The 72089-nt window shown below is 38.9% G+C and overlaps 3 protein-coding genes across 3 annotated transcripts; 1 reads left to right on the plus strand and 2 right to left on the minus strand.

Annotated features, from left to right (window-relative positions):
- Positions 1–16673: 16673 nt before the first annotated feature.
- Positions 16674–22644, minus strand: LOC136217072 (galactinol synthase 2-like). Its single transcript, XM_066003650.1, has 4 exons — positions 22249–22644; positions 19115–19435; positions 17929–18063; positions 16674–17030 (listed from the first exon to the last, which is right to left on the minus strand). Exons 1-4 carry the CDS (start codon positions 22564–22566, stop codon positions 16824–16826), a joined length of 981 nt encoding a protein of 326 aa, XP_065859722.1. The 5' UTR covers positions 22567–22644; the 3' UTR covers positions 16674–16823.
- Positions 22645–29810: 7166 nt separating this feature from the next.
- On the plus strand, positions 29811–35741 carry LOC136220106 (small ribosomal subunit protein bS1c). Its single transcript, XM_066007802.1, has 7 exons — positions 29811–30173; positions 31144–31419; positions 31931–32014; positions 33233–33514; positions 33605–33715; positions 34649–34735; positions 35501–35741. Exons 1-7 carry the CDS (start codon positions 29880–29882, stop codon positions 35609–35611), a joined length of 1245 nt encoding a protein of 414 aa, XP_065863874.1. The 5' UTR covers positions 29811–29879; the 3' UTR covers positions 35612–35741.
- Positions 35742–64967: 29226 nt separating this feature from the next.
- On the minus strand, positions 64968–66543 carry LOC136217073 (exopolygalacturonase-like). Its single transcript, XM_066003651.1, has 4 exons — positions 66406–66543; positions 65993–66298; positions 65388–65903; positions 64968–65292 (listed from the first exon to the last, which is right to left on the minus strand). Exons 1-4 carry the CDS (start codon positions 66529–66531, stop codon positions 65071–65073), a joined length of 1170 nt encoding a protein of 389 aa, XP_065859723.1. The 5' UTR covers positions 66532–66543; the 3' UTR covers positions 64968–65070.
- Between the last annotated feature and the right edge of the window lie 5546 nt (positions 66544–72089).

Genomic DNA, 72089 nt, shown 5'->3' on the forward strand with positions numbered 1-72089 from the left:
AAACAAACTAGATGAGCATGGAAATGTAATAAGAAACAAAGCTCGACTTGTAGCCCAAGGCTATAGTCAGCAAGAGGGTATTGACTATGGGGAAACATTTGCACCTGTTGTTAGGTTAGAAGCAATACGCATATTCTGTGCTTATGCCAGTTTCATGAACTTTAAGTTATACCAAATGGATGTCAAAAGTGAATTTCTTAATGGTTTTTATAAACGAAGAGGTATATGTTAATCAACCTCCTGGGTTTGAAGATCCAAAATTTCCAAACCACGTTTATAAACTTAAAAAGGCCCTGTACGGCCTAAAACAAGCTCCAAGAGCTTGGTATGAGAGGTTGACTAACTTCCTGCTAACTAAGAACTATGTCAGGGGAAAAGCTGACACAACCTTGTTCATTAAGAAAAAGGGAAAACATACCCTACTTGCACAAATATATGTAGATGATATAATATTTGGTGCTACTGACGAATCTTTGTGCAAAGAATTTAGCAAACAGATGCAAACTGAGTTCGAGATGTCCATGATGGGGGAACTCAACTTCTTCCTTGGACTCCAAATCAAGCAAGGTAAGAATGGCATCTTCATAAGTCAGTCCAAGTACACCAAAGAAATGCTGAAGAAATTCAGCATGGTAGATTGCAAACCCATATCAACCCCTATGGGTACTGATACAGTCCTATGCAAAGATGAGAAAAGTAAGTCAATAGATAGTAAACTCTATCGAGGTATGATAGGTTCCTTACTTTATCTCACAGCTAGTCGACCTGATATATAGTACTCAGTATGTTATTGTGCGAGATATCAAGCTGACCCCAGAGAATCTCATCTAACAGCTGTAAAAAGAATTTTTAGATATTTGCAGAGTTCAGTTGATGCAGGTCTATGGTATCCAACTTCAAATGACTTCACACTCATTGGATATACCGATGCTGACTATGGACGAGATAAGCTAGAACGTAAGAGCACTTCAGGAGGATGTCATTTCCTTGGAAGCTGTCTAGTATCTTGGTTCAACAAGAAGCAATCATCTGTAGCCCTGTCTACAACTGAAGCTGAGTACGTGGCTGCTGGAAGCTGTGTTGCTCAAGTCCTCTGGATAAAGCAACAGCTTGAGGATTATGGAGTGAAGACTGAAACAATAGAGATCAAATGTGACAACAAGAGTGCCATTGATCTATCCAAAAATCCAATCCAACATAGCAGGATGAAGCATGTCAGCATAAGGCATCACTTCATCAGAGATCATGTACTAAAAGATGAGATCAAGCTGACCTATGTGCCAACAAATGAACAGCTTGCAGATATCTTCACCAAGCCCTTGGCACGTGAACAATTCAACATACTAAGGGAAGCTATCAGTATGTCTAATCCCCTTCAATAATTCTCTAGTGAATGTTGAGTGATTGCCATGTTGTGTGAAAATTTGAATGCTGTGCAAATGCCATGCTGAGTAAAATAACTCCTACTTACTGAGTTTGAAATATAGAAAAATCAACTCATACTGAGTTGACATACATGTTGAGTGATTATCCTGAGTAGGTACAAATACTGAGCAACTATCATATACTAAGATAGGAAATTCATCTTGATAGAACTAAGTTCTCAGTATCACAAACGGTTCATTTTCTAGGAAAACTGCGCTAAAACCCACTTGCACCATTAAATGCCAACACGTGTAATAAATAGCACCTAGGAGAGGCAAACAATTATGAGACAACCCATGCGCCGGAAATGTCATAAATGACAGAATCTCTATCGGTTGAATGCCCCAAGGAAAAACGGCTAGTTCAATTAATAGGACCGCTTTAGGTATATATAAATAATAGATGAATTACTCCTCAAATCTCTTCACGCGTAAATCCTTTGGTATCCAGAATCTCTATCTCTCAAATCTTCCATAAAAATCTCTGAAAATGACAAACACTCAGAAAATCTCCGGTGAAAATTCTGGAAAATTGATCACCGATGAAAGCCCTAAATCTCCTCCTAAGTCTAACCTAACTCCGAGCAAACGCCGTCAAACGGACCCGGCAAGTTCCTCAAAATAGAAGAAACCCAAGGTTAGAACCATGGTCAAAGTTCACACAAAAGTCCACAACCTAGAAGTCCTCAAATGCCGCTGGTTCTCTCCCAGCTTCGTTACTGCCGAAAAGCCATTCTGTGAATGGATTGAGAAGAACGAGTGGACAGGCCTTTTCTCTCTCCCCGGAACCACCTATCCACGATTGGTTAGGGAATTCTACTCCGGTCTTCATGTTGATAAAGACGATGCTGACTATTTGGAGACACACGTTAAAGGTCACAAGATTGTAATCACTCCGTCCTACTTGGCGACCTTACTCAACTTGCCTAACAAAGGAACCGAGTTCAGAACAACAAAAGAAAAGGTATCAACGGAAAAGCTTGACCAGATGAAGGAATTTTGCAAACCCAAAAATTACAAAGGAGAAATACCAAGCACCAGTATGGGGCAAAACCAGAAAATGGCGCACTACATCTTAACAAACTTCATCTTCCCTAAACTCAACTCAGCTTCGTCTGCCTCCAATTTCGAGCAGTGCTTTATATGGCATATGCTAACATATTGCCCACTCAATATGCCTGTGTTTTTTATTGGTGCTCTCCAACGGGGAGGTAAGAAACTTCGACTAGGTTCTCTAATCTCCAAAATACTCGAAGATCACAAGATCGAGACAATCTCTGAAACTAAGGGTTTGGGATCAGAGATAACTGCAGCTCTGTTATTTGGGTTGTTATTTAACCAACCTTTAAGGGGAGTTGAAAATGCTGAGGAAGATGAGGAAGAAAACGATGCTGAGCAAGAAATTGAAACTGAGCTAGCAGCAGATGATGCTGAGCCAGAAGTAGAACCAGAGGACATTCCTGCCGATTCCCCTAAGGCAAAGAAAAAGAGAAAGACACTTGCCACTTGTGCAAAGGATATTGAAACTGTGCCCAGAAAGAAGAGGGCTATGACCAGAGGAAAGAATGTTGATGCTGACCTACCTCAGGCTACACCTAAGTCAGCAGAGAAAAGGAAAGGGCAAGCTGAGCCCGAGGAAGAAAGTGACGAATCCCCAGAACAACCTCTGAGGAAGAAAAATCGAAGTTCTGGATTGAAAGTTGTTGAAGCTGATCCAATTGATTGGGTTGTCACACCCAAATCTCACTGCACTTAGAACATCGGGATTGATCTTGAGAAAACTCCAGTTGAGCAAGCTGATGAAGGTGAAGAACAAAGATAGGTTGATACTCAGCTTAATGCTGAAGGAAATGATCATGCTGAGTAGGATAATATTGAGCAAAATCAGGAGGCACAAGTTGAACAAGAAGAAGAAGAAGAACATCAAAGAGAGGATCTGAATGTTGGAGCTGAGGTTGAGGATGTAGATGTTCAAACTGACCCGTCACCTCCAAAAACTAAGTCCCTCAGAAGACTGAAAAAGAAAGCTGTCAAAACTCCTCCCATTGATCTCTTGGCAGATTCTCCCTCTTTGGAGCAAACTACGGATCCTTCCAACATCCAGTTTGAGTATTTTTCCCACCATGTTGAGTCTCCTCCCAAGGATTCGAAGCAAAATCAAGCCTCTGTTACTCGCACTGAGGAACATGCCAAGACTTCACAAAATCCAAATCCTACCAAGCAAGAGCTCGAAGATCCAGCCACTCAACATGGGGAGAAAGCTATGGATCCACGTGTTCAAACTCAACATCCTGGTACTACACCTCATCAAGCCCCAATTCCTCAAGCTAGTAAGCAGCCAACTCCACCACCATCCAGCTCCACCTCCATTCCCGTGTCTGAGCCAACTTCCACTGAGCAACATGCCTATCTTAGTGCAACTCAGTCTGGCCATCGCATCATCGAAATAGCTCAATCTCTTTTCCAGGAGTTCACCACTTCTGATGCTGCTAGGTCTGCTCATCCTGAGTCAACATATATCTCTGCAATCACTCAACTTCTCACAGAAATTAAGGGACTCAAGGATCTTATCAGTGTTGTGACCACCGTCCAATCACATCAACCTAAGCAAGATCACATTGCCAAGCTGACTGAGCTATTCCTTCTGATGATAAACTATATGAACTCCCTTGAAGGTAAAATCAATAATCTCTCTACCCCTAATCTAGGATATGCAACTTCAGCTGAGTTAGATCAACAATTTGCCAAACTGAGGGCAGAACTACCCAACCTTGGGCCAACGGCCAATCCTGAGTATGCCACATCTGCTGAGTTGCAGGGATGCTTTGCCAAGCTGACTGCCAATCTTACATGTACACGAGAGCTCGTTTCCTCCACTTCTCAATGTACAATTGATCAACTCAGTGAAGCCGTGAGTCTTCTCAGTGTCAACAAAGCTCAGATGGATGTTGACCCCATCAATGATAAACTTTCACAAGGTATTCTACAGGCCGTTCGCTATGACAATGCTCAACGCATCTTCTATGATTCTGCCCTATTGAAGATGTATCATCAATCCTTTGCTCAGATCACCAGCTCCCTTACTTAGCTTAGCAAGTCCCATGAGTGTATTATCAACCTGATCACTGGGTCCATCCCCGTTCCTCGAAACGTTCGAGATGATTGCGTTCCTGTGATAGACGGCTTGAGTGAGAGCACGAAGCGTTTACAACGATATTCCAATGTTCTATCCTCAGCTGCAAGAAATGACACCTTTGTCTATAAACCCGATGCTGGCAAAACGGGGGAGAGAACTCAACCTGGAACTCAACAACAGACAGGTGCATCAGGAAGCAAAGTGAAAGGAAAGGGTAAGGCAGTAGAATGATAAAAGAAGGCAAGGCCGTGTGAAGAAGTGAAACTTAAGTTTTTGTTTAAGAATCTATTTTGTGGGCACAAGTATTATGTATGTGTATGTTTTATCCAATGAACTGTTTTTTTTTCTGTTCAAATGCCATGCTTATCAATACACATTAACATAAGCAAATTGAACAAACAGACACTCAGTATACATAATAATGAATAAACCAAACTGAGTATTCAAGCATTTCTGAAATTAGAACTAAATCTAGTCAGTACACACATCCTTAGTTTATCTCAAATAAATCTTGGTAGGTTTAAGAGGTAAATTAACAGATGCAACCCTTATGGGGGAGAAATTTTAGAAATATGAAAGATAAATCAATCATGGGGAATTTCAAAACTGAGTTCCATAATTATGCATTTTGCCAACATCAAAATGGGGGAGTTTGTTGAAACACCTTTCCACAAGATTTTGATTTGACAAAATCATCCATGATTAAGAGACAATTAAATTTAAGTGATTTATTTTAATTGTACTAATCCGTTTGTTCAATGTTGAGTATAAATATAAATAAAAAAATATATATAAAAGTAAGACAGGAAGAGGTCAGCATAGAAGCCTAAAGTATCAAGCTGATGGAATCAAACTTAGCATTGAAAGACAAAGACATAAACGCCCACAACACTGTCTCAAGAAGCTGAGCTGACTAAACTTATACTCAGCTTGGAAATTAGAAATGACAAGGTTTTACGAAGTAGAAGCTGAGTGATTCTTCAGGACAACATGAAAAAGACGTTTGCTAAAAGACAATGATTACTGCCTCTCTGTACCAATAATTGAATCCTTGGAAATACGCAGAAGACACATTCCGAGATGTATGGGTCAATGGATTATTGGTAAAGGACAACTGACACAAAAAGACAAGCCAGACGCAAGAAGACAAGCCTAACGTCTGAAGAAATGCAGAGGAAGGGAATGGCCGGAACAGTCTGAAGCTGACCAGAATCTGTCCCCTAAAAGAGCCGTTTTAACATTAACGGCTACATCATTTCAAAATGATCTGATTCCAGATTTTCTCCTATATAAGGACAATCAAAATCCTTGGATCATTGCCGAATCACAAAAAGAAAAATACAAGAGAGAAAAGATACAAAAGCACTTAGTTACAAAAATAGATCTTACACCCATCTTCTATTCCTTGTGTAAATGCTAGAGTGATTACTTGTAATCTTCTAAAGTGTTCTTTATTTGAAAAGGAACAAGTGTTTATCAATTGTAAAATTGAGAGTGTAGTGCTGAGTGTTTGGTTGTAAACATTCAGTGGTAGAGAAATCTAGGTGCTGGGCTGTAGCACTTAGTAGGAGTTGAGTAGACGAATAGAGGAAGGTACTCTTGCATATTCAACTGCCTTGTAATTGGTTTGTGCTCTACCTTTAAAGAGCTCAGTATTGGATTCTAAAAGCCCGGAGGACTCTGGGGACTAGACGTAGGCAGAGAGGCCGAACCAGGATAAGTGATACTGAGTAATCTCTAAACTCTCTCTCAATATATATATATGTGCATGTGTTATATGTGAAGTTTACTCAGCATATAAAATTGTTTAAAGTTGACTCTGAGTAATTTCAAGTGCTAAGTTAGAAGCTGACCTCCAAAGAGTGTCAATATCTAACTTATAAATAAAACAGCTTTAGTCAATATCCGGCCAAAGCTGTCTTATAGCATATCTGGCCAAGCTGACCAAAAGCTGAGTTGACAAACTCGCAAAATAACTAAGTCAGCATACAATTAAACGAAAAAAAGTTATATTAGTTCCTAACCCCCCCTTGGAACTAATCACACGGGACCAACAAACTCCACCATTCGTTCAGCATTGATGGAGGAGACAGCTTCAGCCTCTATCCATTTGGTGAAATGATCTACTGCCACTACCACGTACTTCCTTTGTCTGCGGGTAGGAGGAAATGGTCCAACAATGTCAATTCCCCAAATAGCAAAGGGTCGACCTTCGATGATGGGCCTCTGGAGGTGTTTGGTGGTGTGTGATTCATTTGCATGAATCTGACAATTATGGCAAGATTCCACCAATTTTTGTGCATCAAGTTCCACTATGGGCCAATAAAATCCTGCTAACCTGGATTTCTTCAAGATGGAGGCAGATGCCTTATGGGCTCCACATGTTCCTTCGTGCAGCTCCTTGAGGATCTGTTGTCCCTCTTCTCGCACAATGCATTTTAACCAGGGGTGGCTAAAAGACTTTCTGTAGAGGCAACCATTTATCATGGAGAAATAGGCCGCCCTCCTTACTATGCGTCGAGCTTCTTCCTTGTCCAAAGGCAGAGTTCCATCTATCAGATACTGGCGGATTAATGATCTCCAGTCATTTTCCACTGTCGTGAGTATGGATACCTCCTCCAAGGCGAATGACGGGGCTGCTTTGACTTCGAATGGGCACTGTAGATCCGCCCAGTTCTCCTTGTTGGAAGCCATTTTAGCTAGGTGATCCGCTTCTGTGTTTGATCCTCGAGGTACATGGATCAGTTCCCATTTAGTTTCTTTGGCTTCAAGGTGATTGAGCAATTTTTATCAATGTATTTGGCCAGAACATCATCTTTTACCTCGAAATTTTTGATCACCTGGTTAACAATTAACTTGGAATCACTGTAGATCACAATCCGCTCGGGAGTGATTTCCTTTAGCAGGCACAGCCCCAATATTAAGGCCTCATATTCCGCCGCATTATTGGTTGCAAGGAAATCCAATTTTGCTGCGTACCGTAGCTTTATATATTGGGGACCTTTAATCACGATGCCTATACTTGCACCTTCTGCCGATGAAGCTCCATCCGTATGCATCGTCCATTCCTCGACTTTAGATTTGGGGAGATTCATTCCCTCTTCAGTGAATTCATTCACAAAGTCTGCCAAGACTTGACTTTTCAGGGTTGATCGGCTTTCATAACGAACATCGAATTCTCCCAGGCGAATTGCCCATTCCATCAATCTTCCTGAGGTCTCGGGCTTTTGCAACACTTTCCTCATCGGTATGTTTGTGCGAACTATGACAGCATGAGCCTGAAAGTAGGGCCTAAGGCAAATCGTTGTGGTGACAATGGCCAACGCCATTTTATCGAGCTTGGAGTATCGGGTTTCAGCATCTTTTAATACCTTGCTCACGTAATAAATGGGATATTGCTGACCATCTTCTTCCCTTATCATGACCATGCAAACGGCTTTATCTGTTACTGAAACATACATATAGAGATCTTCACCTTTCTGAGGTCGACTCATCAGGGGCGGCTCCATGAGAAACCGCTTAATCCCTTCGAAGGCCTTCTCACAATCCTCGTTCCATTCAAATGCCTTTTGCTTCTTGATCACTTCGTAAAAGGGTTGGAATCTACGAGCAGAACATGAGATAAACCTGCCCAAGGCTACGATCCGCCCATTAAGACGTTGCACCTCTCTAATATTCTATGGCACTTTCATTTCTAGGACAGCTTTGATTTTATCGGGATTTGGGCTTACGCCCTTCTGGTTGATCATGAATCCCAAGAATTTTCCATACGTTGCTCTAAAGGTACATTTTTCTGGATTCAACTTGATGTTGTGACGTCGAAGTACGCCCAGTACCTCCTTTATATCATCCTCATGTTTTTCCATAGTGGTACTCTTGATGATCATATCATCTACATAGACAGAAAAGTTATCACCTTTGCTTTCTCCGAATATTTTGTTCATCATCCGTTGATAAGTTGCCCCTGCATTTTTAAGCCCAAAGGGCATGACTTTTAAGCAATAGGTGGCCTGGTGAGTCACGAACGAAGTCTTGATTCTGTCCGATGGCTCCATTGGAATCTGGTGATAACTCGACTTCACGTCAGTGAAGAGTACATGGCGTGTCCCGCGGTTCCATCCACTAAGATATCAATACATGGCAAGGGGTAGTTGTCTTTGGGACAAGCTTTGTTGAGATCTGTGAAGTCAATACACATGCGGTACGATCCGCCTGCTTTTTTTGACGAGAACCACATTCGCCAGCCACTGTGTATAAAGCACCTCCTCGATGGCGTCTGTCCGTTTAAGCTTGGTGATCTCTTCTTCTATCACCTTCTGCCTTTCAGGGCCATGATTTCGTCATTTTTGTGCCACCGGGACCGCGTCCTTGTCAATGTTGAGCTTGTGGGTGATCACGTCTGGACTAATTCCGGGGAGAATCTCATATTTCCACGCAAAGACATCCTCCGACTCATGGAGAACTTTGGTAATCGCTTCTTTAATCTCTCCTTTCAGCCCCTTAGCCATCCGTACCTGCTTTTCATCCGCCATAAGGTACATCTCTGTTTCACCCAAGGCCATGGTGACAAGTTCTTCCTTGTCTTCCTCTTTAGACTGCGGGCGAATCATTAAAGATGCCGAATATGTCTCCTGAGCCACTTTTTGATTCCCTCGGACCATTACACCTCCCTTGGCCGTGGGGATGTAAATGGTTAAATGACGTATGGAGATGAGAGCTGCGGCTTCGGAGATAAAGGGTCGTCCAAGGATAATATTGTAAGCTAATTGGCCATCCAGGATGGAGAATTCCAGATCTCATTTCCAGACTTGATCTTCATCAGCTAACTCACAATCTAATGTTACATGGCCCTTTGTTTGGATGGTGTGCCCTGTTACTCCCAGAATGTCTACTATGGTGGTTTCCACTTGGATGGGGTCGACCATAAGCTTGGCGAATGCTCCTCTCGTGATAACATTGCATGAACTTCCCGTATCGATCATCACTTTTTTCATCTCCCAGCCTTCCACCATCATAGTAATGACCAGGGCATCCGCATGAGGAGAGATCTCTGAGCCGGCATCTGCAAAAGGGCGATTAAGTGATGCCCTATCTAGAGCAGTGGTTTTCGCTTTTTTCAACACAGGTTGGTATCCAGGTCCGCCTGCTATGACATTGATGGTCCCTTTTGCCTTTTTCTTCTGATCATCTCCCGACCTATTTCCATCACCCTTCTTACTATCATTTTGGACGAACCTGTCCAACTTTCCTCGTTCGATTAGCCTTTCTATCTCCCTATCCAATTCCCAGCAAGCGTCTGTGTCATGGTCATTCTTCCTATGGTATTTGTAATAATTTTTGGGATTTTTCCCGGTGTTGGTGTACTCCCCCCCTTTTGGTTCGGAGTATGAAATGCTCCGCTTGTGTTGGCTGTTCTCAATCCACATCAGCACTTCGCTTTTAGAGGCATTGAGCGGCGTAAATGACGACACGTATGCCGATTTGTTTTTGGAGCCCCTCCGCCGACCTCTAGATGAGGAATCAAGGTGCTTATCTTTCTCCTTATCCCGATGGCGAGATTCGCCATTTATCCTTCTTTGGTGGAGACAAGGACTCCCTGCGGATATCATCAACCTCCATGAAGTCTTTGCATCGTTCAATTAGTTCTGCCATATTTCTGGGCTTCTTCCTAATTAGATCTTCCTGCAAGCTTTTACACGTGGTGTTCTTCACTAAAGCTTCCACTGCCATGGAGACATCCACATCGACGATTCAGATGCACAATTTGTTGAAATTGTCTACATATTCTCGAAGAGGTTCATTCGTCTTCTTCTTCAATTCAAAAAGCTTCCGTGACTTGACCACTGGAGGGATACATCCGGCGAATTTAACACAAAATCCCTACTCAACTGATCCCAGCTATCTATTGATCCGGGAGGTAAAGATTGAAACCAATCATAAGCGGGGCCGCCTAATGTGGTGATAAACATCCGGCATAAGACCGCCTCACTTTCACGGTTAAGGCTGAGCAACATTCGGTACTTTCTGGCATGGGCCTCCGGGTTGTCTGCACCCATGTAAACCGGGATATTAGGTATTTTGAAATGCCTATCTGTTTCCTCAGCTTCGATCCATGCCGTAAAGGGCGAATCACGATTGGTGAATGGGTTGTGCCTGGCATTCTCTTCATTTATGCGGAGCACCGCAGCTCTAACTCGATCATCAAAATTTTCTGGACCTGCCCTGAGACGTGGAGATCGACTTGGTGAAGACGAGGAGCTGGAGTCGGACGACGGGTCTGATGGCGAACGTCCACCTTCACTTCCATGTCCTCCAGGAGGAGCCTGTCCATCGTCCCCTCCATGTCTTCTAGGAGGTGCTTACCTATCCTCCCTCTGGTTCGGCTGTGGTGGGGGCCTATCCGAACGAGGTGTCTCTATTGGCCTCTTACTTTGTCTCCGTCCGGAGGATGGAGGTGATCTACCTCGGCGGGAGGATCTCCTTATAGGCGAAGGTGACTTTGATCGCCTGCTTTTCCCCTTTCTTCTCTTTTTGTGCCTTTGGCCCTCCGATCTGCCGTCTAGAATATTCGGACGTGAGTGACCAGGTGCACCGGATCCGCCGAGAGAAACTCTAGGGTTTGTCGATCCGCCAGGAAAAGTTGTAGCATTCCTCTGACTTCCTTCCACTCCGTCAGGAAATAATTCCCGATTGATTGGCCATTCACCAGGCGGTAATGTGGTGGTCACCAAGGAGTCTGTAGTTGGAACTTGGAAAAATGAAGAGTATGGGCATTTGATCCTATAGCCGCCTGTGGCCATTGAGATACCGTAGAAGTGGGTGCCATGCTCCAAAGCGGAGGAATGATCATGAATGACCGTAGGCGGTTACCAATGGTGTTTCAACCCCCGAGGAGGGGTTCTGTTCTCCATTCGTCATATCTTTTAACGTGAACGAAAACCCTTTATTTGATTAAGGATTCCACGCTCACCGCACCAATTGATGACTTGTGGAGAATTTCTGATTAGCTTCCGTCCCTGTGGGGGCGTCCTTAGGTTCGACGGGGGAAAGCTCCGATGCCAAAGTCAGTATAGAGGAACAAGAAAGCAAACTGAATTGACAAAGGGTAAGTGTAAGTGTACCTTGATAGCTCGAGATACAAGCTATATATAGTCATGAAGTTGTAACCTTTAGTAACTAGAAAGTCTCCATTAATGCTCCATTAATGGCGGTTACTGGTTTCCTTTAAGCACGCCCGTTAGCTCATTAATAGTTCGTTAATGGCTTTTATGAAGGAATCGGCTTAGCTGTTTCAACTGGCGGATCAAGGGATTATGGCGGATCTCTACATAGGTTTGCCTACGGATCTCATATGGCGTAGTCTCGTTTGATCCGCCCATCGGATCTCTTCGTTTGATTCGCCTTAGCGTTCCGACATCAAGCGATCAATACACGGCCGTTTTGGGGGTAAATATCTCTTTTGATCCTTTGGATAATATCCCAATGTTATCATAATCTAATCAGACTTTTACAACTTACCCCAAAATTAATTTGACCAGCATATGAAAGTATGTTTAGGCTCATTGGATCCCGAACAAAGGAATTTATGGTTGAGATCATCAAACAACTCATCTATAATATGAGATATGTACAAGAATCAATAAATATCTTTAGATGCAACAGAGATGTCAAAATGTTAGAAAAGATCTCAAGGACGCGATGGAGGCTAACAAGAACACAGACATGCAAGATTATGTTGCTTGGTTTGCCGAAAATCATACTATTCAAAACTACCCTTATAAGATAGACATATCTTAGGACTCACAACAGGAAGATTTAAGAGGAAACTCTAGAGGAAGGGCCACACCACATACTATTATTGATATAATCACTCCAAAACGCCCTAAAAAAAGTACACCATAGGAGGATATGGGGAAACTTATTATCCTCCCTTAAAAGGTTGTCTCAAAGACGCCAAAGACATTATTTTGATGAATCGAGGTCCTTCAGGTGCAAGAAAAAACTATAGGCAAAATTCTATTAAATCTCATCATTACGGTCAACACGAAGACCATAGGAAAACTATAGAGCAAAGATCCAAAGATCGACGACAACCTAGAGAGGAAGATCTACAGAGAATCTAGAAGATAATGACAACCTAGAGAGAAAGATCTACAGAGAATCTAGAAGATAATGAAGCTCCCTTTATAAGGAAGAGATGTACAATCTTATCCGAAAAGAGAGTAAGAATGCCGTGGCCGATGAGGGCATTGATGCTACGATTTTGTGTCATTTTTAGCCCTAATTCTTTACAACATTTTAATTAAAATAACATTACGCCTCAGGGGCTTTTAAGTCATTTATAGCCTAGAAAGGTATATACACCCCTCTTTTTGTAATGTATGGATCTTTTTATGAATTGAAATAAAAAAACACTCATTGAGAGTTAAGGTTCTACCCATTAGGATATTTCCTTAAGTTTTAGATTGAGAACAATATGAATCTTTGTTAGTTTATGATAAAAACTATCATTTTGTTATTGATTTATATCAGTTAGTATCAGAGCCATTTTTTTTAACACGAGACTTCTTTTGGCATGGTTCAACCAAAAATCCCATAAGAAACCATGGATGCTTATGACAAGAAAATAGATGAGTTGAGGCTCGAAGTTAGGAAGCACATAAGGGTTACAAATGAGCAACAATGGAGATCGGATGAGAAAATAAGAGCTACCATGGGCAAAATGAGGATAGAATTTCAAGGCATGCTCTAACAAGCATTGGGAGGGTATCCAAAGAGAAATGAGGAAGGTCCTAATATGCAACCACCACCGCTACAACCGCCTTCACCTCCACTTAAGAGGAATCCGCTTCCACCACACCCAAATCGGAGAGGTCTGAGGCCACAAGAGGTAAGACAACCTAACTATTTGCTAGTTGATGAGCATGCTAGTGATAATGATGAGTATGATTTTGATGATGAACATCATAGGTACAATGCTGATAGAAATGTAGGATTTGTTGGGAGAAACCCAATTGGTGGGAATGAGCATATTAGAAATTCATATAAAGCTAATTTTGATAGAGATTATGCATTAAAGTTGAAAGTGGATATATAAGGTTTTCTTGATTGGTTGGCGGAGGTTGAGAGATTCCTTGAGTATGCGGGAATTTCGAACCAATGGAAAGTGAGACTGGTTGCCTATAGGTTGAAGGGCAGAGCTTCAGTATGGTGGGAACATACTGGGGAAGAAAAAAGAAGAGGAGGCCGAGAACCGATTCAATCTTGATTACAGATGAAATCGATGTTGAGGGAGAGATTCTTACCGCTAGATTATTAACAATGTCTCTACAGTTCATATCAACATTATGGACAAGGTAGTCAGAGTTCTTTAGGTTGTCGACGAGAGCTCAACTTTGAGGTATTTAGAGGGTTGAGATACAACATACAAGAAAAATTGGGATTCAAATGGTAATTCGGGTGCAAGATGCAAGGAATTTAGCGTTCAAGACGACATAATTGGGTATGCGAGATCGGGAGAGTTATCAGAGGATATGGGAGAAGATTCATAAATGAGTCGGGAACCACCGAGGCTCTTAGATAAAGGAACCCAAGTGGTGAGTTCAAGTGCGGATAAGGCTCCTAATGTTGTGAGAGCGCCATCGGGAGACGGGAAACCATTTAAGGGAGCACCTCCACCTCCTAGAAACAATAACCATATACCAAACCAGTACCTTTCAAGTGTTTTCGATACAATGATTCAAGGCATCATTCCAACGAGTGTCCTAAGTGAATATGTATTAATGTGGTAGAGAGGTATGGGGATGATGATGGCATAGACGAATCTAGGGGGAGTTAGTTTAGGTGTCCGTCTAGGGTCTACCGTTTAGAGGCACCTCTAATCTGAGAAGTTCTATAGTAGATTAGGTGAAATGGATCCGCTTGATGAAAAATGATATTTATACCATATTATTAAAAAATGAATGATGTAAAAAATAAAATTGTATAACTATCATCTTTTGATTGGTAAGGTCCATTCGACTGGAATCATAATAGAATTTCCCTCCAAGCCAATTCTTTTCTTTAATAAAATAGAAAAACTATTTCAATTTAAAAATTAGATATATAAATAATTATCTCGTATTTGAATTTAATAGTAAAAACATACATTCGGATAAAAATAAAGTGAAAATCAACAACAATAGAACAAAAGGGAACATCTAAATTCACAACTTCTTTCTTAACAATAATTAAGATAACTTACAAATATAGTCCTATGTGTCACACCCGACCCTAAACGGCATCGAGTATAAAGGAAAATAGGATAATCAAATATTCAAGAAGAATGATTTAGCCTCTGCCTAGAAAATATTACAATTTTAAACCAAACATTTATTAGACAGTGCAATTTGAAGTCTCATTAACAGAGTATGAGTATTTTTTCATTAAATGCCATGTGGTTTAATTCTTGAAAATTTTCATTTTGAGGTCATTATTGGCCAAATTTGATAAAGTCAACAAAAATGAATTTTTTTCAAACCACAGTGTTTGGTTTATAATAAAAAAATCCACATGTACCGATCTATAAAAACGTGAAACCACAAGGATTTTTTTTGAAATTAAACTTATCTATTATTTAGAAAAAACAATAAAAAAAGATGGATAACGTAATATTTTTTTAGGTAAACTTCAAATAAAACCCATGTGGTTTCACTAATTATCAAATAAAGGACTGTGGTTTACTTTTTGTCAAAACGAGGATTAAGGTTTTCAATTTTAGCAAAATAAGGACTTTTTCGATTGATAGTATTAAAATCACCCTTGACGACTTCAAAAATGACATATTTTAAGAATTACTAATATTCTAAACAACTTTAATTCTTCAACTTTTTTATTTTGAGATTGTTTAGATGATGTTTGGTAAAGAGAGAGAAAGTTAATATTTAGAGAGAGAAAGTTCTAAAAAATATGATTTTCGAAAATCGAAAATGCAGTTCCATAAAAAATATGACATTGAACAACTTTAATTCTTGAAAATTTTCATTTTCAGGTCGTTAAAGATGGTTTTAATAACATTAATACAAGTGCGAAACCTAAATCCTTGTTTTGACAAAAAGTAAACCACAGTCCTTTATCTGAAAATTAGTGAAACCACATAGGTTTTATTTGAAATTTACCCTATTTTTTTTTTTGAAGAAGTGCAGTTTCAGCTCTAATCTATTAAATAGCGCAAATTTAACCTTAACTTTTCCAAATAAGATCAATCTTAGTCGTACGTTACCAACAATTTAAAAGTGTGGTTTAACTGTTATTTAATTATCACATCAAACATTCCAAATATCAATTATGTATAAAAAATAAAAATAAAATAAATCAAAAGATAAAAATACCCTTCTAGTAATTTGACTTTGACTGCGACCTCAGTTTTTTTTAACACCGTTAGTCTTTTTAGACCATGTTTGTTAACGGATCAACATCAAATTACCTATTTATTAACTTTTAAACTATATAGTTTATGTTTGAAAATGATCCAAATCGCAGCATGTATGAATTTCTAGCTCCGCCACTGCTACGTACCCTATTCATACATTGTAATATAGTGACAACTCAAACCATATGCTACATACCATATTCATAAAAAGAAAAAAAAAGTCAACTATTTTAGTGACATATTAACTTATATGTGGCAGACTTAAGGTCCGTTTGCTGTTGATGTTTGTTGTTTCTTATTTGCTGTTTGAAAATGTTGCTTTTCCAAAAACCAGAGAGTTGCTGTTTTTATAAAAAGCTACTTTTCAACTACAAAAGGTAAACAGAAGGTGTCTAACCAAACATCTAAAATTCTCATTTTCAAAGTGAAAAGACAAACATGAAGTCGAAAAGTAGCAATCAAACACCCCCTTAGTTATTTGCATTTTAATAAAAAATTTATAATTACGTTAGTGACATATTAAATATCTTAAACGTGATTAATGTTTGAAATTTCCAACGTGAAACCATCCTTTTCAAACTTTCAATATAAATATGACTAAATTTAATCTTGCTTAAAAACGTTAGGATTAAATTTAGTCTATTTCATACGTTAAGACGAAATTTACACTTCACCGAAAACGTTAGGATCATAATTGGCCCTTAAAAATAGGTAAAATGAAGAAATAAACAAGCTATATAAATAGAAACACAACTCAAACCATATCCATAAATTGTCAAAAAAACAAAATCCAAAAACAGAAACATAAAATAGATTAAAATATTTTGATTAAACTAGAAATCAAGATTGAAAATCAAGCAGCAGATGGGGCATTCCTTTGATGAACAACTTGTTCTTCCTCAGTGAATTCAGCAATTAGGTTTGCAACTTTAGGCATAATTGAATTCTTGTAATCAAGAGATTGATCTTCATAAATATCCCACCATTTCTTCACTAACATCTTTATGTCTTCTCTATCCATATTCACTTCTTTCCCTGTGTACCTCCATGGCTTTGAACCCTGCAATTAGCGACAGTAACAGATCCAGAATTCACTAATACAGATCCAGAATTCACTAACAGAGAATGTTTGAGGTGTTTTCTAGTGATTTATAAGTATTAAATTGATAGTTTCTAGGCGATTTTCACAAAAAAATAAATTCCCTATACAATTTCTATGAAATATTCTTACAGTCAGTGAATGTTCAAGCCTCTCTACCTCCCTTTAGACCCTAGATCCCTCGAGTTTCGGTCTTAGGTTTTCTTAAACATTCTATATTGCATAACTGGAGAGTTATATGATTCTTTATATATGTCTCTCCACTCCTTGACCTATCAAGATTCTCCGTCTCCGTTGCCCATATCTAAATAGGGACAGTTTTGTCCCCATCTCCGCCCGTGGGGATTTCCATTCCTAGTTTCATTATGTTTTTTAATATATATAACTTTTATTCTATTTTATCTCTATTTTCTTGGCATGTATAACCACAAATAATAAGATTAGTTAAATGGCGGAAAGAAAGAATAAAATTGACAAAACCTAACAACTCTAACAAGAATCACAAAAAATATATATAAAAAAATCAAAAATAAATGTTAAACATGGAATTAATCAGGGAATCCGCGGGGATCCCTGTCAGGGACGTGTACAGGGATCCTCATGGGATGGGGGTATCTATTCCCGCTTTTGCTCCGTTCCCGCTTGTGGAAACAAAACAATCCTCATCCCTGCCTTGTGGGAATTCCATCTCCAACGGGAATGGGGAATTCGGACCCCGTTTACACCTCTAACCATGAATATATCCTATACCGCAAGCCAATAGCGACAGCAAAACTTAAACTACATTGAGACGAAAACAAGAATCGCTGCTTAATAACTAATTACTTGCAATATGTAAATTTAATTTATGAAGACTTACATTAGCACAGTAGTGAACAACCTTAACTTTGTCAAGTTCCAAATTTTCAGGGTGTCTCCAAAGCATAGCCAAAACCAGATTGTATTCTGGAGAGATTGGCTTGTACACATCCTTGAAGAACATGTTCAAAAAATCCTTCAAAAAAAAAAAAAAAATCAATCAGATTTATTTCCGGCCATAATGTGACTACCTGTATCCTATATAACAGTATGAAACGGATATGAGATCAAAAATATTACTGGTAACTGGTATATATTTGACAGTAAATCCTTTATATATTAAAAAATATTATCGCTTTTTAGATGCAAGATGTGGGATTCCACAACATTTGTTTTTCGTAATACCACTAAATGAAGAGTACCAAATGAACTATTTGTTTTTAGTATATTTTAATTTCCTGGTAATTGGAGTGATTCAGAATTTTAGAATTTAAGATTTTCTATTTTATGTATTGATTCTTAACGAATAAGGGTATCCGTGGATACCCACAAATTAAATGAGATGGGTATGAGATGCAAAATGTATATCCGGTAGGGTAATGAGATGAGTACGGACAATTAAAAAATAAACGAGTAAGGTTTTAGGATTGACACTACCTGCGGGTATCCTAATGATACTTTCTATTGATATATGGGTGCTCAATTTAGTTTTTTATATACAAAGTTTTAATGGAGCTTTTCCGCAACAGTGGGTGCTCAAGCCCCCATGCCCCCTCTAGATTCGTTCCTAAATCGAAATAAACCCATCTATTTTTTTTATTTTTTAATAATAAAAAATAAATTTGTAGTTAAAAATTAATAGGACAAATCGGGTCAATCCGTCCTCTTTTTATAAATCCCAACCTGATTCTAGAAATAAGCGGACTATTACAGATCTGCATTGGATCGAATCTAATATCAATTTTTCTTATCCAAATCCGATAATAGAATTTGGGCTGAGCGAAACGGATGAAATTTGACACTGAACTTTTAAATTTTAAACACTATGATATAAACTATTTAACCCAAACATATAACAAGGATTAAAATGAGGCTTCAGTATCAGTAATATATAAGCAAGTCTGGACGATAAATTCTGACACGATAAGTTGCGTTTAATATGATTATCACTCCTGTTACGTAATAATAATAATATGAAACACGTAAACAACATGTATATAACACGATTATAACACGAGAACCCGTACCTGCTCAGCAAATGAAGTAGGAGGGGTGGTCTTGCAAGAGTCCAAAAGACTAGAGTATGTGAAAAGATTAGGCTCGAAAACAAACATGCCCGCGTTGAAGTAGAGAGGTGGAGGAGAACCCATTTCCAACGGCCATTTCACTCTTTCCGGGCATTGCTGGCAGTAACCGATTTTGTACTGCGGTGAAAATCTCCAATTTCTCTCGCAGTAACAATCCATGACACCATATATATACCCATTTTGTGATTCGAAAAGATGATCAATATTTTCAAATACTTGAATGTCCGCATCCAAGTATATCATCTTCTCGTATTCTACAAACTGCGATTTAATATCGGTTAATTTAGATCGGTCAATTACAACAAGATGAATTTATATATCTTAAATTCAAATATTTTAAATTACTAAAATTATCAAAAAAAAATTAAAACGCGCTAAAATAAAAATAAATAAATCATTTTAATTCAATAACAATCTTTACTTTTTAAAAGTACATGACGGATACCAGATAATGGAGATAACGGATATATAAGAGAATAATCTCATAACCGTTATGGATAATTTTTAGAATCTTATATCCTATATTCCTTTATTCACGTTTTTTTTTTTATTATCTTATTAGGATCGGGTAGTGTAAGATTATAATACTCATCAACTTGCACTGAATTTTTTTTTTTTATGATAACTATGAAAAAAATGAAACACTTGACGGTTAAGACAACAAAGATCAGTCCACGTGTAATATTGCTTGCCAACATGACAGTGCTCCGCTTTGATTGATGAAGTGTTTATTTAACCCTTCAAATTACTTAAAATAACATGTTTGCCATCTAAATTTATTCTAAAAGTTTGATTGACCCTTTAAACTTATAAAGCGTTTCTTTAAATTTAGCCTCTTTAAATTGCTTAAAATAACTTGTTTCTAAACTTGCTTAAGTAATATATTTCCCTTCAGTTTATTTAAAGTGATATAAATTTTAATTTGTTTAAACCTGTAAAAAAAAATCAAAAGTTAAAAATCAAAACTTAATTCATGACTTTAAGTTTTTAAAATAAATTAACTTTCTGTTTTTTTATACTTTTATAGCATTTTTATAGATTTAGAGACTTAATCATGATATTTTATGAGCTAATGAAACATCATATAAATTCAAAGAGTCAATCAGCCTTTTTGAATAAATTTAAGATGCAACTGATGTATTAAGTCATTTATTAATTTAGTTACTTTTGCATAATAGTTTATATTATAGGCAAATATTTATCGATCCTGAAAGTTTTACACATACGCTCTTTTATTCCTCGTACTTTAATATATTATTATTTATCCTTACTTTTTATTCTATTCAATAATTTTATCCTTCAAATATTTAAATTATTAAACAGCTTTATAAGAGATTTATAAATAGAATAAAAATAAAAAAATAAAAAATATATTATTATAATATAAGAATTAAATAGTATATTATTACTTCAAAAAAAAATAGTGTAGTATACTAGTTAAAAAATGTACAGACATTATTTAAAAAAATTTATTATTCATTCTTATTTATATTAAAAGAAAGATTTAATATTAATATAAATAATTTTCTAGTTAAAATATAATAATTAAACAAACTAGATGACAAATAAATATTTTGAAAATATTCATAATTTAATTAATATTGTACTGTACTTCATTATTACTAATAAAAAAATTAAACAACATATAGACAAAAAAAAAAAAAGAAAAAGAGAGGAGCTTTAATGGATGACACGTAAGCCAAGCTGAAATATAGAAACTGGCAAATGGTTCAGTAACGTAACTGGCAAATGGTCAACCGGTTAATACAAATTATATATTTTTTTATGTCATCATTATATTTTAAAATATTCAATTTATCCTAAACTTATTTAAAGTAACATATTAACTCTTTAAATCTATGTAAGGAAATAAAAAAAAAATTTAAAAAAATTAAAATGTATTTTTAAATAAATTCAAGACATAAATAAATCATTTTAAGAAAATTAAGAGAATTAACAGATATTCACTTTAAGTAAATAAAACTATTTTTTTAAATATAAGGAACAATATTTGACCTACACTGTGTTTTTAAAATTAACTCAGTACTATTCTAGTATAAATAATAAAGTTTTTCCAATTTAGATCCTTTTTTCAGAAAACGACTATTTAAACCGGTAGAAAATCTGTTATTTTCGATTCTCTATATATCACGTGTGATGTGCTATAAATTAATTAAATAAAAAACATTAAGCAAATAGAGAATTCCGAATGGTGTATTTTTTTTTTATTTAAACAACTCATTTCAAAATAGATTCCCGTAAAAAAAAGTGTTACAGATTCTCCGTACATCTCTTTATAGATTTTCGTGACAAAAAATGTTACAAATTCTCTGTACATCTCTTTCCTCCGCCACCGAATGTAAATATTTTAATTATTAAATTAGTGAGATAATTAAAATGATAAATTTAAATTTGTTCTCCCATTTGCCTAAAAAATTATTTGAACTGAATAATTTAATTATTTGACCTGCTATTTAAAATTATATCTAAAATATTTCTGTTATATTAATAAAAACAACTTAACAAAATAACAAAACAACCTACCAAATAAGAACAACTCACATGAATTAATTATGATGATATAACAATAATAATAATATGAGGTAAATTTCTTAAAAAAAATACTAACTAAATAATTTATTATTTCTTATATTTTTACCAAACACACCATTTAATCCTTATAGCTTAAGACTATAAGTTTTAATCCTTAATTTTTGTTACAAAAATTAATTATTCAAATATTTGAATTATTAAAAAATATTATAAAGAACTAAATAATTAAATAAAGACTGACAGTGTATGTTAAAATTACAAGAACTAAAATGTGTTAGATAAAAAATATATTGTTTAATCTTCTATTTAATATATTATTTAATTCCTAACTTTTATTATATTTAAAAAGTTATATCTTTTTTTCCATAAAAAAGTTATATATGCTTTAAATATTTAATTATTAAAGAGATTAATCCCTAAAGAAACTAAAAAAGTTGAATAAAACAAAAATTAAGGACTAAATTATATAGTAAGTAAATATGTAAGGACTAATCAATTATTTAACCACGACAATAACATACCTCCCAAAGACGGAGCTTAGAGTAGTTGATGACATAATAAGCCATAGCAAACTGAGTTGGAGTCGGCGGTGGATAAAACGGCTGAATCTCCCGGACAATACATCCCTGAGATTCAAGAATCCGGCGATGCTCCGCCGGAACATTAGGAAGAACAGCAACAAGAAGAGGATAAGCAGCTTTGATCTTCCTTAAACCCTTAGCTAAACCCACAACTCCCTTCACATAGTCGCCATTGCCGGCCAAGAAAGTAACATATGCTCTGTTCTTTGAGCTCACCAGAACTTGCTCCGGCTCCGGCACCGGCACACTTGGAGACATGTTGATCTAGAAAAGTGAGATGCAAATAAAAATTGAAGTTTTTGTGTGGATGTATGTGGTGTTCTTTGGTGGCTCTTTATATAAGCATGGAAGATGCCACTAGGGGTATAAAGGAAATGGTAATTTAAGATTTAAATTAGGATAAGGTATCACAATAGGTCGGAAGTATCAATTTAGGCTTCACGTGTAAAATAGCACCAATATATGTTTAACGTTTAAAAAAGAGTATCAATTTAAACATCGCTAACGGAACTAGATACGTCATTTATATTAATCCGTTAAGTTTTATCAATTGTACGTGGAGGGGGAAATCATAACTTAACGGAGTAATAGGAATGACGTGTCCAATCTAAATTGATACCATTTTTTAAACGTTAAGCTTATATTGGTGCTATTTTGTACGCGGAGCTTAAATTGATACTTCCCAAAAACCATGTACGTTTTGGTACCTTATCCCTTTAAATTAAGGATAAGGGTAAAATTTAACCCTAATGTTTTAAGTTAAGTGCAGATTTAGCTCTAACATATGAAATTGTATAAATTTAATCCCACTAGGGGTATAAAGGAAATAGTAATTTAAGATTTAGTTTTTAGTATTTTAACAATTTTTTTTGTAATTTTGTTAGTAATACACTAAATGTCTCATGTATAATTGATATTTGGAATGTCTGAAATGATAGTTAAAATTAATCTTACTTGAAAACATTATGACTAAATTTGCATCATTTCATATTTTAAGGCTAAATTTGCACTTCCTTTAAAACGTTAGAGTTAAATTTGGTCTTTATCCCTTTAAACTAATTAATGAAATAAGAACAAAATTTGGAGAAGGGTGTTTTTTTTGTTGTCAAATGTATAAAATAGTAAAATTTACGACGGATGTTGCCAAGCAATATCAATTTTATCTTTACTTGATAGAAAATTTAGACAGTCTGATTTGATGGTTATTTGAATAATAAAATTAAAATTTTTGGGCCCTTATAATCTTGGGCCCTGGTTGGCCGCACCCCGGGCCTATGCCCAGGGTCGGCCATGCTTATTGTCATGAACTTGCTTACATTGATTTTGCTCATTAAACTTGCTTAAAATGGTATACATTTCAATTTGTTCAAATCTTCTCTTACTTTGTCACGTGGACTTAAAATGTGTTAATCGTGTCACTTTAAGCAAGTTTAAGAGGCTAAACGAGATACTCTGTAAGTTTAGAATGTTAATCGGTTTTTTTTGGAACAAATTATCATGAGGTTGCTAATGTATTGTGTTATTAATTAATTACCAACACATTAGACATATAATAGCGTTCACCTGGACCCTAAATGACCAAATCAATTAGGTCATTCACCGTTAGATATAGATTCATTATAATCCTGCGGTGAATATCCAAAACATCCTAAGGTGTAGATTTAATAAACATATATTTATTTGGTCATTCAGGGTCCAGATAAATGCTATGGATTAGACATATGTATAGAACCATCATCTATTTAGACATTTCTCTCTTTGCTCTATTTAAAATAACTCTAATTTTTTTTTTTGAGAAGGAATATGGAAGCTTGTTTTCATTCTTCTTCCTCGAATCGAATGATTATTTTATCCCATATTTTATTTTTTAATTTTCATCTTATATGTATATTCACTTTGTTTAAAATACATATTTCTTATTGGATTTTTTCCATTTGATTTGTCTCTATCCATAATTTTTTTAGTTGCTCATTTTCAAGCTCAACATGGAAAAGTGATTTATTTAGACAACTTATGATCAGTGCAATGTACAATATTAGATCTACGATCAATATATTCGCTAATCCAGAACGATTTCAATAACAAACCTCGGATTGCAACAATCTTTCTGCAACTCTAGATTTATAAGAGGTATTAATATTTCATTCAATGTAAAATTCATTTTTTAGTCTATATTTGTATAAAGTTTTATCCCATAAGACTTTGATTTCCTTTCCCAGTCTTGATCACATGTACCTTAATGAGCATGTAGAATTTGCTCATTCACCGTTAGATATAAGCTTATTAAATATGAGTCTCATGATGCTTTGAATCTCCACCTTAGGATTCTAATAAGCCTAAATCTAACGGTGAATGAGCAAATTCACTTGCTCATTAAGGTGCATGTGAAAATTCATGTTTCCTTTTATTCCTTTTAACTTGATTTTAACATAATATATAATAATAATAATTAAATTAGATATTGTATAATAATAATAATAATAAATTGGGTCCGTTAAGATTTGTAGAACGTTAATTTTCTAGATAAGTTAACATTCACTTAATTTTTCACATAACAATTATTAATAATAATTTATTTAGATTTGTATAATAATAAAAAAATTGGATCCCTTTAATGTAGGAGAGCTCCTTATACGTCCTTCTTCTACTCCCCTGGATGTAGACCTGTCCACGGGCCCGGGTACCCGCCCGCCCGCCCAGACCCGTATCCCTTGGACCGGACTTGGACAATAAAACTTGTTCATAGGCCCAGGCCTGCTAAAGCCCGTCTATTTTTTGGACAAGCTTGGGATTAATAAAAATAACACGGGTCGGCCCAGCCGGTCCGTCTATTAATATTAATTAATAAATGTATATATTTATATATTAAAATATTTATTTTTAAATATAATATTTATTTTTATAATTAATAATTTTATATTTATATTTAGGTGGACTTATATGAATTAGACTTGGGATTTGATTTTTAAGTCCGAACCCAGTCCGGCCCGAGTTTGGTCTACCTGGATGTAATGATCTAGTCCACACATGAGTGAACAAAATGCCAAATTAGTTATCATCAAATTCAATAATAGATACCGACATCTAATGGGTAAATTACACCCATAGCCACTCAACTTTACCAATTTTAACATTATCGCTACGGAACTTCAATTCTTAACGGTATGATCATTGAAATTTACACTTTTTAACATCGATGGCCACTCAATTTTAACTAACTCCTCAAAGTGACCGTTAACAACCTCAAAATGAAAATATTCAAGAATTAAAATTATTCAGAACGACATTACCATGAAACTACATTTTCTATTTTCCAAAATCACATTTTTTGGAGCTTTCTCTTTCTAAAAATTCACCCTCTCTCCTAACAAAACAACACCTAAATGACCTCAAAACGAAAAGTTTCAAGAATTAATGTTCCTTAGAATATCATTAACGCTTTGGTTTTTTTTTATTTTTAGACCGTCAATGGTCGTTTTGAGGCATTGAGTGGTAACCGGTGTTAAAAAGTATAATGCTCAGTGACTATACTGTTAAGAATTGAAGTTCAATGGTCATAATGTTAAATAGATAAAGTTCAGTGGCCATGGGTGTAATTTACCCAACCTCTAATATCTGATATAAGTATTTGAAATATCCATATCAGTTGATTAAATAATTGATGCAACTTGCATAGTGGTAACAATATTTAATTTAACACTAAACTTAGTGATATTTAATCATCGAGTTTTATTTTTAAGATTAGGTTGAGAATTTTTTAACCTAACCTTACTTAACAAACTTTCTACATAAAAAAATATTATTAATTTAAAGAAATATCTGATATTTACTACGGATAATAACATTTCTATTTTTGGAAGTACTCATACGGTCCCATTATCCTAACAAATATACTTTTTAAATCTTATTCTTCTCCCATTTTATTCACGGATATCCATAAATACCTTTAACCGTTTTTTTAATTAAAGATGAGGAGGAGGAGGGTAGAACGGGGCAGGACATCCCAACTAGGTTGGCACCCCCTGCAAACAGCAAATCCGCGACCTAGTATTATTAATAAGAAAAAGAAAATTCATACAAGGCATCGAAAAATGAAATGAAACTAAGTGAACCGAAAAGCAACTCGGTCACTTGTATTCTCGAAAAGTAGAGGCAGACAAACATCAGGAACCGAATTCCACCTGTCACATCCGTGCCTTGATAGTAATATATATTATAAATATTAGGTGGGTGATTTTTATTTGGAGTTATAGGAAAAGTTTTGAGGTAATTTGATGGTTTATGTGTAAATTAAAAGTTTAAAGTAATGTTTAAAAGATTATATAAAGATGAATGACCAAATCGGATATTTTATAAATTTGGATATGTATCCAAATTTGGAAGAGGTGATCGGCGATGATGATCACCATTTTCTTTTATTTTCTTTTCTGTTTTCTTTTCTTCGTCGTTCTTCGACCGTTTTTCCATCGTTTCTTTGATTTACGGAGATTCGACCGTCCGAATCACTCGAAATTGGAACCATAGCATTCTTATGCATAGTTCTAAGTCCTAACCGAAGAGTTTTTGAGTTTCGGCAATGTTTGGAGGGAAACGTCTTAGACAGGATTTAGAAGAGAATTGAACGGATGTATTTTAGCCAAGATAAGTAACTATCAACTATATTTTGAGTTTTATGGATATATATATATATATATATATATATATATATATATATAATCAAAGAATTTTCAGAAATTGATATTTTAAGGTTATGCAGGAATTTTGTAAAATTAGGATTGTTCACGATTTTGCTTTTTATTGTGAAATTATGGTTCAAATGAAACTATTGACTATACTTCTATGTGAATTTCAGATTTTACTTCATTATGTTGATTTAAGGCTTCATTTGGTTGATTTACATATGTATTTTAAGGCTTAATTTGGTTGATTATGAACAAGTGAAGTATATACATATATACATATATCTTTTTGGTTTCAATGTGTATATATATTGAACAAAATGAATTTGATGATTTCTTACGAATTGTTTTTGGATTGAGAAATCTGTTGCGGTTATTGTTGTTATTATTTTGGATTGAAGTCCAAATATGATTTTTATGATACAAAAGGGCTAATTGAAGCCAAATGATTTATGGTTATGAAATAGTTTGGAATTTGATTGTGAAAGGAAATTTGAGCACGTTATGATTTTATGATTTTATATCCATCGAGAGTTATCCGGATCGGTGGTTTTATATTTGAAGACCATGTTCAGTGAGGGACATGACCTGTGTACACAGTCTGAAGACCTATTGGGTATGGCAGCGAAGTGTTGGGTAAGACCATATGGGATAGGCAATGTTAAGAGACGTCTCGACTATATATGTGGTTATTGATTGATACTTAAGGGGAGAAACTCGAGGATGGATACAATGTTTTAAGTTCATTTGGATTATGTTTTCGGTTATGATTGATTTTGATATAAGGTTTTACGTTTGATTGATTACGAGTTGGTTTGATAAAACATTTATTTGATTACAAGTTGGTTTGATAAAAGATTTATTTGATTGGTTTGATGAAACGTTAAGTTTTGAGTATATTTGAGAAGGTTTTGATTAAATCCCTTTATAAAGGTATATATGTAGCTATGTTAAATAAAGTTGGTTTTTATAGCTGATAGTTTCTTACTGAGATTTTTGTCTCACGTTTTTAAATGTTTTAATGTTTTTAGGTGAGAAAGTACAGGATATAGCGAAGGTTACCGACCGTTTAGGCGGGGTTTGGAAGTTGGCTGCTTATTGTGAGAATTATGGTTAGAACTTTGGTAGTTCAATTGTAATATAATGGCGTTCGATAATTTGGAGACTCTTAAGTATTGATTATGATCTTTCTATTTCACGCCCGATGCCGATTGAGGTCGTCTAGGGTCAGGTGTGACACCACTAATGTTCCAAAGAGCTTCTCCGACCCATTGAGGCAAGGCAGTCCGCGACCTTGTTTCCTTCCCGAAAAACATGTGATATTACAACTTGCATTTTGGTCAGAATCTGAATACAGGACCTCCATTCCCACATAAGAGTCCAGGGGACTAGACAAGAACGAGATCAGAAAACTGAAACTATATAAGCTGAATCGCTTTCAATCTAGAGACGATGCCAACCTTTGTTGAATGCTCGATTAACCGCTATAATTGTCGCCTTAAGTTTCGCAATATAGATATGAGGCGATGTAACAGGTAGCGAAAAAGCTCCCATAAAACGACCTCTGTAATCATGAAATACACTTCCGCAGCCTACTACATCAGACGTAACAGACGCGTCCGTATTTGCTTTGATCCAGCAGATTGGCGGTCACTGCCATTGAACCGGTACAATGCGAGGTGCCCACGACAGCCGTGGAAGGAGGGCTAGAGAGTCGAGAATTTTCTGTTCCACCAACGAGTTCCAGACTGTTCCCTTGTTCAGCCTATTCGCTTGTCTGATATTGTGCCATAACAGACGTAGCGCAACTGATATGTTAGACGATAACAGACTAAGACGAAATACCTTTATCCATTAAGAATAGATAAAGTGAATCAAATAAATTACAAATTTAATGAAATATAAATAAAATAAATATTTTACAATATTAATAAGTCGTTCATAAAATTCAACAAATAAATTCAAATATTCTAAATAACATAAATTAGAAAAAATTAAAAAGCACAGTAAAAATAAAAATAAATAGTTCATTTGATATTCTTTCATTTTTCCTCCAAATATACGATGGGTGATTATTCTCGTTCCCATCACAATACTCATTATAATTTTTTTTTTTCATCTGGTTTCCCATCTCATATTCTATTGCTGAAATCCAAATAGAGTTGAGTAGTACCAAATACTCATGAAATATGTACCTATTGCCATCTAGAGTTGCCAATGGAGCGAGGACTCCACATCCCCGCGTGACGGGAATGAGGATTCTTTTGTCCCCGACAAGTGGGGATGGGGCGGAAACGAGAATAACTATCCCCATCCCATGGGGATTCCCCTACCAGTCCCCAACATACCCCTGTTTTGTAGATTCCTCTATTAATGCCCTATTTCCCATTTATCTTTATTAATTTTTTTATATTTTTTTTGTAATTCTTTTTATATATATTAGTTTATAAGTTAATTTTTTTTTTTCCGTCACTCAACTCAATCTCAATCTTATTCTTTGTCATTACACTGTGCCAAATGCAGGAGAAAAAAATAGAATAAAAGTTTTATATATGTAAAAATAATATAATGAAATGAGGAATGAAGATCCTCGTAGGGACAAAAATTCTTCGCCGGGCAGGGCTAAGGAAAATATTATCCCCGTTTAGATTACGGGAATGAGAAATTTCCGATAAGTCGTAGAGCGGGGATACTCGTCCCGTCCCATTTACGTCCCTATTAACTTTGCACCTATTTGTGTTCATGGGCTTATTTTTGGGCCCAAATTATTTACCGGGCCGAGCCCCTCACAGTGGCGAAGTGTCTTCGTTGTTAATCCTACGAGTGGCCTATGTCTCTTCCTTGCTAGCAAGCTTCACCTTATCCTGCAAAAACCACTGAAAAACCAGAGAGATGGCATCTTTGGCTCAGCAATTCACAGGCCTACGATGTTCACCGCTCTCTACATCTCGCCTTATCCAAAAAACTTCCGTTTTGTCTTCACCGAAGCTTAGAAAATCGCGTTTTGTTGTTTCAGCTGTCGCAATTTCAAATGCGCAGACTAAAGAGCGGGAAAAGCTCAAACAGATGTTCGAGGATGCTTATGAACGGTGCCGTACTGCGCCTATGGAAGGGGTTTCTTTCAGTCTTGAAGACTTTCATACTGCTATTGAGAAGTATGACTTCAATTCTGAGATTGGTACCACGGTTAGTTGATTTTGCTTACCTTTTCGAATTTTCCCCAATTTCTCGGTAGGGTTTAAGATTGAATTGGAAGTTGTTATGTGGTTTACAGCAAAGTTCGATTATGTTTTCTTTAGTTAGTCAAATTCACCTCTGAAATTGAACAGAGCTGCCTGTTTAATGTAGGAAATTGAGCTAATATGATTCCAAATTGGTAAATTGTGCAAACTGTTACTTAAATTTGAGGTCTATTTTACCTTTGAACCTCATTTTCTTTCAACAAAATGATTGAACTTCACATTTGATTTCCTTTCTAGCCAATATGTAGAAAACTCACCGGAATTTTTACATTATATGCTTACTAAATGTCATACGGGACATGTCTAGTTTGCACGGAAACTGAAACGGACACTGGAAATATTATTTCTGAGAAAAATAGATCAAGGAAACAGTGATAGAAAGGGAAAAGAAACTGAAACGGATATGAAAAGGGGAAACGCTAATGAAGAAGAGTTTCCATGCAGCATAGTGTCTCACTTTTGAGAAATTTTATTGCACTACTGGATTGATACACCTGATCAATAAAAATCGTTTTGCATACCACTACATGGGAGATGATTGGAGTAAACAAAAAAATGAATACATGTGTGATTAATAGATACTTCGGGTGCATTACTCCCAGAGTACCCTAAAAAAAATGGCATTCTTATCCGACATGGTGCTTAGTTGATATATGATCAAGGTCTTTTGTGTTACGTGACCATTCTGGTGAGTTTTTGTACATAAAATGGTCGAAATAAATTTATTGGAATCAAATATGAAAGTTCAATGTTTTTAGTGAGCTTTGTGAAACGGACTCCGAACTTCATCAACCGTTGGTGCGATTTACCCGATTCCAAATGGATTAGTCTTGTCTTTCTTATTGTATGATGAAATTATATTAAGCTTGGGAGGGTATTTTGATGATCAAATTGCATTGTATGTGTGTGATCAGGTGAGAGGCACAGTTTTTATGACTGATAACAATGGAGCATTAGTTGACATTACAGCAAAGTCTTCTGCATATTTACCACTTCAAGAAGCTTCCATTCATAAAATACGACATGTCGAAGAAGCTGGAATAGTTCCTGGTTTGACGGAGGATTTCATAATCATAGGTGAAAATGAATCTGATGATAGCTTAATCTTAAGTTTAAGGTTAATCCAGTATGACCTTGCCTGGGAAAGGTGTAGACAACTTCAAGCTGAGGATGTCATCGTCAAGGGTAAGGTGAGTTTTCAATCAACTTCAAGTAAATGTCGTTTCGTTGCTATACGTTTTTGTGTGTGGTGAAACCAATTGAACTAAAAGCTTGGTTCCATGATATGATAGCCTCTTAGACCAAAGGGTCAAGGGTTTGAATTCTGGCAATCCCGTTTGTTGATTACATTTCTACACATGGTAGGATGAGCCTGTGCACGCTTCAAGCTCAGCGGCATTCACGTGTGGGGGTGTGAGATTAATATAAAAGATGTTGGGCCTTAACTATAAGCTTAAGCTTATAGTTAAAGACATCTTTTATATTAATATTTGACACACGCACGCAAATGCCAACTGGGTTTGAAGTGTGCACACACACGCCCATATTAAAATAGCTATATTTATCTACCTTATCCTTTGATAGAATGGAGCAAAGCAACAAGATCATCTTAGAATGTAGCTTTGTTGAAACGTGAAAACTACTTGTTACAGGTCCTTTAATTTCTTACACGATAACCCATTTTAACACCCGAATATGTAGGTTGTTGGTGCAAACAAAGGAGGAGTGGTTGCTGTTGTGGAAGGAGGCCTTCGAGGATTTGTCCCTTTCTCTCAGATATCATCGGTTCGTGTCTAACCTGAATTTGCAATACAAATTTATATTCGTATGCTAGAAGATAAATTGCAGATAATTGTGTTTGATACAATGTTGCATCTAAATCTTGATTTCGAAGAGTTTCCACTACCGAAACTTTATGTTTCAGGTCACGTTTCGGTAATTTAAGAAAACTGGAAACTTGTCTCTTACAATTTAGAAACTTGTTTCTTAAAATACATGTGTCCGTCACATACAGTGAATCCATAATTTTTGTACATCATCTCCTTCGAGCTTTCAAAATGGAAAAACGTTTTTTCCTTCCCTATTATATAAACTTAGGTAAACAATTATTTAGTCCCTGACTTTTGATCAATTACATTAGTCAGTCCTTGTATTAGCCAAAATAGATTACAAGGTTTCTAAGTTTTTACCGTCAACAATTTAGTCCCTCCTGTTAAGAACCATTCAAAAATCTGTTAGTTAAAGCTATGACTAACGGATATTTCTTACATGTTTGACTGTTAAATAGCTTTGACTAACAGATTCTTGTATGGTTCTTAATGGGAGGGACTGAACTGTTGATGAAAAAAATTAGGGACCTTATAATGTATTTTTGCTAATATGAGTGACTAACTAGTGTAATAAGTAAAAAGTTAGGGGTTAATAAATTATTTAGGTTTAATACATCTGTTGCTGAGAGGTCACGGGTTCGAGTCTTAGGAGCGGCCTCTTGTCAAAAAAATTGGCAGGAGAAGGCTTGCTCCCAGTACACCCTTGTGGTGGGATCCCTCCCCAGATCCTTGCTTACCGGGGACGCGTAATGCACCGGGCCGTCCTTTTTAATACATCTGGTGCTCCCGTATTTGGCTCAAAACTTCAACTGCCCCTTGAACTTTCAAAAGTTCCTAATTATTTGACTATTTAACATTTTCTGTTTGACATGTGGAGGAGCGTGTCTCCCATTTTCAAGGGTTATTGAATGCAATTGGACAAAAATAAGGGTCATTTGTTGTAACCTTTGAAAGTTTACGAGGGGAGTTGAAGTTTTGAGCTAAGTACATGGACAATATATTAGGCCAATTATTTACCTTATGAACTTATATCTAATTTCTAGATATATATAAATTACAATAATTTTAAAATTTATAGATAGATCCCTACATTTTTAGTATTTACATGTTTCCCCACATTTATATTTCCTTTTCTTTTTTCTAACTCTTGTTTTCTGTTCTTCCCACATTTCAGAAAACAAGTGCAGAAGAACTCCTTGATAAGGAAATTCCACTGAAGTTTGTCGATGTCGATGAGGAACAGTCGAGGCTGGTTCTCAGCAACCGCAAGGCCATGGCTGACAGTCAGGCGCAACTAGGTATCGGTTCAGTGGTCATAGGAACTGTTCAGAGCCTCAAACCATATGGTGCCTTCATTGATATAGGTGGAATCAATGGTCTTCTTCATGTTAGTCAGATCAGTCATGATCGTGTCTCTGACATCGCGACTGTCCTTCAACCTGGCGATACTTTGAAGGTCAATACTCGTTGTTCGCTCCGCTGCTTAAGCTAATCTTCTTCCTTATGTAGGATTAAAACACCACTGTAATTGCTTATTGATTTTCAGGTCATGATTCTGAGCCATGACCGGGAAAGAGGTAGAGTAAGCCTTTCAACCAAGAAGTTAGAACCTACTCCGGGTGACATGATCCGCAATCCAAAGCTTGTTTTTGAGAAGGTAATGCCTCTACATAATTTCAGTTTGCTTCCATGTTTTCAAAAACTGAAATGCTCGGAAACATACACCAAATGTTTCGGAATAATTTTGAAAAATTAGAAACTCGAATCTTAAAATTTGGAAACTCATTTCTTAGGGTGTATTGTGTTTCCATAAATGGATCAATGCTAATCACATGTTTAATTTATTCATATTTTGGGATAAGGTACCAAAATGACCTCAAGGTTTTTGGGAAGTAACAATTTAACCTCAACGTACAAAATAATACCATTTTATCCTCAACGTTTGTGAAATATTACCAATTTAACCCCGAATAACGGAACTTGATGCCTCAACGTTTATGAAATGGTACCAATTTAGTCCCAAGTTCCATTACCTAGAGCTAAATTGGTACCTTTTTGCAAATGTTGAGGCTAAAATGGTACTATTTTGTACGTTGGAGCGAAATTTACGCGTACCAAAACACCTTGTGGTCATTTTGGTACCTTTTCCCTCATATTTTCTATATCATCTTTTACAGGCTTTCAAAATGAAAATTAAAAATATATTCTTATAACTTTTAAAAATTTATAAATCTATCCATATATTTTTGTTATTTGGACTAATTTGTCAAATATTGCCAACTTTAGGGCTGAGTTGATACCTAAATTTCGATTTGGGCTAAACTGAATCTGTTTGCCAAGTTCGGAAGCCAAATTTAATTCCTAATATTTTCTAGATCATATTTTACAAGCTTTCAAAATGAAAATTGAACATATATTCTTATAATTTTAAAAATTCATAAATCTATCTATATATTTTTATTATTTACATGTTTCCCCACATTTTCGCTTCTTATATCTTTTACAAATATTGTTTTCCAGTTCTGTTTCCCTTTCCATGTAACATAATTTCTGTCTTTACTTGAGGTGTCTCATTGATCTGTTTTTGCAGGCTGAGGAGATGGCTCAAACATTCCGGCAAAGAATTGCTCAAGCTGAAGCCATGGCTCGGGCAGATATGCTCAGATTCCAGCCTGAGGTAAGTGTTAATATGCGCATGAGATTTTGATGTACAAAGGAGGTTTAACATGACTTTAAATTTCTGACACGATAACATGACTTATTTGACTAAAAACTTCAACTGCCCCTTTAAACTTTCAAAGATTTCAAATGACACCCTATTTTTGTGCAATTGCATTCCATAACCCCCTATTTTTCAATAGAATTTGTTGGATGCAGAAAATGGGAGACACGCTCCGCTATATGCCAAAGTGCTAGCCACATGTTAAAAATGAAAATGCCAAATAACAAAAAAAAAAAAAAATTCACTAGATAATTGAAATTTTGGGGTTATTGATGCAATTGGATAAGAATAAGAGGTTATTGAATTCAATTGGATAAGAATAGAGGGGCATTTTGAAACTGTTAAATATTCAAGGAGACCGTTGAAGTTTTGGGCCAACAGATGTACCAAGCCTGGCTTAGAGAGATAACCTGCTTGACATAACCTCTTTTAACACGATTGTCATTTTTATTTTATGTCATTTATGAAATACATAAATTACATAACACTGTTATAACACGATAACCCGTTTTGACACCCGCAATGGCTAATAATTCTATATTTTATTCCAACAGAGTAGATTAGTTACAGAGTTAACTTGCTTGACATGACCTCTTTAACACAGATTTTCATTTTTACGTCAAGTATGAAATACATAAGATTACATAACACGGTGTTATAACACGATAACCCGTTTTGGCACCCGAAATGGCTAATAATTCTTATATTTTGTTCCAACAGAGTGGATTAACACTGAGTTCAGAGGGGATATTGGGTCCATTGAGTTCAGACATGCCAGCAGAGGGTTTAGATCTCAGTGATGCTTCAAAAACCGAAGAAGAAGAAGACTGATTATTGAATTAAATTTATCTCCTGTATGAAATTGAGGCCTTTGATTTCATTTTTAAAAGCAAAATTGTACAAAAATGGCTTCAACTTTAACCTGAGCTGGAAAAAAAAGTTGCCACTGTCTTTCAATTCATTTTGCTGTGTACAGAGGCAAGAACGGCTAAACATTCCACAATTTGTAATACTAAGGTTCGTTAACAAACGTGCTGTTGAAAAAAAGCTGATTAACTGCTTTTGTAAAAATCTACTTTTCGAGTTAAATGCATTGTTGGTCACTGAACTTACATGGTTGTCTTAAAATAGCCATTCAATTTCAATCTGTCTTAATAAAATCACTCAACTTTGATTTTTATCCCAATTAGGTCACTCAAGCGATTTCAGTGGTTAAAATGCATCGGAATGATGCATGGCTGATACATGAGCATGAGTTAACTCAGATATCTAACTGAAACGATATGTGGCTGATACAAATAATCGACATGTGGTTGCTAGGTGGCGTATAAGTGGATATCATGTATCGTTTCAATAAGATATCTGAGTTGACTTATGATGATATGTCACTCATGTCATTATTCTGATCCCTTTTAATCACTGGAATTGTTGGAGTGACCTAATTGAGACAAAACTCAAAATTGACTGATTTTATTGAGACAAATTGAAGTTGAGTGGCCATTTTGAGATAACCATGTAATTGTAGTGACCAATGATGTATTTAACCCGGCAAACATGAGATGTTTAACCAAACACTTGAAACTGTTATTTTAAAGTGAAAAGACAAATACGAGAAGAAAAGTGAGTAACCAAACCCCTCTATGCATTGCGTTGTGTTTTTTAAGATTAAATTTGAGAACTTTACAATTTTAAAATTTAAAGTCTCGGAGTTCAATTTATAAAGTCCGGGTGTTTAAATTTTATACATATTGACCTTCTCACTAATGGTTTTGTTAGTTAAGTGAAGTTAATCGTAAAACCATTTGGTGAGTTTTTATCAAACGTTTACCTCTTCATTCCATTATACAAGTCATTCTAGGTTATTTCATATACATTAAAAAAATACAATTAATATAGTTAAATTAACAAATTTATATTGGTTAATTAAAAAAAAAATTCTCTCGTATGTAATGGTTGGGAATAAGTCTTGGAATGTTAAAAAACACATGGACCAAGATAAAAATTTAATGTTTGGACCAAAAAACTAAACTAAAAAGTTCTTAGAAAACTAGAATGACTTATATTTAGGAAAAAAAATGCATTACTAGAATGACTTATGAAAAGGAGTGCAGAGAATACAAATTAATTAATTTCTATCAAATCGGAATTTCAGGACAATTCTTTCATAGAGAAGAGGAGAAAGAAAAAGACATGGAGATGAGCAGTAATGCTCACATGGATCTTGAATGTCAGTCACAGTTAGATCTAAACTTTTTAGAATTCTAGGATGGAGATTTAAAGCATTTTAAGATTTAGATTTAATTGGTCTAGATTTTGTCGTATGTGAATATTGTTGGGGAGAAAGAAATAAAATTTAAATATATAATAATATATTCTTAATATTTAAAAGGGTAAAGTTCAATTTTTTTTATGTGCTTTCTCTTTTTGTCAAATTGGTAACTGAATTTTTTTTTGTCCGGTGATTGAGGTTTTTTATTTTGCTAAAAACGATGACCATTTAATTTAGCACTATAAAAATGACCATTGACGACCTTAAAATGGAAAATTTCAAGAATTAAAGTTGTTTAGTACCATATTTACTATGAAAGCAAAATTTTTATTTACCAAAATCATTATTTTCAGAATTTTCTCTGTCTAAAACATTCATTTTCTCTCTCCTCACTAAACAACACTTAAATTGACTTCAAAATTAAAAAGTTGAAGAATTAAACTTGTTTAGAGTATCATTAAGTCTTTGAATTTTTCAATTTTAAGGTCGTCAACGCTCATTTTAATTTGGGATAAGGTGCAAAAATACCCCTAACGTTGATAGTCAGGAGCAATTTTACCTTTAACGTCTAAAATTGTGTAATTTTATCTATAACATTGGCAGCCAAGATCAATTTTACCCATAACATTGGTAAATTGGATAAATTTCATATATCATTATAAAATACAATTGTTTTATACTACTTATTCAGTACTAATTACATAACGGTTAGTTCTAAAAAAAAAATTTCGCATTTTTTTGTGATTTAGTAATTGAATTGGAGATTAATATTTTTAAATTCGACGAAAATATTTAATTTTTTCTGTCAAACTCATACAAAATGCAGTATAATTTTTTTCACGTCTATTCATTGTAACAATTTGAATTGTTCAGTGATTGTTATTGATGTATCAAATAGTATATATACTGTTTACAGTTTGTATCTAAGTGAATAACTAAATCTATACTGTAGGCTAGAAATAGGGAACTAACTATTTTACAAATAGATAAAGGACTAAATAGTAAATATGTATAATACACCCCCGTAGTTGAAAGGTTCGGAGGCCGAACATTGAGACTATTCCTGAAGTCTTCGAAGAGAGGTGTCGGTAGTCCTTTAGTGAAGATGTCAGCGACTTGATATCTAGACGGGACGTGAAGAACGCGAACCTCGCCTTTCGCAACCCGTTCACGAACAAAGTGAATGTCCATCTCGACGTGCTTCGTACGATGATGGTGAACGGGATTACCAGTGAGGTAAATGGTGCTGACATTGTCATAGTATACAAGAGCAGATTTCTTAATTGGACAGCCAAGTTCAAGAAGAAGATTCCGAATCTAACAAGTTTCGGACACGACGTTGGCGACACCACGGTATTCTGCTTCAGCACTGGAGCGGGAAAGAGTAGGCTGTCCTTTGGCTGACCAAGAGATTAGACTGTCCCCAACAAATACACAGTATCCCGACGTTGAACTTCGAGTATCAGGACATCCAGCCCAGTCCGCATCAGTGTAGGATGTTAATTGACCCGGAGAGGATGCAAGAAGAGTAAGACCAAAGTCAATGGTACCTTGAATGTACCGAAGGATGCATTTGAGGGCTGCCATGTGGGAGGTCTTGGGGTCGTGCATGAACAGGCAGATCTGTTGGACCGCATATGATATGTCGGGTCTAGTGAGAGTGAGGTATTGAAGAGCACCTGCTAACTGTCTGTATTCTGTAGGGTTAGAGTATGGAGAGCCAGATGAGACACTGAGCTTTTGCTTTGTGTCGACAGGTGTGGAGGCAGGGTTGCAATTCGCTAATCCGACTTTGGCAAGGATTTCCGTTGCATATTTTTTCTGAGACAGAAAGAGAGAACCCTGTGACTGAGTAACCGAGATCCCTAAGAAGTAATGTAGTGGCCCCAGATCCTTTATGGTGAATTCTGAATTCAATTTGGAGAGGATGGAAGCCTGAAGTCGGTCGGATGAAGTGACAAGAACAATATCATCGACGTAGAGTAATAAATAGGCAGTGTCTGAGCCGTGCTGATAAATGAATAGAGAATGATCAGACACACTGTTGATGAATCCCACTGTGGTGACAAATGTGGCAAACCGATGATACCAAGCTCGGGGCGCCTGTTTCAGCCCATAAAGTGATTTTTTCAGCAGATAGACATGATCAGGATATTGAGAATCACGGAATCCCAATGGTTGGTGCATGTAGACTGTTTCATTCAAATCCCCATGTAGAAAAGCATTTTTAACATCTAGTTGTCGGATGTTCCAATTCCTGGATAATGCAATACTGAGAACCGCTCGGATAGTGGCTGGTTTGACAACGGGACTGAACGTCTCACAACAATCAACACCTGACAACTGTCCTGACCCATTTCCAACAAGCCTGGCTTTGTACCTTTCAAAGGAACCGTCTGCGTTTGTTTTGTGCCTGAAAATCCACCAACTATGAATAACATTAGCAAACTTAGGACGGGGTACTAGTACCCACGTCTTATTTTCAATTAGAGCTTCAAATTCGTCAGTCATGGCCTGTGTCCAATTTGGATCACGTAAGGCTAGAATTGGTGTTTTGGGAATTGGGGATATGGCTTTAGGTGCAGAGGCGGTCAGATTAAGCATTCGACGAGGTTTGTGAATACCGTGTTGGGCTCAGGTGGTCATGGTATGGGTGTTGGTATTGGGCTGGTTGTCGGTTGTGGTTAGAGGGTGTGTATGGTCAGAAAAAGGAGACATGGACGTGGAATATGTGGACTTGGTGACGGAATCGGTTCGAACATGAGAATTACTAGAAGAATGACGGGACGGGGCAGGGGACATGTTCGACGTAGGGACAGACGACGCTGAGGAGGACGACGGAGACATGACGCGAGGACTAGGGGACCCAACGGAACGAACAGATGACTCGGGAGACGTTGATGGAATGGGTGACGACGTCGACGCTATAGGGGATGCAGGGGACGACACAGGGGACGACGACGACTCTATAGGGGACGCAGGGGAGGCTGGTACGAACGATGCGGAAATGGGGGGGGCGATGTCATCTGATTGTGACGACGTGGGGATAGGAGGCGGGCGGGATGCGCAAGGCGCAGACTCAACCAACGATCCAGGGGCAGGGGAGAGGGATGCGCAAGGCGCAGACTCGACGACCGACACTGGGGAGGTGGTGTTTGGGGTAGGCGTAAATGGGTATACGGTTTCATTAAAGATAACATGACGGGATACGATAATTTTATGGGTTGACAGATCATAACACTTATAACCCCTGTGGTTGGGTGGGTAACCGAGAAAGACACAAGTGGAGGATCGGGCTTGAAGTTTGTGACGAGAGGTTGATGGAATTAGGGGAAAACAGAGACATCCGAAAACCCGTAGGTGAGTGTATGTAGGGTCTCGTTGATATAGGATTTTTGTGGGTGATTGGTAATTAAGAATTTTGTGGGGATATATATTAAGAAGATAAGTGGCAAGTTCGAGTGCATGATGCCAAAAACGAAACGGAATTGAGGCATGATTTATAACAGTCCGAACAATATTATTAACAGTTCTGATGGTGCGTTCAGATTTGCCATTTTGAGGTGAGGTGTATGGACATGAAAATCTAAATTGCATCCCATTAGTATTAAAGAATTGACGAAAAGAGTTATTATTAAATTCACCCCCATTATCACATTGAAATACTTTAATATCACGCTCAAACTGCGTTCGAACAAAGGAACGGAATTGAAGAAAGACATAATAGACTTGAGATTTATGAGCTAATGAAAATGTCCACAGAAAATTAGTGTAATTGTCAAGGAAAAACACATAGTAACGATGACCGCTAGAACTCAAAATAGGAGATGTCCAAATATCACTGTGAATTAAATCAAAAGGCATACATGCAAAATTAGGAGAGGAGTGAAAGGGTAATTTAACTTGTTTTCCATTTACACATGAAGAGCAAATAGAGACACTTTTATTCCTATTACATGAAATCAAATTCTTATTCAAGAGGGCGTTCATGATGGGAAGCCCGGGATGGCCTAAACGGTTGTGCCAGACATCTGACGACAGTGCGGTAAAGACGGACGGAGAGGAGTATGATGTGGACTGACTCGACATGACAGGATAGAGGTCTCCACTACTGTTACATCTCATGATATGTGTACCCGTTGTTAGACGAGGTGCCGCGGCCTAATCTCCTGGGCGGACCGGGGGGTGGACAACCTCATGGCGACGTAAGCGGTGATTGGCGCCGAAAGCAACCAATCGTGGAATCAAGCTGCTCGGCAGGACCGGAGCTCGGATATATGGAAGAGTCGCCACCCACGAATGGGAAAATGAACACCGATCCCTTGCGGGAGACCGGTGTGGGTTCGGGAAACTTAGGTACGAGCCGAGAAGGCTAGCTCCTTTCCGGAGAAAGGCTACTAGGCACCCCGACATCGCCCGGTTATGAACCACCGGCCTCCTACTCAGCATGTTAGGCGATAACGGACTAACCGTATACTTCTTTAAGTTTAAAATTCATTTGAAACCTTTTCTTTCTCTTTTTAGAAACCGTTTTGAGCATATATTATTGAAAAGCCACTTTAGTAAAGAATCACCCATTTACATCAATTTGATATACATACAAAGAGAGGGGAGGAAGAAAGAAGTGGTTTATTTACCACGGGATTTACATGTCGTGTTGCGTGTTAATTCTATACTAACTCATTTCCCCAAAATGAGTTTATTTACATGGTTCATACCTTAATCGCCGTTGGAACGATTTAGGTACGTTTCAAAACCCCGTTTGATGAAGTCCGCCTGAATCGCCGTTGGAACGACTCAAGTGTTTGAAAACATTAAGGTAAAAACCTTTAATAAGAAAACGTTGTTAAGCATACAAGTCAATTTATTTTGTACAAATCATTTAAGAAAACGACTCAAAACTCTATTATTTATAATGAAAACGATTTTAATTACAAGGTTCGCTTAATCCATCGTTGGAACGGACTAAGGTTTTAAAACGTGGTGTTTTAAGAAACGATTTGAAATGTCAAGAAAACACTATTTATTTAAAATAGGAACCTCTAAAAATCCATTAGTTCAAATAATTAACTTGAAAACTCTTTTTGTGATTTATTTTCCCCTTTTCACTCAATGGACTCTTTACTTGTCATAATTACAACAATAAACATATTAAATCAAAATTCACTCCCAAATAAAGCCCATTTGAAACATGGACCCCTAAATGGCCCAAAAGAATAAAGAAAATAATATAGGTATATATATACATTTTAGCCAAAAAAGGAAACATGAAATAAAAATAAGTGAAAAGATACTATATAATACATATATAAGGAATAATAATGAAAATACTAAGTATAATACATTTTTACTTTAAATATGTGAAAATAATAAATAAAACCCCTAAATAAGAAAATATCATTTGTCCCCTAAATAGTTTTATCTAATAATAACTAATATAGCCCAAATAGCCCAAAACTATATATATACATACCTAATGTAATTTAAATGTCAAAATAATATCCATTTATCCACAAAATGTCTACTAATTAATCACTCCCAAAACACCCAAGTAAATATCATTTTAAAATAAAATTCATTACCCTTTAAGTAAAGGAAAAAGAAAAGAAAAGATATATATACATATACTTATATTTAATAAAAAATGATATATAAACATCCCAAATAAATATATATACCAAATGTCTAAAAATAGTTTGAAAATATATATTACATAAATATACATATATATACAAAGGACCAAAAGCTTAAAAGTTAAGAAACAGGGACCAAAACAACATTTTTTACATTCCAGCAGATTTACCGACGGAATATCCGTCGGTAAACAGCAATTAGTGACAGAAATGGAAAATTACAGCAGCACTCCAATTGTTTCCAGATTTATTCAAAAGCTTTAAATTAAGTCTAACTCAATCGTTTTGGATTTCCGAACTACCAAAAATGGATCATAGTCAATAACGGAAGTTCCTAAAACGACGTTTTTATTTTAAAACATTATTTGGAAATTTTTTAGTTAAAACTTATAATTACAACGTTTTCGATACCCGAACTACATTTTAATCTGATCACGGTTCGTATTGGGATATCAAAACGAGGTTTTTTACTTCAAAACAAAACCGAACGTTTATCTAACAAGAGACGGGAATTAAATAAATACGAAAAATTAAATAAAACGTGATAAATAAATAAATGACAAAATAAATAAAATTATAACATAAAAATAAATAAAGGAAAAGAAATAAATTAAATAAAATAAAACGAGTCTAGTCCTCGGATAATACCTCAAGTTCGGTATTTGACAGTCGAAGCCGATTGATTCCACGAGTCGTGATTTTCCGGTTTTTTGTGTTTTTTAGTAAAAATTTAACTTTGGGAAAATTTGGATTTTTTTGGGAAAAAAAATATTTTCTCCAAAAAATTGACTTTCTCTCTCTAAAAATGTTTAGAGTGAGAAAGCTCCAAAGAAATCCCTCCTCCAAAATGCATGGGGATCCGTGCCTTTTATAGGCAAACGGATCCCCGGCGGAATGGGCGACGCCCGAAAAGAATCGGGCGTCGCCAAGGGGGTTGGGCGGCCGCCCAAGGCATGTTGGGCGGCCGCCCAACCTCACGTTGGGCTATCGCCCAACATTGTTGGGCGGCCGCCCAACATTTGTTGGGCGATCGCCCAACAATTGTTGGGCGAGCGCCCAACGCAAACCGCCGTTGGGCGTTCGCCCGACGTCGGTGGGTGCTCGCCCAACGGCCGCCGGGGCGAGTCTCGCGCCGTCGGGCGCGCACGCCCTGCGGCCGTCGAGCGTGCGTTCCGTACCGTCGGGCGCCCATACGTCGCGGCCGTCGAACGCGCGTTCCGCGCTGCCGAGTGCACACGCCCCGTGGCCGACGAGAGCGCGCTCCGCGCCACCGGGCCCGTGCATCGCTCGAACGTCGAGCGCGCGCCACTTGTGGTTGGATGCGTGCATCCGACGGACGTCGAGCGCGCGCCCCGCGCTGTCGAGCGGGCGTCCGACTGTCGTCGACCGCGCGTCGGATGCCGCTAAGCGCTCGCACCATGCCGCTAAGCATTCGCGAGCCACCCCATTGGCAACAGCGACCCGCCATAATTCTTTCTTCCTTATTATGTACTTATCATTCTTTATATATTTTTTGTTTTTCAAAACTTCCGGAATCAATCGCTTCAACCGTCTTGTTTTCAGGTTTTCGTCACAGGTCCTCCGACTCGGTGTCTACAGTTGCCCCTACTTTGCTATTTTGACAGTGATGTGTGTGTTTTGAGAACGTTTTTTGCTAACGCACACATGCAATGTAAAACATATAAAAAGTAAAAGACACGTAAAGAGTAGGAGGGAGAATACCTGACCTTCGTGCTGCGCGCTCCGGTGTTGTTTGTCGATTCTTTCCAGCCTTGCCTCTGAATCGGCCGTCGATGGATGTTTTTCTCTCGGAATCTAGCGTACGTTGACTATGGGTAAGAATGGCTCAAAAGCAACCTCGGTCGTGGACCGTAGGTAAGATGGCTAAAAAGCTACCTCGGTCGTGAACCGTAGGTAAGATGGCTAAAAAGCTACCTCGGTCTTGAACCGTAGGTAAGATGGCTAAAAAACTACCTCGGTCGTGAACCGTAGGTAAGATGACTAAAAAGCTACCTCGGTCGTGAACCGTAGGTAAGATGGCTAAAGAGCTACCTCGGTCGTGAACCGTAGGTAAGATGGCTAAAAAGCTACCTCGGTCGTGAACCGTAGGTAAGATGGCTAAAAAGCTACCTCGGTCGTGAACCGTAGGTAAGATGGCTAAAAAGCTACCTCGGTCGTGAACCGTAGGTAAGATGGCTAAAGAGCTACCTCGGTCGTGAACCGTAGGTAAGATGGCTAAAGAGCTACCTCGGTCGTGAACCGTAGGTAAGATGGCTAAAAAGCTACCTCGGTCGTGAACCGTAGGTAAGATGGCTAAAAAGCTACCTCGGTTGTGAACCGTAGGTAAGATGGCTCAAGGGCAGAAAGGTTCTTTCTAATGATTCTGAATTCTTTTAAAACACCATTGTTTGGAGCTAGTGTCTCGGAGGTTTAATGAGAATGTGTTTTGGTCTGGAATGATATAGACTAATGATTATTTTTCTATTGACTGTTGTCTGTATTTTGACTGGTGTCACTGTTCTGTAAAAATTGGCTGTTGTCTGGAGTTCATATCTTGACAGTATTGGTTACTGTCTGGGAGGAATGCAGGCTGAAACGGACTGCAAATCGGAGGTCTGTGCACTTGGTAATTAATTATTTACTTTTTACCTTTATGTCACATCGTACTTTTTTCACTATTTACGGGAATGCCATTCCCTCTTCCTATATAAGGTGGTGGGGTTTCATTTCAACCCCACACCTTCTCTCTCTTCTTTCTCTCTCTAGACTTTGATTTGGATTATCCTCGGGATGGATTTGGATGAATGCGATGGCACGAGAGGCATGGATGAGGTTTACGTGAACCTAGATAGAGTGGACCCTTTCCACGACCCTACGACGCATCTGAGCCGGACACGCTGCAACGAGGTAAGTGATTTCTCACTTTTGTTTGATTCAAATTCTAGGCTTTAGTATTCCTATCCGAACATGATTTGCATGCTAACTTTTAGATTGCCTTAGAGGACTTTAGCTAGAAAACATGAATTTCTTCACTTACAAGTAACACTTGTTTGTTTCTGTGTACGAACGCGCGTTATATGCATGTGAGTAGTAACCCTGTGAATTCCTGCATGCTAACAGTAAAAATAACGTGAATAGTAAAAACGTGAATAGTGCACGTGAATAGTAAAAACGTGAATAGTGACAACTTAACTAATGCACGTGAATAGTGAAAAACTTAACTAATGCATGTGAATAGTAAAACTTAACTAATGCACGTGAATAGTAAAAACTTAACTAATGCACATGAATAGTAAAAACGTGAATAGTGAATGTGAATAGTAAAAAAACGTGAATAGTGAAAACTTAACTAATGCACATGAATAGTAAACGTGAATAGTGCACGTGAATAGTGAAAACTTAACTAATGCACGTGAATGGTAAACTTAACCTATGCTCCCTGTCAATGCGGACGAGAGTGGATTAAAGAATTAACTAAACCTTACATGAGCGACCCTAAAGGAGAGACTTTTATAGAAAGTTGGCCCTAATTGACCAGATGTCTCTAGGTTAGATAATGAAAGAATACCTAGTCTTAACGCGTTTTCATCAATCGTACGCTTTAGGAATCGTATTTAAATTTTCCTGTCTTGTTCTTTCTAGTTCATCGAGATTTCCGGGACTACGGCCGAGATTCATTCGTGGTATGCTAGGCTAGGCGCCGCGGCGAGAGCCCGTGTGCGCGAGTTGGGCTTCGAGCCCTTTATTTCAGCGCTGCCCCGCACCAACGGGGTGTGTGATCGTTTTGGCCTACGTGCCTTATGCGAGCGGTGGGTTGACTCGACCCACACCTTCCATCTTTCCTTTGGGGAGATGACCATCTCGCCTAGAGATTTCTCTTTGTTGACGGGGCTGCGGGGGAGCAGCACTCCAGTTCCCTTTCATTTTGACCTGATGCGACCGCGGGTTGACCTCGCTAGGCTTTCTGCTTTGATTGGGCCGGGAGTTTGTCCAGGCGCCAGATCTACTCCGGCGAAGTTTGTTTCTACTGCGAGCCTTTTGAGTCGCCGGGATTTTTGCGAGACGGACGATACTGACTTGGCAGTTCGTAGTTTCTTAGTGTATACTCTGAGCGAGACGATTTTCCGCACCAAGGGCGGAAAGGTACACGCGGGTCTTATTCAGGCACTCAGTGATTTGGATACGGCGGCTTCCTATGATTGGGCGGGGGCAGGCCTAGCCTTTCTATATAAATTTTTGGATCTGACTTGCCGGAAGCGCAAGGACTTCGGTGGTTACACATTTGCGCTACTGGTACGTGACGCATCCTTGACTCGCCCATTTTATCTTCTCCGCGCTTTCACGCTCATAATCTTTGTTTTTACCGCAGGTTTGGGCGTATGAGAGGCGGATTCTTCCCAGCCAGTCTCGGTCTCGGCCACGAGTACCGAGGCTCCCTCTCATGACCCGATGGAGAGATTTTGACCTAGGCACCGAGAGGAGACGGACGGTGGCGCGGCTCCTAGATTGGATTGACTCGCGGACCCTGGGACAGGTAGATGTCGTCTAGTCGTGCTAGATTCTTGTTTGAACCGTTCTGACTTTCTCTTTGTGTTTTTTTTTTGTTTTTTTTTAGATTAAGTTCAGGTGGGACAACCTCGACTTCGGTCCCGATTACATGTATGTATCTGTGATCCAGGAGCAGCAGTGCGTGCTCACCGGCCCCTGCGTGCGGGCATGGTATTTGGGGGACCGAGGCATCACCGGGGTTAGCAACGCACACTAGACACCGGGCGAGATTCCTATTTCCATGTTCGCGGTGCGGACCATGCCCCTGTCGGTCATCCGTCAGGACTTGACCCGTCGGTTTATCGGTAGAGAGGTGTGGGTTCATGCCGGGGGCCGTGATCCCTACCTATCGACTCTGTTGAGCGCGAGGGATGCCCCAGCGGCGGCGATGGAGGTGGATCCCGTGGCAGACGTATTCTCGCGGGAGGCTGTCGCGGCAGTCTTCGGTCAGGAGGAGGTCCCGGTGAGTGGTTCAGCCTATTTACCTTTATTCATGAGATGGTCAGCGGTATTTATTGTGTTTTTATTTGCAGGAGGGGTCCTGGAGGAGCGCTCATCTGTCGGACTTCTTTGACGGCACTCGAGCTCAGACATCTACGGGCGAGCCACCCTACTATATCGGCGAGTCCTCCAGTGCTGCCCGACCGGAGAGGTCCTCCTTCGGTGTGCCCGTTCCGGACTACGGGAGAGATTTTGCCACGGTTTGTTACGATGAGTCCGGGGCAGCTTATGCGGGGGTCGAGGTGGCTCCTTCTATCTTTACCTCGAGGGTCCCATTTGATCCTTGAGACGCTTCTCTGACTACGAGAGGGACCTGTACAGATTATGTGGGACTGTCCTGTTATCTCCGAGACCGCCTCAGCTTGCGTTGTGCCGATCACCTGGTATGTATCCTTACTTTATTTTAGTGTAGTGGAATGCATGCATGTATGTATGATTTCTGTTCTTGCCTATGCTGCTTTTTTCTTTTTTTTTTTTTTTTTTTTTTCTTTTTTTCACATCTGTTTTTCTTCTTTTTTTTGTTCCTTTTTAGAGCGATCTTCACGCCCATGAGCGAAGATGGAGTGAGTCGGTGTGGGAGGCCGATGCCAGGGTTGGCCAGGTGTACCAAGAGCGGAACGACCACTGGTCGGAGGTGATGCGGAGGGAGACTGCTGGACGTCTTGTCGTTGAGGAGAGGGCGTGTGATGAGACGATTGGACGCCTCGCTGCCGAGGAGAGGGTGCATGTTGAGACCACAAGACGCCTCGCTGCCGAGGAAAGAGCACGAGTTGCTGAGGAGAGGCTCCGAGTTACCGAGGAGACCTTATCTGCGGAGCGGACATCGCATTTTAGGGGGTTTGAGGCCTACTGGGACTTCCCTCCATATTAGGCTTATTATGTATTGCTTTGTAGTTTTCATTAGAGTTACCTCGATGTATAGCTGATGTATAGGGAGTGGGGTGGATAGTAGGTAGGTTTTTTTGTGAACAGTAAGATAGGAAATGTATAACTCATGATTCATATTACCATACATTCAGTAGATTGTGATGATTCCAATCATTCTCGTCAAATATATTCATGCCTTTATTTATTTACAAACAACAGAAATACTTAGCCTCTTATACATTGTTTTTGTAACTGCTCAAGTTATAACTATTGTTACCAGGACCCGCCTTTCGGTTTTCGGATCCCGGCGATTTTTCTCCTCTCCTTTTACTATCCCGGAATTTTTAAATGAGTGCCCTTTCGGGTTTTCACCCATTGGGATTTCCCTTATTGTTGCATAGGTCGCCCTTTGCGGGTTTTCAACCTATCGGGAATTTTTCTTTCTTTTTCTCTTTTTTTTACGAAAAGTATTTCTTAAGCCTATCCAGGTTGGTAGGTTCGGAGAATTCCATGTCGTCCATGGTAGTTAACTTCACCGCTCCTTTGCTTAGTATCTTCTTCACGACGAATGGCCCTTCCCAGTTAGGTTTAAACTTGCCCCTAGGGTCGGTGTGCGTCAAACGAATCTGTTTCAGCACCAAATCTCCTTCTTTGATAGGACTGGTCTTGACATTTTTATTGAAAGCTCGAGCCATCCTTCTTTGATATAACTGTACATGGTAAAGGGCTTCCATCCTTTTCTCGTCAACTAAAGCCAACTGCTCATATCGCCTCTTCACCCATTCCGTCTCGGGGATTTCTGCTTCCACTGCGATTCTCAACGATCGCTTTTCGATCTCAATCGGCAGGACTGCTTCTGTTCCGTATACCAAGGAGAATGGCATCGCCCCAGTCGAGGTTCTGACTATCATGCGATAAGCCCATAATGTGAGTGGGAGCTGCTCATGCCAATTCCGATGTGATTCCACCGTTTTTACGAGAATCCTCTTAAGATTCTTATTAGCTGCTTCTACTGCCCCATTAGCTTGTGGACGGTACGGAGAAGATCTGTGATGTTCAATGCCATATTCTCGGAAGAGACTTCTTACTTCCCCCTGAAACTGGACCCCATTATCCGTGATCATATGATGAGGCACTCCGAACCTGGTGACCAAGTGTTTCTCAATGAACTTTCTCATCTGCTTGGATCCCAATTTGCTAAACGACTCTGCCTCTACCCATTTGGTGAAGTAATCGATGGTGACTGCAATAAACTTGTGCCCGTTTGAAGCATTAGGCCTTACCTCACCAATGATGTCAATGCCCCAAGCCGCGAATGGCCAAATAGGTGCTAACACATGTAATTCCATGGCTGGAAGATGACTACAATCGCCGTGGATTTGACAATCGTGGCATTTCTTCGCATACTCGCTACAATCTCTTTCCATGGTGAGCCAATAAAAGCCTTGTCTGATGATTTTCTTGGCTAACACTACTCCTCCCATATGGGCCCCGCAAATTCCTGAATGTACTGATTCCATTGCCTCGCGGGCTTCTCCCGCATCCAAGCACCTTAGTTGTAACCCATCGATGTGCCTTTTGTAAAGTAAGTCGTTGTGGATGACGAACTGCCGAGCTAACCTCCTAATCACGGCCTGATCCCTAAGTTCCGATTTCGCCGAGTATGTTCCACTCTTCATGAAGTTTACGATATCGAAATACCACGGCTTTTCATCTGCCCCTAATAGCATCACGTCTTCGTAGCATGGTTTGTGAGATCTCCTCAATACCAACGGCTTCGAGGCAAGGTTCCGGGGGTTGTCCCAAACTGACACCAAAGTGGCCAAAGCATCCGCTGCCTGGTTCTGTGCTCGAGGAATATGATAGAAACGACATTCCTTGAATCTTTGTGCCAACCCTTCTAGCTGATCTAGATATGGACGTAGCCTTTCTTCCCTTACTTCCCAGTTTCCTTGTGCCTGTTCGATGATCAACTTTGAGTCACCCCAAATTTCGACATATGATGCTCCCAGTGCTGCTAATGACTCTAAGCCATAAATGCATGCTTCATATTCGGCCATATTATTGGTAAGAGGGAATGACAACTTCTTGGCCATCGGGATCCTTTCTCCCTCTGGTGAGATAAGTAATACCCCTACTCCGGCTCCATTCGAATTAACTGCTCCATCAAAGAACATTTTCCAAGGTATAACTTCTATTGCGTTCAAGTGTTCATCGGGGAAATCATAGCTTATCTCTTCCTCTTCTATATTCAGAGGTTGGTTGGCCAGAAACTCTGCCACGGCCCTCCATTTGATAACCTTCTTCGTTACATATTCAATGTCAAACTCGGATAAAAGTAGTAACCATCGGGCTAGTTTCCCTGTCAAAGACGGAGTTCGGTACAGATACTTTACGGGGTCCATCCGAGAAATAATAATCACTTTATATGATTGAAAATAGTGCCGTAGTTTCTTTATTAGCCATACTACTGCCACGCACGTCTTTTCGATCATGTTGTACCTGAGCTCGTACTCTAGGAACTTCTTACTCAGATAATACACCGCGTGCTCAACACCCATGTCTCCCTCTTGGGCCAGCATTGCCCCAATGGATCGCTCTTCAATCGCTACGTAGAGGAGAAGAGGTTTTCCCAGTTTAGGCGGTTTCAGCACTGGTGGGTTAGACAAGTAGTCCCGGACCTTCTCTAAGGCTTGCTGACACTTATCATTCCAAATCGTGGGTTGATCTTTCCGTAGCAACTTAAAGATGGGCTCGCAGATTGCGGTGAGTCTTGCTATGAATCGACTGATATATTGAACCTGCCCCAGAAACCCTCTCACTTCTTTCTCATTCTTCGGTGCCGGCATTTCCTGTATAGCTTTCACTTTATCGGGATCTACTTCAATTCCTTTATTTCCGATTACGTAGCCTAAGATTTTCCCCGATGAAACGCCGAAGAAGCACTTCTTCGGGTTTAACCTTAGTTTGAATTCTGCAATTCGGGCTAAAAACTTCTCGAGTGCATCAAAGTGCCCCTCTCTTGTCTCTGATTTGACCATCATGTCATCCACATAAACTTCTACCTCCTTGTGTATCATATCATGGAACAGTGCTGTGGCCATTCGCTGGTAAGTTGCCCCGGCATTTTTCAAACCAAATGGCATCACCCTGTAACAGTACGTCCCCCATTCAGTTGTGAACGAGGTTTTTGCTTTGTGTTTCTCGGCCATCTGTACTTGCATGTAGCCCATGAAACCGTCTACATTCGTGTGTAAGACACTTGATGCTGCACTGTCGATCAACACGTCAATATGAGGCAACGCGAATTCATCCTTGGGGCATGCCTTGTTAAGGTCTCGATAATCGACGCACATTCTTACTTTGCCGTCCTTCTTTGCGATGGGCACCACATTTGCGACCCAAGGGGGATAGTCGATTACTTCGATGAACCCTGCTTCTAACTGCTTCTTCACTTCTTCTCTGATCTTATCTGCCCATTCTGGTCTCATGCGTCGGAGCTTCTGTTTTACGGGCCTCGCCTCGGGATATGTTGGAATACGGTGAGTTACGATTGACTGATCAATTCCAGGCATGTCTTCGTATGTCCAAGCAAACACTATTTCGTATTTTTTTATTATTCTCTCAAATTCTTTCCTCTCTTCAATAGTTAATTCTTGAGCAATTTGTATAAGTTTAGGATTTTCATCCGTGCCAAGATTGAAAGTTGACATTTCTATTGTATTGATTTCAAATGTAGGCATGTTATATGAATTAGAATGCATGGAATGATCACGATCAACATCGAGCAAGTAAGCTAAATCAGAATTCATTTCATTGATAGTATTGGCGATTACATCGTCTGATTCAAACAAAGCAGTAATACAATTTTCATCATCGAGGTCCTCGGGTTTCTCATGAACTTTGGAGGTACTAGGCTCGTCCACCGCTCTCGCAGTTGCTTCAATGGTGATGGCTTGCTCCTCGGCATTCAAGTCTAGCACCATAATCTCCTCGACAAAGCAGCTCGCCTTTCCTTTGCCCCAGTTGGCAACATCATTGAAGATTTCGAACCCCGGCAGGATCTTCCCTTCTGTGCTAGTCCATGACTCGGGGGTTCATGAATAAACTTTTCCATACCCCTCATTCACGAAGTACTTCCTCAGGCCCACTTTTCCTTCACTACTTGCATTGGACGGACCTCCCTGTTCATATCCCAAACCCCTCCGGGTTTTCTGACTCTTGAAGTCCGGAAATTCTGGCAGCCCTTGATGGTGTGCTCCTAAGCCCATTCCTGGGATGAAACCTCCCTTCATCATCTTCACCACATCGGTGGTCATGCTTGACTCGTAAATCCCAGAAACTTGGAACCCGGAGAAAAGTTATGGCTCGATTCCCAATGCTGCCACCGAGCTCAACTTCTCAGCTCTGATTGTCACTATCTCTTCCCCGAAGGGGAATTTGATCATTTGATGGAGCGTGGAGGGCACACCTCCCAACTTATGGAACCATGGGCGTCCCAATAATACGGCAAAGGTTACCGGGATATCCAGCACTGTGAACTCAGTTTCTTCTTCATGCGGCCCCACTTTCAACTTGGCCTTGAAGACTCCTTCAATATGCCTACGGCTGTCATCATATGCTCTAATCACAGTTTCAGAGGCTGTCAAGTCTCCCCTCTCAACTCCCAACTTCGACAAGAGTTTCAACGGACAAACATTAATAGCCGATCCATCATCGACCATCACACAGCTAGTCTTCTTCCCATTGATTTCCGCTCGGATGTACAAAGGCTTATTGTGAGCCTTCCCTTCTTCTGGGAGATCCTCATCGGTAAACGTGATTTCAGTTTTCTTTCGAGCCATAATTGCCCCTACTAGCACTGCCGGCTCAGTATCGGTGGAAATAACCAAATTCTGCAGCTCTTTCATCAGGTTTTCACGATGGTACTTGGAATGGCATAAAACTTCCCACACCGTGGATTTAGCTTGCGTCTTCTTCAACTGCTCGAGAACTTGGTCGTCGGGCTTAGGAGCCGACCCTTCCCCTATCTCAGTCTCTACCATAGGTGCCTTTCCCTCGGCCACCCGACCTGATCTTATCATTACAGCAATTTCCGGCTCATCTTCCGATTCGTCCCAAATGTTAATAGGAATCCTCCGATTGGCATCTTCCTCGTCCGAAGAACTCTCCCAAATGTCCACAATCATTAAATCCATGACGTGAGGAACGTTTGGATTCAAATAAAAGGGATCTGTTGATCCATACAACGCCGAGCCTATCAAATCGTCGTAATCTCGGAGGGACACTCTGCTCATCCTTCTTGCTGCCAATGGAATAGCACCTCGTTGTATGCATATAAGTTGCACCTTATTGCTCATTGTTTCGTTACACTGCTCATAACGGTGCCTCCACCTCCTAGCATAGTCCACAAATGGTTCCTCGGGGAATTGCCTGATCCTATCCAAATCTTCCAGGGATCCCGTCCATGGAACATACATCTCGTATCTTGCCACAAAGGCACTCCTAAGTGGTACCCAATGACCCATTTCCTCCTCCGATAGGCCTTGATACCACAACAAGGCTTCTCCCATTAAGGTTTCCGGAAAATGTTCATGTAATTCACACTGCGGGAATCCGGCGTCATGATTGCGGAATAACCTCGCATGCTCAACAGGATCCTGGTATCCACCATACCTAGGCATCGCTAACACCGCATCAGGTGTTTGGTAAGACGGGGAATCCGGGGTTTGCTCTGCCAGCACCCATACTGTGTACTCCTTGATAAATCTTTTCGTCATTGCCGCCCAATCGGTCTTAACATACATCGGCAATGACATGTACCACATTAATGGTTCACCCATCAACGAATTACAAAATAAGCTAGTGATCTCTTCTTCTTTAAAACCCAAGGGCGCCATGGCCGATAAGTAGAAATGAAGGTGTTCCATCGGATCTTTGTTGCCATTATACTTACTGACCCTCGGTAGCGGACGCTTGATAGGTCCGATCTGCATCGCAAAGCGCTCTGCAGTCCTGTCCTCAGCTCTTCGATACTTTTCTAGAAATAGATCTGACAATTGATCCCAATCATACTTGCAAGAGTCGGGTAATGAGTGAAACCACCCCAAAGGCTCGCCTATCAGCGAATGGTGGAACCACTGAGCAATCTCATCCACCCCGAAGGATTCAACAAACATATCGCGCATATATTCACGCAAGTGCACCTCGGGATTTCCCCCTCCACTAAACAGACCCAAATTAGGCACAATAGTTCGAGACAACCCTTCTCCGGTCTCTTCAGCACTATCTTCATCATACGGTGCTCCACCATCCAATCCCTCTCCCATCGGTTCATCCTCTTATTCCTTGCCAAGGAAGGACACATATAGACCATTTCCCACATTGTTCTTTTCGTCGGAGTCCAACAACTCCTCTACGTTCTCCTCGAAGGATTCCATCACTACATGTTCTGTCAGACCAATTCCGATCATGCTTACCCTATGATTAGGCAATGGATTACGCCTAGTGGAAGGGTTCGCTGACGAAGGATCAGCTATCTTTTTCTCCTCGATTAAATCTTGGATTTCGTGTTTCAGCCTCTCACAATTCTCAATTGTATGCCCATAACTGCTGTGGAACTCACAATACCCTCTAGCCTGTATCTGCGGAGTAGGTGGAGCTTTATTATAAGGGGTAAGGGCTTTCAACAATCCCTTTTTCTGCAAACGTTAAAAAACCTTTGCGTAAGTCTGATCAAACTTGGCAAACCGCCTCTTTTCGATAGCATTAAGATCAAGCACTTTTACTGCAGCAGAGTCTGTACTCGCACTTGGCCCTCCGGCACTATATCCAGACTTCGTCCACTTGGTATATGCTTTCTTCGGCTCTCCATCCCCCTCAACGGTCAAGGCACAGCTATACATCTGATTGAAATCGGTAAAAGGCATATACCGCAACTCATTCTTAATATACGGCAATGTGTTACCGACTACCATTCGGATCTGATCCTGCTCAAGCGGCTTTTGTTTCATAACCGCGGCCTTGGCCCTCCATCTCCTTACAAAATCGGAAAATGACTCCCCGGTCTGCTGCTTAGTGCTCTCTAGCTCTTTTAAAGTGACCTCAAGCATGGTATTGAAGCTATACTGAGCGATGAATGACTTCGCTAATTCCTTCCAATCCCTCTTCGTTACCATCGGCAATGCATGAAACCATGTGAGGGCAGCCCCCTCTAGGTAAGTGTTAAACAGTCCCAGGACTTGATCCTCAGTCAGGATCGTGTGCTTCATTACAGCGACATACTGATTCATGTGGGCAGTGGGATCCCCAGTTCCATCGAACTTTTTCATGTCAGGGAGCCGGAATTTCAAAGGCAAAGCCGTTGCCGATAAACAATTCTTCAAGTTATAAAAGTCCTGACTCCCGGAACTTCCCCCACGTAGATCCTGCACCTCCTGCGTGATGTGTTGCTTCCACTCCTCTTCCTTAGCTTTCTCTTTCTCAAGCTGCTTCCGGATATAATCTTGATAGTCATCCTCATTCCCAAAGCGAGGTCCATCATTCACCTCATTCTCAGCGTGTTTGCTGCCATTTTTATCATCTCTCATGGCCAGCTTAGCTAACTGGGCCGCTATCACCGCTAACTGCTCATTAATGTTGTTCACAGAGTTTTCCAATCCGGCCACTTTTTCGTCGGTCGCAGACATACTGGCTGAAGACTGAGTATACTCGGACGAAGATGATTCTGAAGCCACAACTACTGATTCGGAACTGTCTACTCGTAGCTGATCAACCTGTCTGACAAGTCGGTTACTCTCACGAAACCACAATCGCTTAATGATGACGTCTGCGCGAACGGTATCCATTAGTATGTATGCATAATTTTATATGCATAATTCGTGGTGTGTGCGTTTATTTATTTACGGATATATAAGATAAGAAGAACAAACGTTAGTCTAATTACACGTATCACAACATCTCTCTTCCGCCCTTATTCCTCCACACACTCGATGGTCCAAGTCTCTTTCCTAGGATTTTGGTTTGGGGCTCACATTGCGGTCCAGGGGACGCGTGATGCCGTCGATTATTGCGAAAAAGTAGATCAGTCATCAGACAATACAGTTCGTTTTGACGTATCAACGTTCAGTGACTAAGAAATCGACCAAGTTGGATTGTCCTTTCGGAATAACTCGTCTTTTGTCCTTTTGCGAGACGCATTAATTCGGGTTTTGACTCCCTTTGAGCGCATCTCAGTTTTTAGACGTGGTACGAGTTATTCTTCTAGTCCAATCGTTCGTTATTGTCAATGACTCGTTCCCTTTTGTTCGCGCGGGTTCGTGTCTCGATTTTTGGATTACAACGGGATCTTTTGGATCTATCGAGAGACGTAACCACATGTTTATTTAGTTATGGAATCACTTTTGGATTTTATTTTAGGGAACGGACTCATCGCGTAACGCGTTTGTTTTTAGCGTTAAGAATCCGTTTGCTCGTTTTTGCTACGTGAAAAGACGGCGAGTCTTATTTGAGCGCACGGTAATCTTTCGGCTAATTACAATTCTTTATTCTTTTCAATCTACTTGATATATCACCTTAGCGTGGCTATAGAAAATCAACGTTTCGTTGAATCGCATGTTTATTCGAAGCAAGGATTTCACCGTTCTTTTTCATTTGGGCACGAATTAAGCAAACACGTATATCGGGCCATATTTCTTGCAGTTTTAGTAACGGTCGAAATGATCGAGTCATTAGCCAAAACCCGCAGTCTCGTCCATATGGTGCAATTATACGGTTTGGTTTGATTCGGCTTCGTGATTTTAAACAGCGCATACCCTCGTTCGAGGCACGTATTCAATGACATTGGTTTATTTTCTTTAACTACCCTCGGGATGGATATATACCGTAGATATGGAATGACTTTGGTCGTTTGTTTATTTTTGCCTTTTTCTTTTATTTTCTTAGTCACTTTTGCGGATACGTCCATTTCTCTTAAGAATGACACAAGGCATAACGTAAGAGCTCGTCTTTTATTCGAAAGGGACGGGCTACTTGTGCGAAACTTTTTACGTTACAACAGGGTCATTCGAAACAGAAATGTTCTCCGTTTTCATTTCGTCATAATCTCATTCTATCCTAATTTATTTAAAGAATGTGAATAACGGCTACTGTTAATATAGTCTTTTGAATCGAGATATAACTATCCTTAACACCAAACCAATTCATACTAATACGTGCTTACGTCATAACGCATTTCCTGAACATGTGCCTTCGTCGGGACACCGAAAGGGACAAGGCGGGCCGCACATGTTCATTCATACGAGATGACTAAGTCGTCTTTAGTTTAAATCGTTTCGATGTTTTAGGGTAATTAGTACGCCGATTCAAGAGTATATATTAACGCATCGTTTCATTTTCTTTACATACTTTAGGATTTAGACACGTATCATGGCGATTTGAAAACACGAACTGATTCATTTATCACACCAAAAATAGTAACGGTTAATCCTATGGCAACTTCTAAGGCTACTATATGCTGACACGGCTGAGCGCGGGACCTCACAGGACCGCACAAATTCGCCCCTAACGAATGGATGGGGACCCTTTGGCGCCTTACTGTAAGGGGGAACTTACACTAGCCTCTTTCGAGCGACGAATGGACTCTCGTTAGAGGTTTCGCGGAAATTACCCAAAAGGTTTGCAATAATGCACATGAATGCATACGAAAAGAAATAATACAATCCGTCCCCGTTAAGAGCTTAATACACGCCTTCCGGAATCAAATTTCTCGCTTCCCCAGCAGTGTCGCCACTTGTTAGACGAGGTGCCGCGACCTAATCTCCCGGGCGGACCGGGGGGTGGACAACCCCATGGCGACGTAAGCGGTGATTGGCGCCGAAAGCAACCAATCGTGGAATCAAGCTGCTCGGCAGGACCGGAGCTCGGAGATATGAAAGAGTCGCCACCCACGAATGGGAAAATGAACACCGATCCCTTGCGGGAGACCGGTGTGGGTTCGGGAAACTTAAGTACGAGCCGAGAAGGCTAGCTCCTTTCCGGAGAAAGGCTACTAGGCACCCCGACATCGCCCGGTTATGAACCACCGGCCTCCTACTCAGCATGTTAGGCGATAACGGACTAATCGTATACTTCTTTAAGTTTAAAATTCATTTGAAACCTTTTCTTTCTCTTTTTAGAAACCATTTTGAGCATATATTATTGAAAAGCCACTTTAGTAAAGAATCACCCATTTACATCAATTTGATATACATACAAAGAGAGGGGAGGAAGAAAGAAGTGGTTTATTTACCACGGGATTTACATGTCGTGTTGCGTGTTAATTCTATACTAACTCATTTCCCCAAAACGAGTTTATTTACATGGTTCGTACCTTAATCGCCGTTGGAACGATTTAGGTACGTTTCAAAACCCCGTTTGATGAAGTCCGCCTGAATCGTCGTTGGAACGACTCAAGTGTTTGAAAACATTAAGGTAAAAACCTTTAATAAGAAAACATTGTTAAGCATACAAGTCAATTTATTTTGTACAAATCATTTAAGAAAACGACTCAAAACTCTATTATTTATAATGAAAACGATTTTAATTACAAGGTTCGCTTAATCCATCGTTGGAACGGACTAAGGTTTTAAAACGTGGTGTTTTAAGAAACGATTTGAAATGTCAAGAAAACACTTTTTATTTACAATAGGAACCTCTAAAAATCCATTAGTTCAAATAATTAACTTGAAAACTCTTTTTGTGATTTATTTTCCCCTTTTCACTCAATGGACTCTTTACTTGTCATAATTACAACAATAAACATATTAAATCAAAATTCACTCCCAAATAAAGCCCATTTGAAACATGGACCCCTAAATGGCCCAAAAGAATAAAGAAAATAATATAGGTATATATATACATTTTAGCCAAAAAAGGAAACATGAAATAAGAATAAGTGAAAAGATACTATATAATACATATATAAGGAATAATGATGAAAATACTAAGTATAATACATTTTTACTTTAAATATGTGAAAATAATAAATAAAACCCCTAAATAAGAAAATATCATTTGTCCCCTAAATAGTTTTATCTAATAATAACTAATATAGCCCAAATAGCCCAAAACTATATATATACATACCTAATGTAATTTAAATGTCAAAATAATATCCATTTATCCACAAAATGTCTACTAATTAATCACTCCCAAAACACCCAAGTAAATATCATTTTAAAATAAAATTAATTACCCTTTAAGTAAAGGAAAAAGAAAAGAAAAGATATATATACATATACTTATATTTAATAAAAAATGATATATAAACATCCCAAATAATTATATATACCAAATGTCTAAAAATAGTTTGAAAATATATATTACATAAATATACATATATAAACAAAGGACCAAAAGCTTAAAAGTTAAGAAACAGGGACCAAAACAGTATTTTTTACATTCCAGCAGATTTACCGACGGAAAATCCGTCGGTAAAGAGCAATTAGTGACAGAAACGGAAAATTACAGCAGCACTCCAATTGTTTCCAGATTTATTCAAAAGCTTTAAATTAAGTCTAACTCAATCGTTTTGGATTTCCGAACTACCAAAAATGGATCATAGTCAATAACGAAAGTTCCTAAAACGACGTTTTTATTTTAAAACATTATTTGGAAATTTTTTTAGTTAAAACTTATAATTACAACGTTTTCGATACCCGAACTACCTTTTAATCGGATCACGGTTCGTATTGGGATATCAAAACGAGGTTTTTTACTTCAAAACAAAACCGAACGTTTATCTAACAAGAGACGGGAATTAAATAAATACGAAAAATTAAATAAAACGTGATAAATAAATAAATGACAAAATAAATAAAATTATAACATAAAAATAAATAAAGGAAAAGAAATAAATTAAATAAAATAAAACGAGTCTAGTCCTCGGATAATACCTCAAGTTCGGTATCTGACAGTCGAAGCCGATTGATTCTACGAGTCGTGATTTTCCGGTTTTTTGTGTTTTTTAGTAAAAATTTAACTTTGGGAAAATTTGGATTTTTTTGGGAAAAAAAATATTTTCTCCAAAAAATTGACTTTCTCTCTCTAAAAATGTTTAGAGTGAGAAAGCTCCAAAGAAATCCCTCCTCCAAAATGCATGGGGATCCGTGCCTTTTATAGGCAAACGGATCCCCGGCGGAATGGGTGACGCCCGAAAAGAATCGGGCGTCGCCTAAGGGGGTTGGGCGGCCGCCCAACCTCACGTTGGGCTATCGCCCAACATTGTTGGGCGATCGCCCAACAATAGTTGGGCGGCCGCCCAACATTGTTGGGCGGTGTTGGGCGGCCGCCCAACATTTGTTGGGCGAGCGCCCAACCGCCGTTGGGCGTTCGCCCGACGTCGGTGGGTGCTCGCCCAACGGCCGTCGGGGCACGTCTCGCGCCGTCGGGCGTGCACGCCCTGCAGCCGTCGAGCGTGCGTTCCGTGCCATCGGGCGCCCACGCGTCGCGGCCGTCGAACGCGCGTTCCGCGCTGCCGGGTGCACACGCCCTGTGGCCGACGAGAGCGCGCTCCGCGCCACCTGGCCCGTGCATCGCTCGGACGTCGAGCGCGCGCCACTTGTGGTTGGATGCGTGCATCCGACGGACGTCGAGCGGGCGTCCGACTGTCGTCGACCGCGCGTCGGATGCCGCTAAGCGCTCGCACCATGCCGCTAAGCATTCGCGAGCCACCCCATTGGCAACAGCGACCCGTCATAACTCTTTCTTCCTTATTATGTACTTATCATTCTTTATATATTTTTTGTTTTTCAAAACTTCCGAAATCAATCGCTTCAACCGTCTTATTTTCAGGTTTTCGTCACAGGTCCTCCGACTCGATGTCTACACCCGTCTGTAAATCCTTCACAGAAAAACCGAATGGGTCAAATTCAACAGAAACTTTGTTATCTTTGGTGAATTGACGAACAGAAATAAGGTTTTTGATCAGTTTGGGTGCATGCAATACATTATTTAAATGCAAAGGGTGATTTTTAGAAGATAAACTAGCATAACCAGATCCACAAATAGGAACACAATGACCATTACCGACTATAATATTTTCATTGAAGCTCGAATTAAAATAAGAAGTGAGTGTACCTTGATTAGCTGTCATATGAGCGGTGGCTCCTATATCCATGTACCATTGATCAGGAGGCGGTGAAATAGTCATTATGTGCATAGCTTCTGCAATATCGGTTGGCATATATGGCTGTGGCGCCATATTAATATGAGCTTGCTGGCTGCCGGGGCGAGGACCAAGAATTCCCGATTGAGGAGATTGTCTGCCAGAAGAGTACTGTGGTTGCCAAGCATTTGTAGGGAATGGGCATGGTGGAGTTGCCCAAGGCGGGGACTGTCCCAATGGTTGCGTATATGCCAAAGGAGGAGGAGTTGCGGGTCGATACGGCGAATACCCCACCGGTCGGTAGTGGTTCCGCCCCCCTCTGTCGCGGTACCCGCGACCTCCATGTCTACCGCCGCGACCACCGGTTTCGGATCGATTATGCGCCTGACGCGCAGGAGGAATATTAGATGGCGAGTTGACGTGGTCGCCGACGGAGGAAGCCGTGAGTGCGACAGGATCAGCGGCGCTGCTGGTTTTCCGGGAACGAGCAGTTTCTTCAAGAATCAACATTGACCTAGCTTTGTGAAAGGATGGGAGCGGATCACCATGGCGAAGTTGGGTACCAACGGTGTCATATGCATCAGTAAGACCCGAGATGAGTTGAAGAACCATTTGGTCATTGGTAACCGGGCAGTCGACATTTGTGAGTTGGTCAGATAGTGATTTTAAATGTTGACAGTAGGATGAAATATCAGAGAAATCCTCGAGCTTAATTTTGGAAAACTCTTGTTGGAGGAATAGGGCACGGGAATGTTTGTTGTCAGAGAAAATATCTTGAAGACGGCTCCAGGCTGTGGCTGCAGAGGAATCGGCTTCAATTATTGGGTGAAGCAGATTAAGGGAGATAGTACTGTAGATCCATTGAAGGACCACGACATCAATACGGGACCATAGGTCGGGGTTTGTGGTTTGAAGGGAGTTGTCAGAATCGTTTTCAGGTGACGGAAGAATGTGGTCTAAGACTTGGAAAGCTTTGGCATGGAGTTTGAATAAGGCGGCACAGGCTGGATAATGGCCCAGGCTCGAAAATGTAAAAACGTTAAAAACACGAAAACCTGAAAAAATATGGATAACAGAAAAACGTGAAAAAACGTAAAGAAATGTGAATTTATAAAAGCACGAAAACGTGAAAACACAAAAAGTGAAAAAATGGGAAAATCATGAAAACATGAAAAAAGTGGAAAAACAAGAAAATTGTGAACAAAGAGAAAACCGTGAAAAAAAGCGAAAAACATAAAAACGTGAAAAACATTTTTAATGTTAAAAACAGAAAATGTTAAAAATGCATTTATAACGTTTTTTCATATTTTTGGTATTTTTTTTACGTTTTTTTTCGTGTTTTTCAAGTTTTTTTTTGTTTTTCACGGTTGTTCACATTTGTGTATTTTTCACGTTTTTGTGTTATTCACGTTATTGTTTTTTTTTTGAATTTTTTCACGTTTTCATGTTTTAGTTTTTCCGTTTTTCCTTTTTTCGCGTTTTCATTTTTTTTCGTGTTTTTGTATTTTTCGCATTTTGTTACTTTTTCTTGTTATTCACGTTTTTTTCATATTTTCATATTTTTCAAGTTTTTATGTTTTTTTATGTTTTCGTGTTTTGTTTGCGTTTATCTCGTTTTTCACGTATTGTTACGTTTTTGTGTTTTAACATTTTTCGTATTTTTTCACATTTTCCTGCTTTTCGTATTTTTATGATATTAATTATGTATTCGTCAAAATTTATAGGATTTGAGAAATTGTCAAGAGAGAAGATTGAATATTTAATAGAAGGTAATTTTGTAAATTACAAAAGTACAATATTAGAAATAGTTATTCGGGTAAATTACACCAATGGTACCTGAACTATACTCTAGTTCACACTTTGGTACCTAGATTACATTTTGTCCCAAAAATATACCTGAAGTAATGATGACCGGACAATTTAGTATATTTTACCGGTTAATGACCAGTCAACGCGAGTTCATGAGTTAATTACATCAATGGTACATGAACTTTATCATAATTCACACTTTGGTACCTGGATTTTATTTTAAAATTTAGTTCATTTGATCGGTTAGTGACCGAGTAACGTGAGTTTGACCATTTTGAACTGAACATTGAAACTCACCATACACTCAATTAATATAAACTTACAATATATATAGAGATAAATGGTAGTATTGTAATTTTATATTAGTTAAGTGTTTGATGGGTCCCAATTTTTAGTTTAAAATGGTCAAACTCGCGTTGACCGACCACTGATCGGTCAAATGTACTAAAATATTGAGTGATCTTTACTTGAGGTGTATTTTTGGACAAAATAAATTTAAGTACCAAAACGTGAATTAGGATAAAGTTAAGGTACTATCAGTATAATTTACTCGTCACACTCGCATTGACCGGCCATTCACCGGTAAAATATACTAAATTTTCCGATCACCGTTACTTCAGGTATATTTTTGGGACAAAATATAATCTAGGTATCAAAGTGTAAATTAGAGTAAGTTCAGGTACCATTGGTGTAATTTAGTCATAGTTATTCTATGAAAATAAGGAATAAAGATTCCATAAAATAAGGAATAAAGATTACATGGAATAGCTATTTTTATGAATTGTACTCAATAACCCCCTATTTTTCAATAGAATTTATTTGATACAGAAAATGAAAGACACGCCCCGTCACATGTCAAAATTCTCGCTACGTGTCAAAAAAATGCCAACTATGAACTTTTAAAAGTTCACGAGGCAACTGAAGTTTTGGGGTTATTGAATGTAATTGGACAAAAATAAGAGATTATTAAATATAATTAGATAAGAATAGAGAATTATTGTATGCAATTAACTAAGAATAATGAATCATTTGGAACTTTTTAAAATTCAGGACAAAATACATAGAGAAAAAAAATATATATTAAGCCTTTAAATTCTCTTCATGATTTTCCTAATCTAATCTAGTAGGGTGGTGTTTTCATAATTATCATAATTCTTTTATTAATTATAATAATTTGATAATATTTGAATCCATTTTAAATAAAGTATAAAATTGTTCAATATTAAATCAAAACTTTGTATTTTACATAAAGTGCTCATCAATTATATTTATATACTTTAGTAATTGTGTTCTTTTATTTTGTAACAAAATTATATATATATATATATATATATATATATATATTATGGAAAATAAAAACAAAATCATAACTAATTAATATATTCGGAAACAATAAAATTGAGATACAATGCCGGAATTGATAAATATTACATTTAAAAATATAGAATCAAAATTGTAAAAAACAGGCTCACATTGGAAATTATATTAATTAAGGTTAAAAATCGGGTGCATGTAGATATTAACATCCCTTAGGATTTAAAGTTCCCGTAATTGTTGGCTTAATATTACTACAGTTAGCTACTGCAACGCCTTTACCACCGACTTGTTTGAGATCAATGTTAGCAAGTTCTATTTTATTGCAACTTCCGGGCATACAATTGAGTTTAATGGCTTCGGGAGTGGATGTTGTACCTTTTATGCCTTTAAAGGAAATATCAGTAATCTTGACCTTTGATGTACCCTAAAATTATAATTAAACACGGTTAGTGATATGAGAAAAATAATATGCCATGAAAATAAAACAATCCCTTATGGTATGGAAATGGAATTACGTACCTTGGTATTGCATTTACTGTATGGACAATACATCATATCTACAATGACAGGATTTGCAACATTTGTCATGGTAATATCTGAAAAGTGTATACCAGATACGTCACAACCGTATTTGTCTGGCCATGATTTAATTCTCACACCATTATCAGTGTTTGTAAGGGTACATCCTGAAACAGTGATTCCAGTTACAGGTTCCTCTTTTGGATAAAGTCCTAAACTTCCTATACTAATTCCGTGTCCAGGTCCACATTTCACATTTGTTACTTTTAAGTCTGCTGTTCCATCACCAACAGAGACACAATCATCACCAGTACCAATGTCAGTGTCAATAATGGTAACTCCTTTTGATCTTGCAACATGAATTCCGTCTGTATTAGGGCTTTCAGCAGGTGCAATTATTTTAATCTTTCGGACTATAAAATCATTGCAAGACATGATATTGATATGGAAATTCTTGCTGTTGAGGGATGTTATACCTTCGAGTACACCAGTATTTATGAAATCAAGCCTTAGATTCTACAATCAATCATGAAATGCAATTAGCTACTTAGAATCATAAGTAAATATATACGAATACGAATGATCTAGTTAGCTAGTGATCTTACAATTGCTTTAGACTTGCATGCCGTTACTTTCTTGAAACACAAAGGTTGGGTCTTCCACATTTCTTCGCCTTGACCGTCTAGAGTTCCACTCCCAGTTATAGTGAGTTTATCAACATGTTTAAAACTAAGCCAACCAGGGGTTTCAATTTTATCTGGTGCCTGTAATGTTCCTTGAAGGTTAAAAGTCATCTCTCCTTTGCAAGGACCTACAAAATTGACTGTATTTGCTTTAAATACTCCTTTTGGAACTAGCACCCCGGTCGCACCTGGTGCTGCACATGCGTCTTTCCAAGCACTCATCAGAGCCTAACAAACAATATTTTAATTAATTAAATCACATCACGTACATATAACCTTACATTATATATATATATATATATATATATATATATATATATATATATATATATTACCTGAGTACAGTCTGCATTAGGTTTTGCTCCAAATTTTGTTATATCTAATAGTGCACATTGTACTTTAACATTAGATAACAGAACCAGAACTGTAAACAGAAGTGACAATATTAAAGAGAATTTCATATCTATCTTATGAATATCTTTCCAAAGATTTGTTTAGGTATTTTGTTAAGTAATTAAGTGTTGCTTTTATATCTCTTAATTAACTAATTTTAGGAATTACTTGTTCAAATTTATTTATTTATTCACAATTGACTTTTCTATTTTTGGTTAATTTCTATTTAGAGAAACTATATTTGTGTTCTTGAAAAGCACGAGGGCCACCAATCATAGTTATGTTTCAATTATTTTGTTTATAAACTTGGTTTAATTTCAAATAAAACTGATAACTTGCCGAATTTGATAGGATGATCCTCGTTGTAATTACCTGCAAAACAAAACCGGAGACAGGATCTCCGGGAAAACTCTCTGACGATCAAGTCAGTTTTATATGAAATTTAGTAGGTCGATAATCGTATAGAGGTTAAAAAATGCGAAGCTACCTCTCTCCTAGCTTCCTTATCTCTTTTATAAGCACCTCCAGGTAACCGCCTTCGGCGGTTACTCCTCCTGTGCCACGTCCTCCACGTGGTCATATACGTGGTCCTTTATAACCGTTTCTCTGAGTGGGTGGTTTAGTGTCTTATTAGGATTTCGGGCGGTTAGCCCTTTCCTTTATTAGGAGCCCATTCAATTTGAACCGTGGGCTTAAGTTATCATGGGTTGGGCCCGTGTTTTGGATTCGGTCCAGTTGGCTTCGCGAATCATCACATGCCTCCCCCCTGGTCTGGTAAGAGCCCTTTTAGGGTCTTTTCATACGTTTAGGCAACTCTTCACATTCGTTTGGGTATTGGAAATTTGGGGGTTTTAACCAGTAGCTCTTTCGTTTTCTGTCATTTCCTCTCCAGCATCAACCCTCTTGTCTTCGTTCTTCCCTGCGTTCTTTCTCACATGTAAGTTTCTCTTTCTGTAACTCCTTCAACCATTTTTTATTTCTGTTCGTTTCCTTCACCGATATGTCGAACCCTGAACTTGATTTCACACCTTTCGATGAAAATTACAATCGCGAGGTGTCCCACGAGGTTGATGAGATGGTTGATGAAGTCTCAACTAGCTCTCCTAAGTCTGATTCTCATCCCGTCGAGTTTCTGCATCTGGCGAATACGACTGATGAGGGCCTAGGTTTCGACCCTAGGAAGTTGATTCCACCACCTATCCCAACTCCCCGCTTATTACCGAAGAAGGATAGGTCAGGAAGCTTAGTTTGCCGCGAGACGATTGACGATTTGTGGGAGTAGTACCCCTGGCTTCAAGGCCTGGAAACAAGCATTCCCGGGGAAAATAGAGGTCCCGGCGACTTCCCAAAGGGGTATTTTACCATATTTGTCGCCCAAATTATCTGCGGTTTCACGTATCCGCTGGCGGATGAGATTTCTTCCATCCTTGATGGTTATAGAATCGCACCTGGACAACTGCATCCCAATGGATGGGCCGACTTGACCCTGGATAAGTTTTTGGCAGATTGTCTGGAGGTCCCTCTCTCGCTCAAGATCTTCTCCAAGCTTCACCACTTCAAAAGTTCGGGGGAGTACTTTACCTTCATCCGACAGGGCGGTTACTACGGCTTTGATGAGAAGTCGAACAAATCCGCAAGTGGGACAGGTCTTATTTCTTCATCAAGTTTAATGAAGAGAATCCGAACTTTCTTCGCTGCTGGGGTCGACCTAATGTAAAGAGTTTGAACTTTGGTTATCCGAGCAAGGAAGAATCCGCCATTATAAAATTCTTGAAGAACACTCCCCCTTTCATATGGACATATGATCAGGCATTTCATATGTTAAGGAGCCGAGTGGCGATTGCTTATCGCGAGGGAGATCATGTTGTCTATATCCCTTATCGCGTTTTCGTACAAGGTATTGTTAGCTTATTTCCTTAGTTGATGATTTCTCTTAACCCTTTGCAGGGGTGACCCTTTATCCCAACTCGCTGCAGATCGAGAGGCGAAAGCTTTGGCGAGGAGGAAAAGGCGGTCGGCGGGAACAACTTCTATTGCAGGGGTGAATTCTCCTGTGGGGGCGACTCCTTCTGTTGAGGCGACTTCCCCCACAATTGCTTTCGTTTCACTGGGCCCTGCTTCTGAGGACCTTCCCTTAAATCGGAAACGGAAGAATAATGCGGATGTGGAGTCTTCTCGCCCTAGGAAGAAAAATGCCTCTGTATCCTTGTCGGTTGGTGGCACACCCATATCCACCCCATCCAAAGAAAAGGGCAGTACTCCCATTCATGAGGTATCATAATTTGCTCTCTCTTCTCGTTTTCTTTATTTTCCCTTACATTTTATCAGTCACTTGCTATTCTCCTGATCCCTCTCCTTATGTATTCGCAGCCGATTCCTGATATTAGCGGATGGTGGACTAGAACCTTCGGTAAAGCCGTGAGCTTTTCCTATAAGGACATTGTTTCTTCCATATGTAATGTCTTGGGACGACTCCCATCTGCTTCTCGCGTCCGCGAACAAGTGCCGCTTCCAACTGCCATGGAGGGGATTGAGAAGCGTGCCATAGAGGTATATTGCTTTTTACTCATGTTCCATCTTTCAAATACGTGTCTCCATTCACTCTTTCATTCATGTATCGTCCTACGTGTAGATTATCAATTTTGCGGAGGGTGCCCTCTGTAGGGATGCTGAAAGGGCGAGAGAGCTGGAAAACCTTGGTACTGAATTGGCGACTCAGAAGTCGCTCATTGATGATGTCCAAGGCAAGGTAAAGTTCCTCGAGGATGCCTGTCAGAAAGCTATCAGCGAGAGGGAGGAAGCTCTTAAATTACTCCAGGCTAAGTCCAGTGAGCTTCAGAAGGCCGTTGGTAATCTGAATTCGGCCAACGAAGCTTTGGAGATGCAAAAGAGGAAGGCGAAGGAGATCGTAGCTGAAGATAGCTCCCGCATCTACTGGTATGGAGAGCGGATCCATGCGGCCTATGAATATGGGAATCCAGAGCGCGTACTCAATCGCCCCAAAGTTTCCATTCCTGAAAAGGATTTAGCTGAAAAATGGGATAAGTTGGAGGCGGAAGATGCTGACATGGATGAGGTACTTCTCCTTAACTGGCAGAGTTCCAATGACTCTCCAATCAGCCGCGAGATCCCAAACCAGGATGTAGAAGAAGGTGCACCGCAAAATGTTTCTCACGTCGAGCCAGAGGTACCTCGCTCTGATGCGATTACTGATCTTATTGTTGGGGATTCGCTTGAAGCAGATCACCCTAAAGAAGACGGGGAAGCCACCGGAGGCAAAGGGGGCAACAGAGGCGAAGAGGAAGAAACTGTAGTATAGTTTTATTCATATCTGAACTTTTGTATGTAACAAACTTTAAGCATACATTAACCGAGTGACTTTACTTTCTTCGCTTGCCGTTTTACTTACATGTGCAATTTCTGTGGGGTTTCCATTCCTTGTTGCCTTAATGCCGGTTACTTTCGTATGCGACCCTTGCCTTATACCGACTTCATACTTGTAATTTTTCGTAGTTAGTTTTGTTTTCGTTAGGGTGGCCAGACCCTTTTCGCAATTTTTGAGTACTCGTTTATTCGCTTAATTTTATGCCTGCCTTGTAATTCTTAAACAATCATAAGGTTTAATCATAAGGTTTTGCGAATGATGCGTAATCATGCATCCGCCTTTCTTTTTGTAGGCAACACATTTATGTGTTTCTATTATCAGTTGAGAAGGACATGCATTCAGCTGTTGCATATTGAATAATTGTAACCGTTGAATATCTTTATTTTGCTAAAAATAAAAAACTTCACGTTACATGGATATATAAACTGTGTGGGATCAAAGCCTCATTAAAACCTTTTATCAGAAAACCCAGTGGGAAAAAACCCATAAAAGGAAAAAGAGTACTCGTCATTTCCCTTAACTACTCAGCCTGTTTGTATTGGCGCAAGTTCTCTAGATTCCAGGTGCGCGGGAGCTTTTTCCCGCTCATTTCTTCTATTTCAAAGGTTGCCGGTCCCAATTTCTTGGATACCCTGTAAGGCCCAACCCAATTGACGCCTAATTTTCCTTTGCCTTCTATGGATTGTATTTTTTCTGCTTTTTTCAAGACCAAGTCCCGCTCATTGATTATCACCTTTCGCACCCTTCTGTCATGATACTTTTTGATTCTATTGCGATATACTGCCATTCGCATGTAAGCTTTTTCTCTTCGCTCTTCAACAGAATCCAATGCATCTTTAACATTGATAGGATTTTGGGTGGCGCAGTAATAAATCACCCTGTCCGTAGGTGACTTGACTTCAACAGGAAGAACTGCTTCGGCCCCATAAACCAGCGAGAAGGGTGTTTCGCCTGTCGCTGCCTTCACCGAAGTTCTGTATGCCCATAACATATGCGGTATCTCATCCACCCAACCCGTTTTCTTATCACCGAGTCGCTTCTTGATGCCCTGAATCATGGCTCTGTTGGTAACCTCTGTCATACCATTCGATTGGGGATGATTCACAGAGGAAAAATGATTCTTGATCCCTATGCTTTCGCAATATGCTTTGAATTTGACACAGTTGAACTGGGTACCATTATCGGTTATGAGCATTTGCGGGATTCCAAACCGCATGATAATGTTCTCTCGTAAGAACTCGATCATTTGCTCAGGCGTTTGAGCGGTTACTGCCTCTGCTTCTACCCATTTGCTGAAGTGGTCCACCGCGACTACCAAGTACTTCCTTTTCCTTGTTGCTTCTGGGAACGGGCCCACTATATCGATCCCCCACGTTGCGAATGGCCACGCCGTCATTATAGTGACTTGTTCGGCTCTAGGGACATGCTTTTCATTCGCATGGGTTTGACAGCTGTGACATTCCGCTACCATTTTCTGGGAATCCTCCACCACCTTTGGCCAATAATAGCCCAACAACTTGACTTTTCTTGCCAATGTTGCGGATGCCTCATGTGCACCACAAATTCCTTCATGAAGTTCTTTCAGCACGTAATCTCCTTCGTTGCGGCTAATACATTTCAGCCATGGACATGTATATGATTTCCGGTACAAAGTCCTATCCCGAATTGAGTATCTCGCTGACTGCCCAATTAGCTTTCTGGCCAAACTTTTATCAACCGGCAAATCTCCATTTTCCAGATATTGGCGGATGGGCATCCTCCAATCTTCATAATCTTCTAGCTCTTCGATGACCATAATCTGATCGGCTTCGAATGCTGGTGACGACCTTATTTCCAAATTACATGCTTTTTGACTCCATGGGTCCCTACTTGCCGCCGCTTTTGCCAACTCGTCAGCCTTCTTATTCTGGCCCCTTGGAACATGCACCATCTCCCAGATGATTCCTTTATGTGTTAACTCTTGTGTCAATCTACTAACAACCTGATGATATTTGACCAGATCTTCCTGTTTCACCAGATAATTCTTTGTGATCTGATTTATCATAAGCTTAGAGTCGCTGTAGATTACCACTCTTTCTGGCATAAGTTCGTTAATCAATTTCAATCCGCATATCATTGCTTCATATTCTGCAGCATTGTTAGTAGTTTTGAATGTTAACTTTGCTGCATAGTACATGCGAATAACGTCCGGACCTTTGATAACGACCCCCAGTCCAGCCCCATCTGCGGATAATGCCCCAT

Source organism: Euphorbia lathyris, chromosome 2, assembly GCF_963576675.1.
Source record: "Euphorbia lathyris chromosome 2, ddEupLath1.1, whole genome shotgun sequence".
Lineage (NCBI taxonomy): Eukaryota > Viridiplantae > Streptophyta > Magnoliopsida > Malpighiales > Euphorbiaceae > Euphorbia > Euphorbia lathyris.

Excerpts from the sequence above, each read along its gene's own strand:
- LOC136217073 (XM_066003651.1), bottom strand. The coding sequence starts at position 66,531 with ATGAAATTCTCTTTAATATTGTCACTTCTGTTTACAGTTCTGGTTCTG. Across the intron at positions 66,299-66,405 it reads CTAATGCAGACTGTACTCAG|GCTCTGATGAGTGCTTGGAA; the intron begins GTAATATATATA and ends ATTGTTTGTTAG. Across the intron at positions 65,293-65,387 it reads ACAGTAAATGCAATACCAAG|GGTACATCAAAGGTCAAGAT; the intron begins GTACGTAATTCC and ends TTATAATTTTAG.
- LOC136220106 (XM_066007802.1), top strand. The coding sequence starts at position 29,880 with ATGGCATCTTTGGCTCAGCAATTCACAGGCCTACGATGTTCACCGCTC. Across the intron at positions 31,420-31,930 it reads ATGTCATCGTCAAGGGTAAG|GTTGTTGGTGCAAACAAAGG; the intron begins GTGAGTTTTCAA and ends CCGAATATGTAG. Across the intron at positions 33,716-34,648 it reads CAAAGCTTGTTTTTGAGAAG|GCTGAGGAGATGGCTCAAAC; the intron begins GTAATGCCTCTA and ends CTGTTTTTGCAG.
- LOC136217072 (XM_066003650.1), bottom strand. The coding sequence starts at position 22,566 with ATGTCTCCAAGTGTGCCGGTGCCGGAGCCGGAGCAAGTTCTGGTGAGC. Across the intron at positions 19,436-22,248 it reads CTAAGCTCCGTCTTTGGGAG|TTTGTAGAATACGAGAAGAT; the intron begins GTATGTTATTGT and ends ATTAAATCGCAG. Across the intron at positions 18,064-19,114 it reads CTACTTCATTTGCTGAGCAG|GATTTTTTGAACATGTTCTT; the intron begins GTACGGGTTCTC and ends TTTTTTTTGAAG.